The 50,490-nt window shown below is 40.7% G+C and overlaps 2 protein-coding genes across 3 annotated transcripts; one reads left to right on the top strand and one right to left on the bottom strand.

Moving 5' to 3' along the window:
* Positions 1 to 3,023: 3,023 nt before the first annotated feature.
* On the top strand, positions 3,024 to 7,229 carry islr2 (immunoglobulin superfamily containing leucine-rich repeat 2). The gene is made up of 2 exons (XM_035394872.1): positions 3,024 to 3,341; positions 4,134 to 7,229. Exon 2 carries the CDS (start codon positions 4,143 to 4,145, stop codon positions 6,285 to 6,287), a length of 2,145 nt encoding a protein of 714 aa, XP_035250763.1. The 5' UTR covers positions 3,024 to 3,341; positions 4,134 to 4,142; the 3' UTR covers positions 6,288 to 7,229.
* A 1,873-nt stretch (positions 7,230 to 9,102) lies between these two features.
* stra6 (signaling receptor and transporter of retinol STRA6) lies at positions 9,103 to 28,029 on the bottom strand. Of its 2 annotated transcripts, XM_035394873.1 has the most exons (18): positions 27,588 to 28,029; positions 26,318 to 26,384; positions 24,601 to 24,686; positions 24,157 to 24,296; positions 23,712 to 23,747; positions 23,159 to 23,325; positions 22,159 to 22,284; positions 20,598 to 20,662; positions 19,221 to 19,300; positions 18,820 to 18,881; positions 18,339 to 18,501; positions 17,359 to 17,434; positions 15,718 to 15,851; positions 14,253 to 14,370; positions 13,746 to 13,847; positions 13,213 to 13,376; positions 12,345 to 12,482; positions 9,103 to 10,134 (listed from the first exon to the last, which is right to left on the bottom strand). In XM_035394873.1, the coding sequence occupies exons 1-18, from the start codon at positions 27,671 to 27,673 to the stop codon at positions 9,860 to 9,862; spliced, it is 2,085 nt and encodes a 694-aa protein (XP_035250764.1). In that variant the 5' UTR covers positions 27,674 to 28,029; the 3' UTR covers positions 9,103 to 9,859. The 2 variants fall into 2 exon arrangements, with proteins under 2 accessions (XP_035250764.1, XP_035250765.1); XM_035394874.1 differs by lacking the exon at positions 23,712 to 23,747.
* Between the last annotated feature and the right edge of the window lie 22,461 nt (positions 28,030 to 50,490).

The raw sequence follows: 50,490 nt of genomic DNA, 5'->3' as shown, positions 1-50,490 counted from the left end.
TGCATTCAAGGGCCTGAAAGGGTCTGAGAGAGGAAGCCTCACAACAGGCTTTATATGCAGAACACTGCTTCTGGAAAAGAAACAGAGGGACAACTACTAAGTTTCAAAAGTGTGTGACACCAGGTTAATAAATCAACAAACAGGGATGAAAACTTACATCAGCTAATGGGCCAGTTGGGAAGGTGGTTGGGGTGGGGGGGGGGGGTACAGAATTGGATCCTGACATAATAAATATGTTTGAGTGGCTTGGGGGAAAGAGTTCAGAAATGATATTAGGCTGGAAGTAATTGGGTGGAAACAAAAACACACTTTTGGGCAGAGACATTTTGAGTGGGGAGAGACTTTTGGTATTGGATTACTGGAATCAAAATTTATGGGGACTAAAATTTTAACCAACTCCTGCCTGCCAACTGAGGAATGAGATTTCCTTCAGTGAGACAATAGAAAGGTGTGAAACAGTTTAAGCTTGTGCTTATTCTTGCTTTGGGATTGTAAGATCCATATTAACATGTTTAGCTAAAGTTTAATCCACTGGGCAAGTGGTGCATATAACCTGTAGAAGCTATAAGTCACATCTTACAGTACCTACATAGCTGTGAATGCGTGATTAGGCCTACTATACTGAAATAATAATTTACTCTAATCATGCACTTGGATTGAGAGACCTGTTTAAATTGAGGTTTTAAATGTTCATGAATTTTACAATAATAAATAATGAAAGGCGTTAAAGATTGAGCTCACTAACCTTGAAGTACAACCCTGGTATCAAGAGGCTTCATGTGTCTAACCACACCACCAACATATACTTCCCTATGTATAGAGCTGGCAACACATAAATTCGGCCTAAAGTAATTTTAGTTGTTAGGAGCGGTTTATTTAGAGAGCTTAATGAGGAGGGTCTTCTGTATAAAGCACTATTTGCAGAAAACGTAGCTATTGAACTCATTATTCAGTCTGCGACTTATTAATCCTTTGATAAAGCAAGCACAAAAAAAGCATAAATAAGAATCTGATGAAATAGAAATGCGTCTTGTCGCCAGTCATAGGCCCTAACCATACATGAATTTAGAATACTGCGCTATGTCAAATACAGTCTTTAGGCGCTCTCGTGTGCCAGTGGTCGAAAATACTGAACGACTATTTTCATTAGATATTACCAGCGAATGTTTAAGAAGATGTTTTCCCAATGTGGCGTTACAGTGAACTTGCATGTATAGCTTTGTTATTGTGAAAATATATTTCGACAGTTGTATTCAACGGCCAGACATCTTTTCGCCCATTTGCCAACTAATAATTTCTTTATGAATTCTACGGTTATGAATTTATTTCAAATCACACGACCGACCGTCCTTTGATTGAGTTCGTTTTTTGTTTTATTTTATAGGTTCAGTACGTCCGTGTTTTATCAGATATATATGATATCGGCTTTACAAATGCAACTTAATGAGGAAATCTATATGTAGCCTATATCTTATCTTAGGATGATACAGTTCAGAATGGACACATTGCCGAAAAATGTGCAATCTCCCCAAAATGATGTGTTCTCCAGTTTAATGTTCTATGATATCATGCGAAGGAGATCAAACATTATTTAGTCAACTGTATACTATTACACATATAGTATACAGTATATACTATATTACATTCGCAAGTTTGATAGTAATCTTCACATGTAGAAAGCAAACATCCTGTTGTTCAAACGCTTAAATGTTAGCCAAAACAAATTTTTTATATTATGAGACAAAGAGGTGAAAACGTTATAGGAAAATGTAATTTAACTGCTAATTATTTATATTAAACAGGATGCATTTACTAGGCAAAGTGTTACGCTATGGTTTGATATTTTAAAACCATTTTGTGCTATTTTGCTTTGTAATGTAACTACATTTTATAGGCTTCATCTAACAAACGAGTTGACGTGCTTTAATTAGATTATCTACCATGGAAGGAAAATTAGTAGAAAAAATTCCTTGGAATTTATTGAGAAATTGAAATGGTGAAATATCAAACAAAACTTCTGAATTCGTTTTTGACAATTTCGTCTATATTTGTTTATACGAAAACGTATATATTTATTTATACGAAATTTGTTTAGAACTGTTGGTATATGCGCTAGCCTACTGGTCACTAAAATTTCACTGGCATTACTGAACATAAAGAAATTAAATAAGCTACTGAGAACCTCTGAGTGTGACCAGCAGAGAAACATCAAATCAAGGGAATGTGGAAATGAAAGCAATTCCTTCATGTAGCATGTTAACTATTTGATTACGTAAATAAAAGATTGTGCTGTTAGTATGCATGGCCATTGGCGTGTAGGCGTAAGAATAAGACAAAGCAAGTTTTTTTCCCCTAACCAGTCGTTTAAAAGTATATGCATGCAGTTGGTCCAATCAATCCCTTTGTTTTGTCAGAAGTTGCAGAAATGTACGGGGTAGAAATGGTTAAAACTGCAATCTTATGAAAACATGAGACGATGCGCTATACATAGTCAAATCGAATAATTATTTATAATTAGCTAGTTACACATATAGCTTGTATACGCACAGATTTATTTTGGATCTATAGTTTTAAACAAAGAACCAGAATATTTCTAGTGTAATTTCTTATAGGCTACTTCTTCAGAATAAATTGAAAAGCGATATTTTAAAATAGGCATAGTAATACAAATGACAAAGAACAAGTTGCGGTCATCTTTCAGGTTGTATGGTTCGAAATTAAAATAAAGCATAAAAGCAATATCGTATCTGCGAAAAATGATAAGGTTTAATGTGTACCGTTGAAAGGCACTTTCAAGTTAATACACTTGCATTTAGTCGTACTGTTTCTCTTATATTTTTTAGATTCAGACGGACAGTCTGTTATTGTCCTTCTAAACTGTATGTAACTCAACAAAAAAAAAGAAGAGAAAACGAAAAAAACGAGGTCAGAGGATGATGAAGAAAACAAATGAATTAAACATTGTTATATCTAAATAATGAATACACCGAGTGGAGGGCAACGTCCATGTAGCTTTAATATTGTAGCAGAGGGAGAGGCTGCGCGTTCACAGGCCCTCCCCCTTCTCCACGGAGGCGGGAACGCGCAGAGAATCCTCACCAAACTCGACCGCGAAGAGAAAACATCCTTCGGATTTCTCAGCATCACACTGGGAGAAAAATGTCTCTTCCGCCGCCTCTCATCACCGTATTGCGTGTCTGCCAAAATCATGTAACCGGATTCACCGCTTTTGAGGACAGTACTTCAATCGACCAGTGACTTTTATTTAGAAAAATATTCCAACCACTCGCTTAATCGGAAAAGAAAGATACAAGAATTGGAAAAACAAAGCTACCAGACAGGTAAGACTTCGGGGAAGTAGACAGAACTTTGAGTAAGACGCTATATTATTAAGATGTTCTTGCATGAAAAAATACTGAATCGACATAAACATTTTTGTTTCGCTTTCCTTTTGTATGGCATATGAACCTTTTTAAATCTTAAAATGAACAGTAGCCAATTTAGTCTTAGCTTTGGCATTGCTTTTCCTGGAACAGCTAGACAAAATACTACATTTTTTCTATAATTGATACGGATATGAGATAACACAAAACAACACATTTTATGACACAAAATTAAGTTAGGTGAGAAAAATCGATGGGCCAGTTTGGGTATTGAAAGATAAGGAAATGACACGACAAGCAGTCTGCTTTCAGTACCAAGGACAGTGAACTTAAGGTGGTACACTGTAGGAGCGCGCGCTCCATGAACAGCAAATGCTGCTCTGATAGAAATTACTTTCTGCAATGTGAGATTAGAACTAGTAACAACCTGCACTAGTACTTCATTTGATTTCTTCAAAATATCCTATGTGTGTTAGATATGTATGAAACAAACCTTTGTGAGAACATTAAGTGAAAACATATTTATTTAAAATTATTGGTGTGCTACAAACTATTCATATACAACAAGCACTCCGAATTTTAACAGGTGTAATAATGCTGTAGTTTATCAAACGTGCAGCGTGACAGCATGTCACAAAATGTTATTGCTGAGCCGGTAAACATGTTTATGGCTTTGTAAATGTTTTAATTTAGCTGTAATATAGGGTATTGCAAATGAGATGTCCACTGTGACAAATTCATTTCTTGCAGGTGGAGAAAATGGCACTGATTTACCTGGGCTGTCTCGTCTTCTGGACTGCTGTAATTGGCTTTGTGCAGGGCTGCCCAGAGCAATGCAGCTGTTCGGATAAATACGCCCACCAGTTTGCTGACTGTGCTTACAAAGCACTGTTGGAGGTCCCCGTAGGGCTGCCCTCTAATGTGACTACTTTGAGTCTTTCTGCCAACAAAATCACCTCACTTAAGTCAAAAAGCTTTGTGAATGTCACCCAGGTAACATCACTATGGCTGGCCCACAATGCGATTGTGGACATAGAGAGTGAGACACTGGCCCCCCTGGTCCAACTTCGCAACCTGGACCTCAGCAACAATAAGATCGTCAACTTTCCCTGGGAGGACCTTTACAACCTCACCGCCCTGCAGCTGCTGAAAATGAACAACAATGAAATGATCAACCTGCCTAAGGATGCCTTCTCCACCCTGAAAGACCTGAGGTCACTGCGCATCAACAACAACAAGTTTACCACAATCGTGCTGGGGACTTTTGATGCCCTGAGTTCCATGTCACACCTCCAGATCTACAACAACCCCTTCACCTGCTCTTGCTCCCTGGAGTGGCTGAGGGATTGGATCGTGGCTTCTAAAATCTCTGTCCCTGAGCAGAAATCCATTGTCTGTGAGGCCCCAGAGGCGCTGAAAGGCATGTTAGTTGTGGCAATGCCTAAGATGGAATGCACAGCTCCTACTGTCAGCATAACCTACCAGCCCAACATCGAGAACACTGAGCTCTATGAGGGCTTCATGTTAATCTTAAACTGTGAAACCAAGGGGAACCCCAGGCCAGATGTCAAGTGGGAAATACGTGCAGGAAACCAGTACATGGAATTCAGTTTGCCTGGTGATGTTAGGGAGAAAAATGATTTGCCTGTGGACACCAAAAAGGCCGGAAATCGTTTCCTGGTGTTCCAAAATGGCACTCTCATCATCCCGCGTATGAGCAAAAAGGAAGACGGTAACTACAGCTGCTCAGCTGTAAATGAATTGGGCAAAGCGGAGGCCGCAGTAAAGGTAGTGGTAGCGGGCACTCGGAAACATGCTGTCAACTCCATGCTGGACACAACACCTGACAAGGCCCGTTCAATGGCTGGACACCAGCCTGGGCCCAAGAACACCAAAAACAGTGTGATCAGCTGGTCCAAACCTGAGGAGAAGAGCAAGAGCATTCCAACTGGATCGACTTACATCACTGTGGACACCAAGCAGCCTGGACCGGACAGCAAGGACCCAATATTTTCCAGCAAATGTGGCACAAATGATGGCACCCAATACATTTCCAACCATGCCTTCAACATGAGCCTGGATCAACTCAAGCAGTACACCTTTGATTTTGGGGTCATTGCACTAGAAGTGTCAGAGACAGAAGCGAAAGTTCAGCTGAACCCTATGAAACTGCCCAACGCCAAGGCCAATCTTCACCTTAGCCCCCCACAAGATGTTGAAACTATGGTCAAAGAGGTTTTCAGCCTTTACCAGCCATCAAGCAAGAACGTTCCCCTGGATATGTTGTATTTGTGTGTTAATACTGGCAATGGACACTCAGTTGTTCAGTGGTCCAAGATTGAGGATGGGGTCAATGCATATCGTTTCCAGGGTCTCCAGCCTGGTACCAATTACACCCTCTGTCTAACGTATGGAGGGAATGACTGTCAGGTGCAAGTTGTTTTCACTACCAGGAAGAAGATCCCCTCCCTTCTGATCATCGTTGTTGTGAGCATATTTTTGCTGGCTTTGGCCACCGTCCCCCTGCTGGGTGCTACTTGCTGCCACTTGATGTACAAATACCAAGGCAAGACCTACAAGCTGATCATGAAGGCGCAGAACCCAGATCAGATGGAAAAGCACATGGCCGCCGATTTCGATCCTAGAGCGTCCTTTGTGGAGTCAGAGAAGAACTACGACCCTAGTGAGATGGGCGAGGGAGAAGGCGAGGCTGAAGGTGAGGCAGGAGAAGAAGGAGAGGTAGAGGGCAGTGTGGTAACTGAATCCATTCCCGATTCGCAATCCAAAACGAATCAAGAAGAATTTGAAGTGGGTTCTGAGTACAGTGATCGATTGCCACTGGGGGCAGAGGCCGTGAACATCTCCGAAGAAATTAATGGCAACTACAAACAGCCAGGCCGCTGAAACGTTTATCACCTGGATTCACTGTGTAAGATAGTCACATTCAAATTGGTTAAGGACCAGGTAATTTACCTCTTATTATTTCACATGAAAGCAGAGCCCTGATACACGCGGTTCGCTTGTTTGTACAAGAACACATCCATTTACGTTCACTGCAATAGATTGGAGGACACATTTTTGGAAACTCTGATAGTCATTCAAACGAGGTTGACCACTCAACCTATGTCATGTTTATATTATTGACGATTCATCAATTTTCAAAAGAAACTCCAAACCGATAACGAGTGATTAATAAAAATTCCCTTTATTTCGAGTGTAGGCTAGCATACCCTCATTGTGGTTTTCACGCGCCCGTTTCAGCATGCTACGATGCTGGACAGTGGCAGATACTGATCCGTCCGTGAATTGACTGTTCCCATTTTTTATAAAATTTAAAGGGAGTCTTACTTTATCTGTAATCAAGTATGTGTAAGCGCTGGAAAATCCAGTTCACTGCCAAAAGACGGTGTTAAATGTACAGTGGAGCTTCGGCAATATATGACTCTAACCTCTGTAATCAGGTGCTTATCTTCTCGCTTTTCTCAAAGATTCTAAACTTGTACTTTCTCTTTTTAGAGATACTTGTCCGTGGCATGTCACACATACGTAGGCTATTTTCATGTGTGTTTTAATAGCGTATAGGACGTTACGTATTCTTAATGTCAGTGTGTGATGTAAGCCCGGTAAATTGAAACGATGTTTTCTTATTTTCCAAGAAAAAGAACGGTCACCTGTTGGCCAATAAAGTGATTCATCTGAACGTCTTTGAGTGTCCTGTAAATCGACGCATAGTGGATTTTAAGTGGCTGTTCAACGATGTTGTAAAGATCCCTCAACCTTGTACCTCTTTTGATATGATTTTATGTACGTGGCGTTAATAAAACATTAAAACCCATCTTTACAATCCATTTGTTTTTACTTTTTTATTAGTTTAAATGTCAATTGCATATATAACCCTACACGCTGCGTGCGCACTTTTCTTGTAAAACCGAACATTAGCACTTGAAATTCCAAGTTTCATTTTTTTTTAAAGGGGGCCTCTCATCTTTATATAGAGGAAGATTGCATGATATTTGAAAAGCAGTTATTGGTGGGGGTTGTCTGATATTTAAGTAATCAATCTCTATTATTTTTCATCAAGCGAACCAGTTCTCAAATTTAGGGCGAATATATTTGGTAAACCAATCAATAACCGTAAACCATAGATAGACTATATTTTATTGTGTTATTTAATTTAAAGTGTAAGTAAGTAACACAACGCAAGCCATCAGCTACTGTTCGGACCCTTCTCGCAGCCTGGATATGTTTGTTTTCAACCCTAGCCCGAGCACTCATTCCACTGTTTCGGATAACGGAATGATGATGCCGACTTTACTATCTGATGTTAAAAATCAATTGTGTGGCTTGCTTTGCTGTAAATATATTCAACAAAATAAGCAAATAATTAAACCTTTTTTTTGCTAAGCAAATAAATTCAAATAAAAAAGGCTCATTAGCCGATTCCACACGGCGAATCATACAGTCTGCTTTGCTCACTTATTGTGAGAACTGAAAAATATTACGACCCAATGGCACATAGAATTGCAGTCACGTAGGGCTATTGATTCTGAAACAGGTCCAATTTATATATTTAATGCAGTAGTATTTAATTATATGAAATAAACATGTTGAAACGGTTTTATTGTTACCTCTTAACCAGGTCACCCTTTAATCTCAACAAGGTTTTATAGGGAAAATAGCCGAAAGGATAAATAAATGATAACACATTAGGTATCATTTCTTATCTACTGTACGCTTTTTATGTTGACTGTGTGACTATTGCTACACCGCCTTTAACTTTCGTCGTTGGTAAAATTGTTTTCACGAATATTAGGATCTCCTGAAGAGCACAAAGACCTAGACGTGATCGATATGTATTTGTTTATGGGTGTATCTATATGCCCATAATATGCTATAACTGATTATTATTTCTGATAATTAGGCCAATTTAATAGCCCAATCAATTGTCGAAGTGATCGACCATCTCAGTCTAACAGGTGACGTTAAATATGTAGGATTAACCTATATTGAACAATAATGGGTAGATATCAATTGGTACATTTCAAATAATCTTAAATGGATATTGTATATGTGTATTTTTTCAAAAAGTAAATAAATAAAAGTAAATGAAAGTAACCAAATATTTTCACCACTGCCACTACTATGGCGCCTGTGGCTAAGGGATACAGGCTTTCTCCGCGCTTACACAGAGAGTTTCAATCGACTCGTGAAAAGTGCTTCCACCAACTATTTCTGATCGTAGATTGTCTGTATTTCAGGGATATATGACTTTATAGTAATTTTTTATTAAGTTAATGTTCCTATAGATGTAGCCTATACGGTTCTATGCAACTATTATCAGGAAACATAGGCCTATACATATTTCTGCTTACTGGAATATACAGGGACGTTATTAGGAACGTGCAAAATCACGTTCCTAATAATGTAGGCCCTCTACGTAATGAGCAACAATGTGCTCCATTATACAGAATATATAATCAAAACCATGTGGCTTTTATGCAAAATACAACGATTTTCGAGTCTACCGTCTACTCTACAAAGACATTTTGCGTACTGATCTTCAACAGAATTTCACAATACAGTGACGGTGCTACAGATGAGTTTTCTCGAGTACAGTTCTGATTCCAATAATTTCTACATCGACGAGCATACATTTGAAAAGATGTATTTAATTGATTTAATGCGGATGGGTAAATACATCATGATCCCAGACCTGCAATTCTATTCAGAGGAAGGCCTGTCTTTATTTTCACCCACATCTGTGTACACCAATGAAATACCATTCCTTTTGTTTTATTTTAATTTTATTTTTAAGCACAAATATATTAATTTCTGCTACCCCAAAGAAACGGGTGTGTACCTTTGAAACAATGCACCGAGATACAACAACACTCAGTGGAGCAATGACCGTTAAAACCATGTGAAAACATATTGCTCTGGACCGTGAATTGACAGTTCAAGGAAAATAAGAGAGTCGGTGTTCGAGAGTTACTATAGCACACATATGCAATATTTTGCGACTATTGGTTCTGTCAGTTACACCCAGCTGTATACACAGTCAAAACATTGACATTAACATTTACTAAGTCTCTCACAATTGCATATTCTGTACACTCATAAATAGGCACACATATTATTAAGGCAGTGGTAAAAGAGGGTTTCAGTACAGCACTTATGTTCCTGCCCACCTAATAATTCTGAATGAGAATAAAACGGAACCGACAGACAGACAGATGGAACGGCACACAGAACAGAGATCTGGACCAATACCAAAAAAACTCTCCGCAGCCCAGAACTGAATTACAGCCTTTCCGAGGAACTGGACATTGAAATGCGCTCATTAAATAACTAAAGAACGCAAAGTTCTTTTACACACAAATAAAACGGTCGGTATGGATGGACCATAAACCAAACTAAACTTTACAACAGGCAAGTTGCACATCGCTATAGGCAATCAATTCCCGCCAGTTCGTCCGTCAGTTTGTGGCGGGAGTTTCTGGTTCTTTAGCCGCTTCCTTGCTCGCCTCTTTGCACTCCTCCTTTTGGCTGGCATCCTTTTTGCTGCCCTCCTTGGCGGTTCGGTTGAGCGTCCCGTTCAGGAAACTCTCGGAGCTCTGCCGCTGAAAGTGCTTCCTGGAGCCCAGCAGGGAGGGGTTGTTGACCAGGGTGAAAAGAAGCAGCCATCGTGCGCGTGCCCGCCTGGCGTTGGACACTTTGTTCTGCGTTTTCTCCTGCGCTACTAGCTGAATGCCTGAAATCACACAGTGCGTTGTCAGGGTCGCGTGCTTTGCAGACGGGGAAATCCGAAACAGGAACTGCTATGTTGTGAGATGCACTCATCCTGCACGATGTGCCAAAAAATTTTAAGATTGGGATGCCAATTTTTTTAAATGCAGGCCCCCCTCAAATTAACCTGAGACTGAGGAGCTTTGTCGCTGTAAAACAATTTATACGTATATGCAACACTTGCCACATTGGCTTTTAACAATCTAGTTAAAACGGAACAAACAATGTACATTAATGAATACCTTAATTAAAAAAATCTACACACTGCCGTTTCTGAACTGCTGCTATGCCACTGCACCACACCTTCAGAATGTAGAGACTTTACTTATTTTATTTAAATATATTTTGCATAGTACTAATGAAAAGTATTACTATACTAATAACAACAGATCAGCAAACAAGTTAATTGGTACTGTATTTGGATCTAAAATAAATACATTAACACAAACCTGCCACTGTCTTCTAATTCATTTTCTGCTTTCATTTAGTAGGGAAGATTATTATCTGTTTACTGCAATATCAGGGTTCCATAAAATGCTGTTGGAAATCCAACAGGTTGATGTATGGTGTAATTACTGAAAGGAGTGTGCTTGATTACCATAGTCCACCCACCCATCTGATTTCATAGAATGAATCTGAGCTCTGAGATACAACTAGCAAATACTGTACAACTAGGCCCAAGTACACTATAGGAAATTCATATTTGAAGCTGGTGCAAGACAATCGGATGATTTCATGCAGTTTAAACCCTGTGATGCCAAGAAGAGTGATATAGAAGCGGCCTCCCCTTTTTTGCACCTGTATGTAGCAAGTCGCTGTCCTTTCAGCACCACAGGTGTTTCAGTGACCTGGGTAAGGAGCTGCAGGACCATGGACAGCATTAGCTGCACTCACAGGCAGGGCAGTAGGTGAGGCTCATTGGCAATCATCACAGCTGTTACCCATTGCCTAATCACTGGGCTTTATAAAAGGCCTTATTCTCATTCCTAGGAAACAGACAGATTTTGCTCCATTGTTGCTGTGGAAGTTCTGGCCGTTACTTTGTGGACTCTTTATGGTCTGCCCTTTTGTAGCCGATTCCTTTTGTTGCTGCTTTGTGCTCTTTTTTTATTTTTTATTTATTTTACAATTACAATTTCCTTTGAGTTTGGCTGTAGAACTTAGAAGGCGGTAAGCCAATCATTTCCTTGAGTTTGTTTTGACGGTTCACCACGTGACACGGTAAACACCCCAGCACTGTCACAACCCTCATACCATGTGACTGTAAAAATGACCTTGTGCAAGGATGCAACTTCCTGTCATCTTCAGTGAGGATTTCATGTGCAAAGGCCCCATATTGACTCTGATTTTGGGCCTGGTTGACTGCTCTCCAGATACTTTCTGTTGCAGCTGATTTTCTAAAAGCTGAGATAGGATTTTTAAAGCGAGCTGCCATTGGCTTTCATGTAGGTTGCACAGATGTAGGCCTACATGGTGTTACTTAATTAATTTTTAATTTAATTTATTCCTTGTTTTTCACAGGGCAGAGCAATCCTGTCTGTTCATGTGCTAGCAGTGAGTCACTCTCATAGACTGCTGATTGACTTTGTGGAAGAACCCAGGATAATATAAACACATACAAGAAATTATATAATTTGATTTTTGTTAGAAAATCTCAATAAGGATTGCAAAGGCACCCTGCTAAGTGCTAGACTGTGTTGTAATGTAATCGTCTTTTCACAAGCAAAGCAATAAAATCCATGCAAATTAAAGCTCTAGGACACCAGATGCCTTGCCATCTGAATCTATTTGCAACAGTCCACCGTTAAAATCCCACACTGCATTAACCAATAGCTATCAGTGGTCAGGAAGATACAGATAAAATGGAGAGGGTTTGCAGGAGAAAAAAATTGCACAGATAACTGCCGCAATAAACAGGCCTGGGTTAAACTACACACCACACGTGAGAGAAACAAATTAAAAGGTTTATAATTACATTTAAGGGGACAGGGGGCCATCATCCCCATGCTCTGTGTATTGTGGAAGTCATGGGGAGGGTGTGTGTGTTTGATTATTTGACAGGGACAGTGCAAAACCACCTGGCTGTCCTAAAATTAGCTATAAAGCTAAACTTAATATGTTGTCCCGGGTGTGTATGTGTGTAAGTGCTTGCGTGCGTGTGTGTATGTAACTGACCTTCCTCTGCATCACGCATTTTTTGACCAGCGCCGCCCTCCTGGCCAGCAGACTGTAACAGCATTCCACAGAATGCCTTCATCACAGGATGAGATTGGCTGACCTCAATCTTCAGGTAATGGGCATAACAGCGGTAGCCTATACAAGGGGGCAGGGAGGAAGGGATAGGAAGAGAAATGCAGAAGGTGATGGGAATGGGGAATAAGAAAAATGTGTGAGTTAAACATGGGGAAAAGCATTTTGCATTTAGATTATGAACAGAGCACTGGCAAAACTATACAGAGTAATGACACCTCCATAGCGTCACACTACCGTTGTGCTTTCCTTCATTATGCCTGGTTATCACTGCTGCATCTGTGTCAAGTCAGTGCAATTACTGTGCCAGAAATGGAGTCATAAAGATGTCCAATAAACCCTAAATGGAGTCCACGCTTGAGGCCAATTTTACATCCAGCATTGTCAAAGTGGATAAGAGGCTCATTTCTATGCAATACTTCTATGATGCATTTATTCAGTTAATGAGGCAAAATGTTTGGCAGCATAGAACCAGCTTCTGCTGCCAGTGAAGCTATTCATTAATGCTAGTGCATTAGTGCCAATTAGTTTTATACGGCCATTTCATAAAAGGACTATTACATCCTGTTCTGTTGCAGGTGACACAGCTTGTGTCTGAAATCAGTACACTCTCCAGAAACCAGTTTTACAATAATGGCAATCATTTTTAAAAGCATTTCAAGATAAATACATGGTACATGATCAAGGTACTTGTATGATTATGCCATGCACATTCACAGGGTAGTCAGACAGTCCATTGCATTGTGGGATAGGTGGCGATTGGTCTGGTAGACTGGGGGACCGTTGGACTCACCTGGGTCAAAGGCCTCTACTCCACGGTTCAGTAAGCTGATATCCAGGCGTCCCAGGTGGACGATGTTAAAGAGGGCTGTGATCAGCATCCTCCACACCCCCAGCAACACTCCCACCAGGACGTTGACAGGAAATAATAGGTAGGTCAGCAGGAACAGAGCACTTCTGTTGAAGGGAGGGAAAAACCACCATTCATTTTTCACTGTGAAATATACATCATCTGTACGTCATCCAAACAAGGCTTTTAATAGGTGCAGGTTCATCAAATCAAAATCCTTTCTTAAATCAGTCTGTTGCCTTATATCCTCAACAAATGTTTTAGTTAACTAACCCAAGATTACCAAATTCACTTTTGTATAACACAGGAAAATGCATTTGCATAAATGTATTGCCAAAATGTAAGGAAAAACAACATTTGGCTAGATTCTACAGACACTTTATGCTTACAATCAGGATATTGCATATGTTCAAAAGCGAATGATGATAATTTGCTAATAGCAGCAGAGCATAGTATCAAAATTAAATGGAGGGTACCTGTTGTCCAAGTCTCTAGTCCCTGCATCTTTTTTGATGAAGGCAAACCTGGCTGTGACTTGTTGAATGAGCACAGCCAAGAACAGTGTCAACCAGAAGGGCCTGTCACAGAAACACCAGGAAAGGCTTCAGATCATCGGCAATACTCACAGGCCCACATCCTAGATATGGTCACAGCACAAACCAGAAAGTTGGGATAACACACAGTGAAGGAAATATACCCCACATACCGGCAGTGAAGTGCTCTTTATTGTCCTGGCTTGTATTGTATTTTATTGGCTGCTGTATTAGCTTGTATCTTATTGGCTGCATTCACCGTTTGTGGGAAAATTTTTATAGCGTTGAATTTTCCCCACCACAGATCTGACTTTGGATGCACGTATTATGTCTCCTGACATAAAGTGGGACCCAAAATATATGCTGACTGACGATGAGGGCATAGATGATGGAACAATGACGGAAGAGGCAATGATGTTACCAAGAGGCACTCCCATTCCTGTCACTCACCACATGTGCTCGATGATGTGGAAGAGCATGAGGTTCTGCCCATACAGGATGGGGATGATGACAAGGAACACAGCAAAGAGGAGGCAGATGAAGAACACCAGTGTCTGGATGATCAGCCCTGTCAGCAAAAAAACTAAAAGTGATCCATTTCATCAAGGTTCATAGCCTTTCTACTCTTTTTTCCAGTGTTTAATGAAGGCTTTTGCTCCACTGTCCTTCAAGTACACCTATTGTCTTGACAATTGAGACTTGTCTTAAATCAGTGCATGGCCTGCTTTGTTGATCTCTCAGAAGTCCAATAAGTTGAAGAGGGAGGATCACATGATTGTTGAATTTAGAAATAGAACAGAATATCAGAGCACCAGACAGAGCTGCAGAAATGGCTGATGTAATAGGAATTTTGCTGAGAGGGAACAGATGGAAATTTCTTACTTTATTTTCGGTAACTACAAAGTCTTAAAACCTTGCAAAATATCTTTCACCACAATCAAATCCATTTGTTGGATTTTATCAAAAGAAAAAATGTTTATCAAAAATAATTTTGCCTGTTTATTAAAAAAAAACCTTATAAATGATATATTATTTGAAATGATTTGTTTTTGATCCAAACAAAATTAAAGTGTACAGTAAAGTAGACAGCACTGTTCTCAGCTCATTAAAACATTGTAAAATCTTTTTGAATTCAGATCTTTTGAAGTCTTGTGATCATTATATAAAGTATCAAATAAATATACAGCACGTAAATGAATAAATTAATAAATAAATATCATTTTTGATAAGACACAGGAGCACTGATTTGAAGCCTCAGAAACGACTGCATTAGCCAGAATGACCTTCTTCAAAGTTCTTGATTTAAAAAAATTCTTATTAAAAGTGAGAGGATTTTGTTTACAAAAGGAACAAATAATATTCTCTTTCCATATGTCAGCTTACAAAGCCAATCCTTTGATCAGATGAATGTTTTGATATTTTGCTTTTGGAACGGATTAAATGTGAACACCCCAAGAATGTTTTTCTTGTTGCTGTCATGTCAAAATATTAATGGCCATGTTCTCTGCTGTGATGTGTGAAAGGTGCTTAAGCTTCCTTTAGATTCTCAAAGATGAATAGCCACATCATTTAGAACTAAAATCTTTTGCATATACAGAAGTGACTCTAAATCTGTCTAGCTGGTCCATTACTGTATAAATTATACTTAATTTATCCCCATTAAACTTCCCTTCTGTTAGTTAACTTTGAAGCTAAAATCTTTGGTTTATACAGAAGGGACTGTGAACATGTCCAAGTGGATCACTATATGCTACGCATACTAATCTTCCAGAAAATACCCCTGCAAGGATAACCTGTACATATAAGTTTAATTGAGTTTCAACGTCCATTGAGGTGCATACATATACAGAACAGAAGGGACTAATGACAGATTATATCCAGATGGTTCACAACATATGTCTCTTTTTAGGGTTACCTAAACAGATGAGCGCAGCCTGGTAGCTTGTGAACCCCATCCAGCACACCAGAGCCGGTCGAGAGGGCCGGACAGTCCTTTGGCGATTGTAGACGTTGTAGATGTCTCCCCTGTACAGTCCTTTCAGGTTTGTCCTGCAAACAGCAGTTTGACATTACAGCAGCTTGAAAGCAGTCTACACAGGTCATCTCCTGTATGGTGGAGGGTGAGCGCAGCCGAGCTGTGAAAGGTGGCATTGTGTGAATGCATACACTGAGTGGGTGCAAAAGGATGCGTAGCACATACTGCAGTCTCATTAGGCCTAATCTGCCATTACCGAATATAATCACTTCATTTCAATTCTCTCAGATATCTAAGCGCCGCGGCCCCCAAAGGGTTGCGTGCGCAATTATGCTATTCAAAGGATTTAATTTCCCTGCGTGTGCTTGCTTGTGTGTGTGTGTGTGCGTGTGTATGTGTGTGTGTGTGTGAGTGTCCATGTGCGTCTGTGTATGCGTGTGTGTGCGTGTGTCTGTGTGTGTTTGCGTGCATGTGTGTGTGTGTAGGTGTGTATGGGTTGCATTTGTAATTATGGTATTCAAAGGATTTAATTTTCCTGCGCGTGCTTGTTTGTGTGTGTATGCATTTGCGTGTGTGTCTGTGTATATGTGTGTATGTGTGTGCTTGTATTTGTGTGTGTGTGTGTGTGTGTGTATGTGTGTGCTTGTATTTGTGGTGTGTGTGTCTGTGTATGTGTGTGTGTGTGTGTGTGTCTGTGTATGTGTGTGTATGCGTGTGTGTGTGTGTGTGTGTGTGTGTGCGTGTGTCAGGAAAAGTAGACTGAGGGAAATCAGAACACCAGCTCCACTGTGTATCCCCTCCTTCAAGGCCAGACGGCAGCCTGTGCTGCTGAGCCCTCCCACGCAACACTTGGGGTTCCTCAGCTCGCATGGTTAAGTCTGCGCCTTGGGCAGAACTAAAACGCACACAGCTTTGTTTTTAAGAGCTTTGTTTATGAAAAGGGTGATGTGATTATGTGCACAGTTTTTACTAATCGCTGTGCTTCATGCAGGCGCACATGCATGGGCAGAAACGTGAGAGTGAGAATTCTGCTTGGAGAGTAGGGACCCAAGCAATACATATACCCTTTCCAGCCAATCAAATGCGATACAAATTAGATTTCACACAGAATAATAGTCTGCCTCATATGGCTTATTATCATTATTTGGTTAAGCTAATGAAAAATTAATGAGGCAGAAATATTATATACCCCAGGAGAGACAGTAGAGCCTCGTGGAACATATTGGTTTTGTCCACACATTCCCGGGCGGGCACACATAAAATAAAAAGCATGAATGTAGCAATGTATTATGGTCATATGATGCAACTGCATTAACATATCTCAATAGCCAGAGTCTCAGCAAGCCCTTTAATGCTAATTCAGTGTTATCAATGGAATTGCAAGTCCAGAGGTAGGGACTTAATGTTTCTGATACATCAAATTAGTTAGAATTTGAGGCTAAAATTTAAGGACACAGTGTATGGCATTATATCCTGTACAGATCTTACACACTAAGAATCAGTATATCATTCCGTGGTGGTGATATGGTTACACTGCAGTGTTTTGTGGGCATATAGAACAGTGGAAGAGAGCCTTTTTACCTGTGTAAGACCATGGATCTCATCAGCATGATCAGGGTGACCAGAATGGACAGGGTAACTGCAGAGATGTAGCACACTATAAAACGCAGAGTCACAAGATACAGGCATCAGCACTGACAGAGGATGAGGTGGACCATGATGTCACATTTAGACATTTAGATTTAGTCACGCTGGGTGAAAAACCTGCTATCATCTTGCAATCTGCTATGTTCTGTGATGCTGAATTGATTGTCTTTAACACAGTTCTTTTGTTATGTGTTCTGTAATAAATAAAGTTATATTCTGTAATCTATTTTCCATTAAGTCACTGATTTTCTTTGCTGATACAGTTATCCAGGGCAAGTGGAAAAAATAAAATTAAAAATTATTTATACAGCTAAATATTTGCTGAAGAAGTTCATGAAGCTAACTTTCAGGTCATTTACTGCTGTAGCACATTACCCACTCTTAGTTCTACATGTGATTGTTTCATATACCATGTTCCTATGCCCCGCCCACCCACGTCTGGCGTTGGTTGATTTCTAAATGTGAAACTAAGGGTAAGACTACATGGAATACTAACTGTACCTGACCTCCCTCACAGTGTCATTTCTAAAACACCCTTCTCTCACTAATGAGATCAGAGAACAGTCAGCCTTATTACAAACTAACAGATATAAAAATATTGGATTCCTTTGAGACCATGTGTGGCGATCGTTCCTCAGTTTCCATTGGTTCAAATCACAATGCCACAGTGAGAGTACTCCACAGTGCATTACCAGCAATTAATCAGCTACATGGACGACAGATTAAATTTGACGTTGATTTTCAGCTAATTAAGGAATTCAGAAAATGCTCTGTACAGTATATTAATCCCTCTCTGTTTTATGTGGCTGATTGTATGACTGGGCCTATAAAAACCACAGGAGAGCAGTCTCTTGGGTATTGGGGTGGCAGCGGGATGGCAATGTTTGACAGTATTGGGGAGATTAGACACCCACCTTCCAAACACCACGTATAGTAGATCACGATTTTGACCACTTCTGCCCTATCCTCCGATAAAATGATGTTGAAGCCAGCCAGAAGAAAGGCGATGTCTTCGTTGATTCCTGCACGGACAATATGGAGCACGGGTACCACTCCAGCTATCAGTAACAGTGCCACCTGGAGGAGGAATGAAGACGTGTCTTGACTTTAGGGAGGCCAAATATTTGTCCATTTGGCTAGCAATAATTTGACTACACAGTTTACACTTTGCCCATCAGGTAATATTAACGCAATGGATTCAATCTAACACAGTGTGATGGAAAATGTAACTAATTCCATAAAGGCGGATTCTGCTGTTGCAGCAGCCCTGATAATCTACCATTTAAAATGAAATGGACTCCAGAAAGGACCGTTATTAGATACTAAAAACCAGCAAATTATTTTATTGCATGTGACATCAGAGGGAGCAGATGAAAGCGAACCATTTGGCGGTACCTGATAAACAGCGATGAAGGACACCACGGCAGATATCGCCAGCTTCAAGGGAAACCTGAACACTGCGAGGGGGACAATTCTCAATCACAATGGCAAAACATTTAAATAAAGCATATGTACAATATGCACAGTCCCATGTATCTACTTCAGCCCATTTTAAGACAAAATATTAATTTATAAATTACTTCCTGTAAAGCTATTGCATGTGTCATAACTCCATGACTGAAAATATATTTTCATGAATAGTGCGTGGAAATGTTTGCCATCTGCAAAAACCCCAAAACGTAAGGTAAAAGAGGCAAATGAATGAAATGAAATGATAGAATTCTTGCCCCTTGATCACAGGAACATTAGTCCCCGACCCAACAGAACCGTAGCATGAAAGATGGTGCCTGCATTACCTTCCTCTGGTGTATAGATGTATGACTTCAGGGCATCAGATATTCTCTCAGACAATTTGGGCTTGTCTGTTCTGGAAGTGCTGAAAAGAAACAGCATTAATTCAGCAGGTTTTCATTATATCAGAATGTTGCAGATTCTGTGGGTTTATGACACTAGATAAAAATTATGGAAGGATGGACATAAAAATTAATGAGGTGCAGACAAAGACCCATGGAGTCGAAATTATTTTGACTATTATTGTTTTGTCTTCTCATAATATTCCTCTGTGCAATAGGCTGGTATAATAAAGGTTTTTTAATGGTGTTTTCCTCTTCCTCCTCTTTCACATAAGACTGCATTGGACACCTGAGAATTAATGTCTATCATTCTTATTTTTCTCATTTTTTCAGGATTTGTATCAGTGAGCTTTCAATCCCTCTCTTTTCTGCATTATCAATTTTTCTCTGTTGCTCTCATCACAAAAGTTTTTATTGGACTTTAGAAATCCCCATAATTTTGGCTACAACTGATTTCTAAAGTGGGATTTCACTTACAATTTCCCAAGTGTCATTCACACTGTTATTTTTTCCCAAGATTTCAGTAGCTGATAACAAACGCGGAAATACCACTGCTTATTCAGTTGTACCCTATGATGACACAATATGATATCACACCCTTCCATGGTATGCACTGCTAGTTTGCATAGTGATAGATGGACATCTTGTCAGAGAATGTACAAAGAGTGATATTTGTATACAGGTGAGCAGTGGCTTTGACTAAATCTTTTCTGAAGGGCACTGGCAATATTTAAGTTCCCAAACGAAAAATTCACTGGCTGAATCTAAGACAAGATCTAAACAGTCCAGATTAAACCAATGGCAACGGTTATAAACAAAAACATGCAAAGAGGATCTTCCATACAGAGGGCCGGAAGGACTGACCGCCCCAAGGGAAACAGCACTTCATTGGTGGTTATCATAAAAATGCCTGCCAGCTCATTCACCATTGCCAGGTCCATGAACTGCATCTGGATGCTGTTCACAGCCACAGCTGTCTCTTATGCACCGACATGCAGGGACTTCAGAGCCCCACTGGCCAGGGAAGTGCTCACAGTCCAGGCCGACAATAGCGGGGCTCAGTGCTGCCAAGACTTCCCTCCTCTTACAACACATTACATGCCAATGAAAGGCATGCTATTCACTGGAGCACATAGAAATCAAAAACAAGACAGTGCATATTCTAGTGCTTCATGGTGCAAGAAGTCCCCCCTCATCAAACCTGAAGCACAGGCTGGAATATAACCTGCCTTAGAGCGATTCTATTTTGTGTAGCAGAAAATGCAAAAATGTAAAAATTAATGAAATTGCTTCTCTGGTGACTAGGTTGCAAATCCCCACCTTGGTTTGGCTGGCTTTTTCAGGATTTTCTTCACATAGTCTTTGTAGTAACTGCTGTCAAGGTCCTAGGATAAAAGCAAACATGGTATCAAGAATCACAGCTAAAAGAAGTCACAAGACATCTAGTATAACGATACTAGTCACTAGACTAGACATCTAGTATTTTGTATAACAATGGAGTTACACCTTACATCCAGAGTACAGGCACCAGTGCTATGGAAAGTAATACCTAGTTTAAATGAATACCCACAGAAGGATTTTTCTCCCTAAACTGTATGTTATTTTGAACCAACACCATTTAGATGGAGGCACTGCCAAAAAAAGTGCTGATCTTAATGAAGAACAGACGGGCTTATGTTAATAAAGACAAAGATAATGAGGCATAGGTGCAGAACACCCACTGCCAACTCCCAAAAACACTTCACACAAAATGGCTGGCAATAACATAGCTAAAAATGTCACAGTTTCTCATGAGTGCCCATCGCTGTCTTTGGTGTAGGAGTTTTAGCATGTTGGGCAGCGATGCATAGGGTCACACAGGTTCTGATAGCGTGGAAGGTTCGGAATAGCATTGACGTGCATTCTGACCCCCGTGTTGTGTTTCCGTGTCATCATTCTCACTTCCTCAGGTCACATGATTGGGGGGAGGGGCGAGGCTATGTGAGGAGTCTTGCTTGATCCTTTGAGCAATGCTGCGTCATAGCCAGGCTTTGAGATTACCATCAAATAAACAGCACATTGTGCACTCCCTCGGGAAAGGATACAATGTCCCCCGTAATCTGGTCAGGAACATTGCACAAACCAATTATATCAAAGCTGCTTACATTCATTTTAGTACCGGAATGCTTTTTTTCCAGAGTTTACACATTTCTCCAGGCTTGATTGTATTAACATAACACTATGGGCCTCTTCATAAGCAGGGCTCGCATGGAGTTACTTTGCATGCATTAATCTTACACGTGCAATTCATGATTCGTGGGAATAAGTTTTTCCATGTGTTTGTCTCTGAAATACACAAACATTTTAATAGTAATATGCAACAGGTCAATGTAAATGAGTGCTAAGTCTAACAAAACAATTTCAATGTTATGCAAGTGCATTGATGCTTGCACATTTCAACTTCAGAATCTTTCTCTTTTCAGCCAGTTATGTTGCTCAGTTACACTGAACTCCTATATGCATTGATATAGACAATGTAGGTGTCATGCAAGGGAACCAGCCCTCTATATGTCAACTCCAATATAGAAGTTACATCACCACTGAGGTTTCAGTATAAATGAAGAGAATGACAGATCTGCTTATTTCATTGCTATAGTTTTAATATTACTTCATGCTTAGAACATATTTAGAAAAATCAGATCCTAACCCTTCCCACAATTTGTTTCATGTTCAATAACAATCTTTTATGTGCTATTAATACTAAAACCTACTTCCATATATAGCATGGGTGTGTATGATTTTGTTTTGTTTTTTCCACCCAGCAGACACTGTGGAAGCTGCCACCATATAACCATGCGCTCAAAACGGACAGATCTCTGTGTGGCACCATCCCTGCACCCACCTCCGAGGCATTGGTCTTCACTGTGCCCTTGAGTCCCTTAAACAGGAGCAGGGGGTACTGGAAACTGAGGAAGGCCAGGCATGCGATCTGGGGTAGACTGGTAAGCAGGGAATAGTACTTGTATATCTGCAAGGAAAGCAGAGACAAAGCTTAAAAACTCACTCTGACACACTTAGCCTCCTCTCGCCCAGCTGTCTTATCCTGCATGACCTAACGATGGTGAAGATAAAAACCTCTCTGTCAATAAGACGGACCGAGGGCCTGTGCTGCTCCATTTTCTGCCATGACCTCTGATTCTCCGGTCAACTCATGCAGTGTAAACCTGCCGTAAATGATTTGCCATTTATTATTGCCGATGAAACAACAACGGAGAGGTTTATGCAGCAAGCCATTGATCCTTTGAGCTCTTGTCTGGAGGGATGAGTGGGCAGTGCCAAGCTTTCTGCGGTTTAGTGTAAGGAGATAAAAGTTTATACTCTTTTACGGTCAAGAAAATACAGTGATTAAGCGAGAGGGAGGAGTTGGAGCCTCTCAGGTTAAGACAGGTCTGCAGCAGAACACTTTGGTTTTAATGGTTTGCTACTTCAAACCAGTCTATAAAATACAGGGAGATCATATAAGCAGAGTGCACATCCAGAAAGTAAATTTTCCTTCTTTGGCAAGACTGTCAAACCATTATGAAGGAATTGAAGAGACTTGTGTAATAAGTCCAAAAGGGCTGACGTACTGTAAGCTCCTAGTTCAGCTTACACGCACGTGCATTAGGGTGCGTGCATACTGGTACAGCTTTGTTGCGGCAAAGGAAAAGCATTCATGCACCTCCAGTCCAGAAGAGGACCAGGAGCTTACGTCAGCCTGTTCAGTGGGTCTGTTCAAAATGCTTATTGAAACATTCATAGGGTCCACTAATTCATTCAGATAAGCTATCACTTATCACTAGCCTCAATTAAGTCTTTGCGCTGTAGATATGGTGTGACCTGTAGACAGGCCTTCCTCTTACCTGTGGAGTCTTTGGGCAGTCCACCTTCTGCCAGACTAGGACACTGAAGTGCGTCCAGGACAGCAAGCTGCCCAACACATAGCCCACCTGGCTGTGCAGGGTGCCGCATGCCAGCAGGGGGTAGTAGAGAGCGGGGTAGTAGAAGAGGGATAGGATCTTCCAGTACTCTGAGAGGGTAAAACCAGGCGAGATGAAAAAATCAAAGAGCAATTCAAATGAAATGTTCAATATGGGTTACATTTTTTATTTTATTTTTTGAATTGAGAAATTGAAATAGTAAGAGAGGAACCACATGATACAGATGACAATTCAGAAGAAAAAAAGACAGAACCACAAATGTTGGACAGTGACTGGAAAGAGCAATGAGGCAGGGCTGAACACAGCAGGGTTCTTCCATGCAGACGTCCCAGGTGACAGCATGCTCACACTGCAGGGTCACAGGGTGTGAAAACGCACCGCATGCTCATGCAAAAGATGAAAAGCCACCGCTACCCAGGGTTAGCAAACACAGCAGTCCTACTGGGCAACAAGCCCTCCTGTCCACAGGCCTTACCTTTCAGGGGGGCCCCAGCGAAACTGACAAGCGGCGCTAGGGAAGAGAAAAACAGGCCGACCAGCTCAGTCCCCATTAACCCCTGCTAACAGCCACATCACTCAGACCAGCTGCACCATAATCCCAGGCCTAATAACCTTTGTGATGCACATTTGTCAAAAAAGTTCACCCAACCTGCTGCTTCCATTAACAAATTCAGAGCTGCTGCCCTCAGCATTCCTGAGCCATGTTTAATTATGGAAAGACCAGACCTACCTGTAGCTTTGGAATGGAAGAGAACGATTTAAAAATTCAGTCAGAATAACCCAATTAAACTACACATAATAAATTAATTTGTGATAAATGTGGATAAAAAACAAGTGTGGGCAAGAGCTTTGGCTTCCCAAAAGCAGTGGCCTTGCTGCAGAAGGTCATAGTGACTACAGAGCGGAGGTGAGCTCTCTACCTTTGTACTCTGATGTGGAGTCCTGGATGAAGGGCAGAGGGTTCGGGGCCAGCACCAGCACACAGAGCTTGCAGAAGAGGACACCAAACACCGCTACTGCCAGGCCTTTGTGTTGGGTGTGGTCCAAGAAGTTCACTGGGCTATGAAGGCAGTGGTTCAGGCATTCAGGCAAGAAATATCATCTAATCCAGCATATACTTTGAAGCCCAAAGAGACCAATAATCTTCCTCAATCACTGCTGGAACATAATATTCCTAGAAATGTGTCGTGAGTAATACAATCATTTTGGTGTGCAGGCTGAAATGGTTCTATTAAGTCTCCTTCTGTCTGGCACCACAGAGTAGAGCCTTTAGCAGCGTTCATTGTAGGCTGCTGTCTCACTTAGCCTCTCAAGGTGTGGTGATTCAACTAATTTACTAGACACACAAAGGTGAAGTAACTTACCTGAGCAAGCCTGGTATACCTTTCAGGAAGCCCTGGCACAACCTCTTGCGTTTGGTGAAGGCCGCTAGGACCAGCATGACAACAAGCTGGAAGGCGGAAGATACTTGGATTAGCCCATCTGACCCTCGTTGTCATAGACCACCACTGGTGTTTCCCAGTATAAATAGCCAGAATAATATGATTTTGGATTTTATTTATTTGTTTAGCCCAGGGGAGCCGCTGAAAAATATCCTGTGTGCTTCCTCATCACTTTGAGAGACACCCTCCACAGACAAAAGACTCCCCACACATTGCATAATGACTTCCCTTCCTCTGATCTGGTCAAGTCCTCATTAGTCAGAGTCACTAACCAGGGTGAGGCAGGTCAGTGAACCCTGGCTGCTCATGACAAAGTTCAGAGAAAACAGGACTGCAGCTGAATGCTCCTCGTGAATGATGCTCATTGGCTGACATAAGTCTGTGACATCCAATTAGAACACAGCCAGTTTGTTAGCACAGTCAATTATACCATGACTGATTCCATCCAACTTCAAAGGTGATGGAAGCTGGCAGGAGGGGGCATAATTACTAACATCAGCTAGTCACACAAAATTCCTTTAAGTGATGAATCTCTTCCTTTTGCATGCTGGAATGCACTCAGAAATTTGAAACCAATTTTTATCTCCTATTTTTATTTTTCTCCCAATTTAGTTTAGCCAATAATATTCAAAAGCCTGTCCCAAAGTTTGAGAGAAGACACATTACATCACATTACATTTATTTAGCAGACGCTTTCATCAAAAGCGACATACAAAAGTGCATTTCATGGTCATGGACAACTTATCTCCTCCAAAGTTCATGCTTCTAGCTGTCACTTATTTTTACCCTGCACTGCATGCTAAACTTTACAGTCATTGTGTTACTGCAATTCACGCATGGCTGGTGAAAACAGACTGCAATCATTTGACAGATCAGAAGAAACTGGCTTTGAGATGGGATTCAGTGGGTCCTGTCAAATGACAGCCCCCGCCAAGCACTCATCGAGGACTGAATCGGAGGCATATCCCAGTTTACATTTTCTCCATTCAAGTTGCCTTGAAGGTGCAAGATCAAATATCTTGGAAGCAAAAGACGTTACATAAATCTTAAGAGCTACTGCACGCCATGGTGAACACGTGCAAGCAAGCACAGATTAGTAAAATACAAGGTTAACTTTTGTTGTGCTGGGTTATGTATTACTAAAGATTACTTAAGCCCTTTCCTAAGCCATCGCTTGAGTTTTGCTAATCTGCCATCCTGCTCAGTTATCGCATGATCTGCATGAAGCAAGCCCTACAGTGTGCCCAAGTACAAGCCTGACCCAACAACACAGCTGGTGATAGGTGTGCTCTGACCAGAGATCATGTATATGTAAAGGCAGAACAATCATAAAAACAGCCGGAATTTCACCCAGTCAGTCAACAAGCATTGGCTGTTTCTAGTTATATAAGTGATCAATTGGTAAGAAGCAGCACTCCTCACAGGTAGGTAAGCAGTTGTCACTAAACTTATGCCGGACGCACTGAATGAAGCAGATCTGACTCATGGCCGAAAGACCAAACCAAACCTCTCACAGCAGATGCTGTGCGTGTGTGTCTCACAGCAACAGATCGAATAGTACATGTATGTGTCCAAGTTAGAATGAGAAGGGTGGTGGGGTGGTTACTGATGGGACCGTATGCGTTTTAGAAAGACTCACAGATAGAGCAGCGATGCATATGTGGTACAGCCGGTCATCAGCGGTGGGGTCACAAGGTGGGATGACTCTGCAAAAACGTAGGGGGAGAGGGACAAGGCTGACATCAAACATTCAGCAATTCCTCTGTGCCACCCACCACCCCCCAATCCCAAACTCCTCACCCCTTACCCCACACTACACCTGAACTACTGCGTAAGATACTGTCTCTCTGCTAGCAAAGACAACTATTCTTCAGCTGAAATGCAAAGCAAGGGGAGGAACATTTACACAGATTGATTTTAATGTAATTCTGGAAAGTCAGAGGAGGGCTAAAGGGGTGCTTGTAGTTCACTTCATGAAATGAAACAACATGATAGCAGGACAAAAGCACAATAAAATGAGACTTCTGCACTCTATGGCAAAGAGAAAGGAGGAACGGCCAGGCACTGTAATGAATACCGGAGGAATGTTGAAGGACAATAGAACTGCCTGAGTGAATGAGAAGCACATTTCAGAGGAACAAGGAGCTTGTTTGCTGATGGGATTCCCCTTAAAAAGCCCTCTGCCACTGTCCCTTTAACAAAAGCCATATGACACCCTGTGAAATCACCATCAGGGCTCACAGCCGGACTACATTACAGGATCAACACAAGAAGAATCAGGACTTGTGCTGTTTACTTAAAATCAAAGACTGAAAGTGATGACATAAGGCATCGTTTTTGTGGCATAAAAGCACCAAAGCATAATTCTGGCCAGGTGCAAATTTCAGACGTAGGCTCAATGACGTAATTTAGCTCATATTTTTTTTAATCATAACACTTTACATGAAACAGATTCAGTCAAGCATCATTCAATTAGAGGACAATATTCCAGTTAGCAGCACCTGTGTGTATGCTTGGTTTCTTCTTAGCACTGTTACACTCCACTACCCAGACCAGTCAAGCATGGCGATGACCTGTCCCCTTGCAGCTGGCCAATTACATCATATGCGCTACACAACAATTGTCCCTTTTGACCAGGTCACCAGTTCTGTCAGACAAATTTAATAATTAAACCATAAGAAACACACGAAACCCAGCAACAAGAAAAAAAAGCTTAGTGCCAGATTTTAGCATTTTACCATGATTTTGTCACATGAGGTAATTAATCCATGCAACTTTCCACAGCCAAGGTTGCCATTTCTGTTTTTAAAATTGAATTGAACACTCATACAAAATTCCATTTAAATTTGTGAATTCCATTAAGAAAGCAAATGAAGAAAGATGGCTGGCCACATGTAAAGAGCACTCACTCCAGTGGAGGTTTAGTAGGCTCCAGGTTGTCGTACCAAGCCGAATAGTCATAGTAGTCCTTGGAGACCTGGTTGCTGGAGCTCATTTTGGCGTTTCACTGTAAGTGAGATCCAAGGCTTGTGAAGAAGAGGCAGACGGGAGAACCCTAAGAGGCCCCAGGTGTCCCTCGCTGGTCTGATTCTCTCCCTTCGAGCTTCGGTGGGAAAACTTCCCTGCCAAGTTTGCGCTGCTGCAGCTGCTGTGATGTGCTCTCTCTCTCTCTCTCTCTCTCTGCAGGTGCCCCCCTCCTTTCCTCCCGCTGCCCTGGAATGGCGCGACCGTAACGGCTCCTGGCTGTGGCGAACTCCCCGACCTCCACCCCCCTTAAAACACAGATTACCACCCTGTTGGGAAACTGGGGAAGAGTGAGAGAGAGAGAGAGAGAGAGAGATATGGAAAGAAAGAAAAAAAGCGAGCAAAAGGAGCAACAAAAACTTCCTCCTAAAGGGGCAGGCGATGCTGATCTCCTTCACCACTCTCAGCTTAGGGGGCTTATATCAACTTTCAGGCAGGGCTTCTGGGCCGTCCTGTGGGCGGCAGGGGCAGGTGAATGGAAGGGAGGGTTATAAAGGACAGACAGGAGCTGAATAAATGTGTGGGATTGTTCCAGAGGCATGATGGGAAAAGAAAAGGTATCGTTGGGTCCAGTCTATCAGTGGTGATAACAGGAAAAATCACAACCCCCAGTCATGCCTCCTGGGGCTCATCTGCTTTGCAGCTGGTTAATGGCGAGTGAAACAACATGCTCTCGCACCTCCCACAGTCCAGCATCTAGCATACTCTGTGACCCAGCTTGCAGTGGAAAATCTGTCTCCATCATGTAACACATGACCTCCACTTTGATAAGAGAGGAGGAAGTGTTCCATTATCCCTGCCCTTTGCCTTCCATTGATAGACCAATTAAGATTAAAGCTGCGTGTCTATCTTGATCAACAGGTAAATGTCACTCAACCTGCCCTGTGGATTTGGCTGCATTCTCATACACCTGTTTAGAGTTCTACTGTTTCTGAGAAACTTTTTCACAGGCACGGCCACCAGTTCAAATACAAAGCAGAGCTGGTTGTTCAAGCCCAGATGTAACAATGCAGAACTGGCATAAATGCTGACAATAAATAAAGATCTTTTTAAAGGCTTACATGAGATGGCGAAAGTATAAGGAAGATCTGAGGCATCCTGTTGCAGATTCCTCAACTGAAAAACAGTGAGGGGCACACCAACAGCCTACAGCAGAATCCTGCATCTCCATCCACTCTCTCAGGCTGTGAAATCACAACAAAATATTGTTTCTTTTGTGTGTGTGTGTGTGTGTGCGTGCGTGTGTGTGTTTGTGTGTGTAAATATATCTATGCTAACTACCTGAATGGTAACTAAGCTGGGGCAATACAATCAACTTAAAAGACAAAATGACTAAAAGATTAAAATGCACTGATGAAATGTTCAAATATATGTTTGTTCAGTACATGTAAATTCCTGGCTGTGGAACTTCACCGATGTGGTTCAAATATATGGCTTTGCCTGAGGAAAAAAGCAAATGACTTTCAGCAAGAAATTGCGCTGCCTCACATTAAAATATCCCTGTAATGTATTCCTCAGATATGGGGGGCTGTAGAGCGGCTCTTTCTGTTAAAGCATTATTGTAGTGTTTGGATTGAATCCTGACCCTGGCAGCGTGACCAGCGGGGTGACGCATGATTGGCAGTAGCATGGTTCAGTCACCTGGGATCCACATCTCATCATTCTCTAGTGACTCCCGCTGGTCGATCATGAGCCCGCATTCTGCTTGCTAAAGAACTGTCTTCCTCGGACTCTGTGGAAGCTTGTATTGTGGGCCGTGGTGGGATAAGTAACATGTGGCGACATCACATGCTTTGTAGGAGAGCATGTGATTATCTACACTCCTCCGCATAGGCTGGGAGGCTGCAGCATTAGCGTGTCCGTAGACCTTAGGCATTTCAAATTGAGAGGCAGAGCATGTATATTCTATGCAGTGTTAATCATGCCTCAGCATCATAAATGAATGGTGTGAACGGGGAGTGACTAGTGCTGATGAAGTATGCTGCCTAAGTGGAACTGAGTCAACAGCTCTCTGGAGAGTGGAGAAATGCTGTAAGCTGGAAGATATAAGTAGAGGTCTTGCTTCCTTCTCTCAACTCTCCACATTTTGCCATTTTGTGCGAAGATGGGTAGTGAGCTCAAATTATGATCTTACCCTTAACTAAAACAAAACTCAGTATTTGTGGCTTGACTTGTATTCAGTATATAGACTTTGTAAAGATATTATATTACTATAGTTACATTTTGACAAAAACATCAGTAAAAAAAAAACTAAAAGCCTTGACTTTCTTCTTAACATGTCTGCAAAAATGCTCTACAGTGAACAGAGATCATTTTTCTTAAATTTCATGTAACACTTTATCCTGACTCAGAGAAAAACACCAGCCCTTCATCTGGGGTGGCTTAGAAATGAATGACCCTTGAAGAATTGAACTACAAAGGCTGATCTCCCATGACAAACCTCTTTTTAGCGATCTGTTTTTCTTGCTCTCTGGCGCAGTCTTAACTCCTTTTCTGTTGTCAATAAAGAGAAGCATTCTCCTGCTCACTATACAAAAACCTATGACTTTGATGGAGATGACCTGATAACGCCAACACCAGCGCTGTGAACACAGGAAAATTTATGTTCACCATAATGACCTTATATCCACCATCATCCTTCAGGGTCCCTTAGGGGGCATTAACATCAACCATCTGAAAAATAGGCCCAGCGGAGCTGAACTGTGCATCCCATTGACAAAGCAAAGCGTTCAAGGCGGAAAGAAAAACAGACATACATCCTACAGACAGCTGCCAGTTCCACACGCCCATTTAAAAAACTATATGCCGCCAATGTATTTTCTTTGTATTGTATTAACTTTGTCGGCTTGTATTAGCTATAAAGTTTCTGTCTGAGGTAGAGACATATACACATCTGCGTCATTATGTGTTTAGCAAGAAAAAGTCAACATTCAGCATTCTCCTTCAATGAAAATCTGAAATCCTGAACTGAAATCCTTCAGTGCAGTCACACTTTTGTGATTATTCATACATCTTATCTGTAATTAAGAATTGGAGACCAGGAGATTTCCCCTTGAAATCACTTACCTGTTCCCACACAAAGAAAACTGTACTCACAATGTGACGTGGTAACCATTGCCTTTGAATAAAGGCATGAAACAGAGTCAGTGCCTCTGAAGTTTATCGTTTGATCTTCCCGCATATGGCCCTTTCAGACATACATCACCGCCTCATTTTACCACCGTAGGCCTACTACATGGGAGTGTGAGGTATTCTAGCCTTGTCCAGTGCACAGTTGCTTGACATTTTTCTGAAGAATTGCAAAATCATAGGAGCCAAGTGTATGCTGTAAAAAAATCTAATGGAATTATGTAGTCTAAACTTAAAATGGAGTTACTCAAAAAGAGCAAAAGAAAAAATTCAAGCTGGTTCATGGTAATTGGTGTTTTCAAACCAACTGTATTTTTATCCCTACAGTGTACGTAGCAAAATGTCCAGTGTGAATTCAACACTAATGGAGTTTATATGAATCCACTTTTATTAGAGGCCATAGTGGACTCATGAGTATGAGTTCATTTAACTCTGAATACAGTGTATAAGTCCATTACTATTGATATATGAAAAACATATACTGGAAAATTATGGCGATATAATGATTAATGAAAGAACACTGTGGACCACGGCCCCAGTCATTTCAACCGGACCTCATTTCGGCCTACTATGGCAGACACAAGTACATTATTGCCCTGGTACATGTGCGGCATTCCTAGTTGCCTACTGTGTTTCCTAAGATACCAAAATGAGAAAATTTATGATTGCAACAGAAGGCATTGTTATTTTTTTTTTTTTAATTTCACCTTCATATTTTCCAGAATAAATGTATTTATGTTTTATCCATATAACATAGGAATGTGAAAAATATGTAAAAAATCAAATGTCATTATTAATTCACTTGATACTTACCTTTGACTCCAGCCTTTCATGTCTTCTTCAAAACACGTTTTCATGTGTTTGCACAAGCAACTGAACTGATACTGTCTGACGGGTTTCAAAGAATAGACAGGCCTACAGCTGGGAGACTTTTGCCGGTGTTGCACTAGTTTAAGGTAGGACTTTGAACCATATCCATCCACGATGTCTGCAGTATCTGTTGGTTTCTGTACTCCGTGCAAGTGAAAATGCATGGTGAAAGGTACATCTAGAGAATTCACTGTACATTGTGCTGACATACTACATGCAAGAATCACTCAGATTATTTATTTATTTATTTATTTATTTATTATAAGCTTGTAAGCTTTTGAAACATTCCAAGAGATAAAATTGTTTGATGAGACCAGTCACATAATTACTAAGAACGATGATACACTATAAATATAATACTTCACTGTATACAAGAATTGGAGGATGTGGTGATTCCAAACACCACATAGATACCCTATTGTTATTATGGTCCTGAGCAAGTTACAGAATAAATATAACACACAGCTCATCTGCTCACACAAGCTGCAGTGACATGAAAGCGACAAAATAAAATTAAAATAAAAACAAATTATAAATCTGCACCCACAATTAACACTAACAACAGTGATATTTTCACAGGATCATGTTTTACACTCAGAGCATGAACCCAGAGCGTGAACTCAGCAGGACACAACTGGCCTTGTTCCAGTGAGGGGAGGGAGGGTTAGAACTGGTCTTCGGATTACCAGAAATCCTGAACTGCTCCTCCTATTTGAGGAACATGACTGGCATATCAAAATTGGCAAGAAAGTGGAGAAAAATAGTCAGAATATTGTCACAGCTGTAATCCAGTCCTATCTTTGTAGAAGAAAAAAAAAAGAAACCACTATGTTATGATATGATGCATGATATAGATATGGATATGAATTATATGGATAGCTTTGGTTCTTGCATAGTTTACATAATCATACCTGTGATCTGCCACATCCCTGAAAATAATGTATGAGAGACTGCTGGATGTGCATTGTCGCTACAGTATATTTTTACCCACACTGCCCAAAAGTGCAATGTGTTTTTTTTTCAGAATCCAATGTATGAGTTATACCATTGCGGTGGGTGTTTATTTCAGCTGAATAGCCATTCAGTTTCGCCTGAAGTTGCCATGGTAACTTGCATTTTTTCCCCCTCACAAACGCCCTGTGGATCAAGCTGAGCTGTACCAGCACAGTGTCCGTATGGCACAGTGGCATGCTGGGTTAATATCTATGGATCTGAGAGAGCTCGTGAGCTGGGTTAGCACGTTTCATGTGGCGAGATTATACCCGCTGAATTTACGCTTTTTTGCCTTTTTCTTTTTCTGCCTTTATTGCAAAAAAACTCATTTCAATGTTTTATTAGCATTATAGAAACACAGCTACCTCATTTGTCTTTTAGAGGTCATATGGTTGTATGTGTGCAAAATGTGCCTGTAGTCCAATCATTAAAGTTTTGTTGTAGAGAAAGATATATTTTCTCCACCACTATTGACATATGAGAATATGTGACCTTATATTTCCAGGGTAGATATTGGAATGGTGCAGAGTGGAATGAGAGAGTGGCAGAAAGAACAAAACTAAGCTTTTTATCTCTGTTTACTCTCAGAAATAATATCTTGTGTACATTTAAGTTGGCCAACATGCAATGCCTGGATTGATTGTGCTCCACATCTTACGTGGCATCTTAAAAGCAGAGGATGTTAAGCTTATGATGTGTATTGCAAAGCAGCAGATTTGTTTGGGGGGGGTCTGACCCCCAAACTTTAAATTGGGACAGCCAGAATCCTATAGGATCATAGCATTTGTTCCTGAATTCTACCACTTCAATTATAATCAATTAGCATGGCAACACTCAATTACAAAATCTGTGCGTGTGTGTGTGTGTGTGTGTGTGTGTGTGGAGTTGGTAGAGACAGCAGCTCATCAGGGTTCACAACTGCGATGCTGCTAAAGTGAACCTCCCTATTCTTCAGTTTCACTGACCGACAATACTTTTTATCATTCAAATATCTGTGTTTTACTCCGGCACACCTAGCCCTTCCAGACGCACAGCTCTGATTTAACCTGCGCTATCGTAATGCACAGTTTAAGGCAGCAGTATATATTCATGAAACGTTACTGAACGGAGGGGCTAAAAAAACGATTGCACACTTATCTGGCAATTTGCTGGAGTCAATCACAAACCATGAGACCAGATACAGGGTCAATGGTGTCATTCAGACACTGACTTCACCTGCAAGTTGTTCAAGGCCACCATAAAGATTTTATGTGCATTAATTCCACTTCATTGCTCCTAAATAGTAAAGAGGAAAGGAATGCTTTGTGCCTGCCCAATGCAACATGTACACTTGAATATACCAGTATATATATATTGAACAAATCTGGTATTACTTTTATCATTATAGCATCTATCGATCTATCTATCTATCTATCTATCTATCTATCTATCTATCTATCTATGTATCTATCTATCTATCTATCTATCTATCTATCTATCTATCTATCTATCTATCTATCTATCTCTCTCTCTCTCTCTCTCTCTCTCTCTCTCGCTCTTGCTTGCTCTCTATCTGTCAAGGCTAATTGGTTTCACACAAAAGCTTTGGCATGTGGTCACAGATGTTCACAATAACAAAGAACTCACGACAACCCTCTTTCTATTAATTGCTGGTTTTATGTGATTGTACCTCCAGGTTTAGTAATCCATGTGAGTTGAAAATGAATGAGCATTTACATTGGCCTTCATCAGTGACCATATACTGCATGGACAAGATTGGAATAAATCTGATTCACAGTCCAGGTTGACTGCTTGCTTAACGACCAGCCGATGTAACACTGCAGCCTTGACACGAAGGCTTGACGAGATTCTCAAAATGGCCACTGAACAAAGAAAAATCAATTTCTATCATCAATGGGCAGTTTCTGTTGTGATTTAGCATTGCTGGGCACGCAGGATGCACAAGCCCTATTGAACCCTCACATCTCTTTTCATCGGGGTTTGCATGTATGAATGCAGCGAGGGCAATCTGTTCAGAGTAAGAAGCTTCTGACAGGTACAAATCTTCCTGATGGTTATTAATGTAGCAACAGTCACTGGCACCCGGGACAGTCCACAGCGCCGTGCTCCGTCTGGCAGATTTACACTGAAAGTGCTTGACAGGCTGTGCGAATAACCACCGGGAGATGATAGCGGCGCTGCAATCGATTTTCTCCAATCCAGAAATAATAGAGACATCAGAAACGATTCGCAGCCGTGCCTACAAGGGCCGTGTGCCAAATAATTTGAATGCTTTGAAATGATTGGCTGCGATACCGTAGTGAAAATCACAAAGGCGGTATTAACTGAAAATTTTGTGGCTTTCATCCATGTCTGAGATTTCTATTCCCAAAGATACCAACTGTGGCTTTGAATAGAAAATTAATTAAGTGATCTTTGACAGAACAATGAGAGCCTATTAGAACCATTATTACTTGGAAGCAACCATGTAATAAGATGTAAGCATGCACTCAGCAAAAAATTAAAATGAATATGGCATTACATGAGGAATAATATGGAATTTCATGTCATCAGGATAAATAAAGTGTGAAAAAGATATTTAGAGAAGACCAATCACTGTGCTCGGGAATGACTATGCAATACTAATCATGCCCTGTGAGATGCACTCTTTCAGGACTGCTGTGTGAATATTTGTATTTTATCATTATTGCCAACATAATTTTTTTTTTTTTTTGCGGTTAATCAATGTACTGCTCCCTTGCAGACTCATTGAATCGCACCAAAAACATCTGTGGCACTTTTGTCCCAAACTAATGACATTATATAGATTTCCTGATTTCCAGTCTTTAAAGGCCGAGCCTGTTTGGGAAGACGTGGTGCTAAATCAGGGTTGGCATGTACATTGGCTGTGTGCTAGTGAGGATAAGATCTGATGCACTGGAGCTTGACTAAATAAGAAATCAAAGCATTTTTTGTGAGGAGTGCAGATGCTTAGTTTTTAATCTTTATTTTGTGTGGTTTCATTACCAAGCCACAACACGTCATTAGCTTTTACCAGCAATACAGGACAAGGACATGTGTGTGTCAGAAACATCATCCACGCCAATTGCCTGTTGGCACAGACCCACAGGAGTCACAGGCACCCCATCGACAGGAAGAAAATTCCCCTTTGGGGTTTACACTCGTGTCTTTCAATGGTGTGAATATATAGGACATGGGTTCCAGAATGTTCTTAAAGGGAAACCTTTCCCCCTTTACAAATGTTTAATTTCTATTTTCATATTTCTTAAATTAAACATTTCAAACTTTCAGATAAAATAACCTTAGAATAAAACATTCTAAAATACATTTTTAATTCACACAGCTTATCTATCTTCCAATAGTTTAGTCTTTTACCTCAATATGAGGTGATGAGGTGCCAAATAGTCCTGTATGACACCTAAGTGATATCACATATGCTAAGTGATATATGATTTACATCATTCTGGACTTCGGTAAAATCAATGTCCATTGGATGCTTAGCTGAAATATTGAACTTGTTGTGAAATATTGAACTTGTTTTTATGGTTCATTGTTCTTATAAATTATTTTAATTATAACTTATGACCCCTTATTTGAATCTGTACTAAAATGCCAAAAAATGTCTTTAAAGAGCAATCCTGTGTGATCATACTTTGTGCCGCAGTGCAGATATTTCTGCAACGTTACTCAAGAGAAAGGGCGAAATGCTTATTTTTCATACAAAGGCAGAAAAGCTACAGTGGCAGCGTAGCTGTCTTCCCACCTTCCACCCATCCCCTCTCTTCACTAAAGCAAGGTAAATGATGATACTGTATTAAACCAGTGCATTCCTGTGGGATTCATGGGGCATCACTGCCACCTCTCACTTGTGTTTCATTGAAAATTTCCCCCACCCTCCTCCTCCAGAAATGAGACTGACCTTCAGATTACCCCACAAAAAAACCCTTTCAGCTCTCTCACAAACTGTGTGGCACCGGTAGGTGCTGTAAGCTCTTCTTGAAGCCAGGCAACATGAAAAAATAAATAATGAAAACCCACAGTAATAAGTTAGTGTTGTAATTAATACGGAGAATTTACAGCCGTTTGTGGGTGGGCTTCTCCCTGAGGCATGCCTCGGCTGACTAATTGTGTGCTGTAGGCCAGCAGGGGAATATTTTACAGGCCAGTGATGAATGGGAGCTTGCCAAAGCTCTTGGTGTCACGACAGGTTGTAGGCGTGTATGTGTGTATGTGTGTGTGTGCATGTGCATGTGTGTGTGTGTGTGTGTGTGTGCATGTGTGTTTGTGTGTGCGTGTGTGTGTGCATGTCTGTGAGTGTGTGCATGTGTGTGTGCGTGTGTGTGTGTGTGTATACTGTACATGTGCATGAATTGTGAATTCAAATCCTGCGTGTGTATGTTAGCTCATGCATCTGAATGAGTGCCTTGATGAATCATTTGGCCAGCAGGTTGCCCAGTTACCAAAACCACATTGCAATGTAAGATCAGAAATGCCAGACACAGTAGGTTCACTGGAGGAGGTCAGAGAGTCACAGGGACACCACTCTCTCTAACCCCCACAATACATCAGCTTTAAAGCCATGATGGAAGAAGAAGGCTTACTGGCATGAAGTGGCCTGAGAGGTTTAATCTGGGACAGGTCCTGAGTCGGGTCTCTAAGCACATATTGTTATTCTTCCTTGTTCACGTTGAGCCGACTGACAAAAATTTCCATATTCCAAGCTCAAATTTGCCTTTGCAAGCATATATTTTATATATGCTAATCAGCTTCATTTGATAACCCGGACAGTGCTTTTCACAATGCTTTTCTGGGGCTTGGTTAGCATGTGCTTTGAGAATTCAGTTCTCCCTGTGCATGCCATTAACAGAGGTCAAATTCACCCTGAACTGCCGGCACTCCATAGCTCCTCTCACAGGTAGATAAGGGGGATGAGTGGGCGTCTGTGGAGGCACTGGAGGTTGTTCTGTATTTTTTCTGTTCTGTGTTGTTGTTTTAACTTGCAGAAAGGCATTAATTAAACATGCACTGTGATTTGAGATTTCTCAAACACGGAATTCCGCCTTTGCCATTTAGCACACTGTACTAAAGCAGCTCCATATTCATTTAGTAATAGAAATCGTGTAAATGTGATTTCACCATTTGTTATAACATATGACTTTTTAACTGTCTTGTATAAACTAAAAAATGTAGCTGGCACGTGACACGCAGAAGCACAGAACTCAAACCCGAGACAATAGAATAAACATTGATTTCTCTTTCAGAAAAACTCCCATTAATATCTTGATTTTTTTGCAGCAAGTTTTATTATTTTATTGATTAAATTTATACCCAACACACTTCATATAGTTGTTATTGAAATAAAGGATTAGGGAGCACATCCCTAAATGACTGTTTTTTAAAAGATTCATAAGAATATCCAGAGGATTTTTTCTTTTTCATTTGCTAATGTATTCATAGAAAATGTGTTGCTAGATAATGTTTTATGTTTCTCAGTTTAATCTTTAGAGACAAAAACTTATAAGCTTACATACTCAGGCTATGATTAAAAAATGTAAACAACCAAACTAGCTCTTAATTCCCATTTGTTGGCCTTTTTGAATACATTCTTCATGTTGACAAAATGAGAGGTTGTTGGAGCTTTGGGATACGCATTTGTATAATTTACACAGAATCACCTGGCCTTACTCAGGGCAGAAATCAGTTATGAAAGGATACAATGTGGATTTCAATGGTGGTCCAAAGTGATTACACTTTTTATGAGTAGCATAATTATGTGACACACACTGAAACACCCCCATGCAAATTTTCCGTACTTTGCTTTTACTGTGACATCCATAATGGTCTGGCAAAGCAATTCTTGAATGAAAGTCCATCTCTCGTAATGATAACAATACATCTTATTTATATAGCGCTTTTCATTATACAGAGATGATCTCAAAGTGCTTTACAGAAGGCAACAGTGTACCCTGGTTAACAGCATGAGAGTTTTGGTAGGGGCAGGGGCGCTAGTTTATTTTTCAGTTTTGTCAGCATATTAAAAATGACATTTTCATTAACTTTTTTATTTTTCTTTTCCATTATTTTTTTATTCATGAGTCAGTTTCTAATAACACAACTAGTGATTGGTGCAAAACAAATACTATCGCCAATGATTGGTCATAAAAGGTTTTGCACATACAAAAGCTCTTAGTAAATCAGGCCCTTAGTCTTGATGTATGGACAGTCAGCCATCCAGCAAGGCATTTCACCAAGCCCACATGGTGTATCCCATCCAAGGCAGAGGCTTCCCACTGTATATATTTATATATGCACTGCATTAGTTGCAGTCAGTATGGCTTTAGTGTAGACTTTTTTCATTAGTGTAGTGCTTTTGCATTTAGCGGCGAATCAAAGAGGATGTGATTTGAGCAATGTTTGCTCCTGTGAGTGTTACCTCAGGGAGCTTGCTAAAGTCTTCCGTGGTGGTGCGCCTCCTGCTTGGGGGAGCCAAGTTTGAGGCAAGATGCTCTCATGGGTGCTTCTCCCTCCGCTCATCTGTTTGATGATTTGAATGGTGAATGATACGTTGTGTTTCTGAAGGCGCATGTTCACAGAGCTTGTTCCTCTCCTGCTCAGGGCCGCACCGGTTTCATGTCTCAGGAGGAAAAGATGCTGCAGAATTCAATCGTTTCCTTAGAAACACTGGTAGCTGCAGGGAACTGCCTTTTACCAGGCACACTAAAAAGAACGGAACAACAATGGCTTTCTGTAGTGTCTTGACTGATTAACACATTTTCTAATCTGTGGATTCCAAATATGGCACTTGGGCATTACTAGAGAGGTCGTGAATGCATACTTTCTGGTGTTGTAATGTCTCCTGAACAACTGATGATGCCTGCTGCTAAGAGTTAAACAGGTGTGCCTCTGTGGTGCTTACTACAGGTGGAAACCGCTGTACACGTAGACATCAGCTTTTATTTAAGGGCATTTTTATACATTTTCATTTCAACCTTTTAGAAATGACAGCACTTTTTATAAACAGTCCTCCAATTTCAGATCATCATAATGTTTGAGACAAATGGTGTACCTTAGTACAAGGTATAAAAGAGCCTTTAATATCTAGTTTTGATTCTAGCCTTTGGATTGCCTTGGGAGTCTGTTATTGATGTTTGTCAACATGAGGACCAGGGATTGCCAATGAAAGTAAAGGAAGGAATTATGAGACTGAGAAATAAGAAAAAAACGTATCGCACACAGCTAGCCAAAATCAGCCGTTTGGAACATTATTAAGAAGAAAAAGAGGACTGGTGTGCTCAGAAATCACCAGAAATAATCAGAAACACCTCTGAAGCCATTTGTCCCAAACATTATGATGCCCTGAAATGGGGGGATTATTTATAAAATGTATAAACGTATAAAATACCCTTAAATAAAAGCTGAGAACATGCACTTATGTATATATATATATATATATATATATGTGTGTGTGTGTGTGTGTGTGTGTGTAAAAGCCAACTATTGGATGGCAGAATAAAAAGATGTGTCAAATAAAAAAGGCCATTTTTGTCCTCACTTAGCACGTTTTCCTCTAGGTTATGGATTCACTCCCAAACCTCATAAAAGAACAGTGATTGATTTTGATGAATACTGAGGACTGGGCTGCTTATTGTCTGGAACAGGTGTAATCAGATTTCGGGAATCCCAGTCTTATTGCTGGGGTTATTGCTTCTTGTTTCATGGAGGGTTATTGCTTTGCAGGAAAGAGGGAGCTTCTCCCTTATCTATAGAGGATTTTGACCCGAAAGCTGTAAACCTGTTCTGTGTGTTCCTCGTCATTAAGGTTGAATGATGTCACACAAACAAATAACATCCAAGCCCAGGAGATAAGCACATCTGTTCAAGGTAATTGCATTATCACCTCAGGAAAGACAAAAAAAAGTAGGTTAAATATATCTTAACTTTGTTTACATAAATGCACCTTTGCACTAGATTTCACTAGATATACTGTATGTAATGTAATTTTTATCACATAATATTTCACGTAACTGGTAATTGAGTTTGCAGCTATAGAGTTCACAACTGTGTAAGGGGCATTTTACATATTTTATTGATGGAGTTATTTGGGTGTATGAGGCAGCTGATTAAGTACTTTGTACACACTGAGGTGTGGAAATTTGAATTTACTGCTCAAAATTTGTGTGTACTTATGCGTGTAAATACAGTCAAACTGTGAAAACTACAGATTCTCTCAATTGTTCAACACTGATCTGGAAACTGATATGGTGTGCTTGGTGTATGTTTTGTTTTTTTTTGGGGGGGGGGGGGGGGGGGGAACTCTAGGGCCTGGATTGATGGATGTACTGTGGCGCGTAAAGGCATGGGAACTGTTGGCTAGATGATTGTACAAGTTAAATAGATACAAATTACAGCATGGGCTGCCTTTCATCTATGGGTCCCGCAGGCTGGAGAGGGGGGACCCCTCCTCTTCCTCCCCAGCACTCAGAGCCTCCCAGGCCCCCTCCCATTCTACCTCCCTGTGGAGATCACTCACAGGAATCCCATGACGAGGGGTTCTCTCCAGTTCCAAGCCAAAAAAAATTAATAAATACACTAACAAAAAGCATGCTACTTCTCCAAGGTATGACAGTTCCAGGCCAAGCCATTTGTATTAGCTGTTTGCCAATACACCATTGTTGCAGGAGTTTAGTGGCTGTTGATGACATCCTCTCTCATTTAAAATTTTAGGAAATGTATTTTTACATGTATTATTTGTCTGTGTACAACAATGCCTGTGCATGCACACTAAGATTGTAACATTAGAAATTGGGCAGCAACCTGCAACATTTTAACTCATATTGCAGTATAGTTCAGTTCACCCATATGTTCAAGGCACAAAACAACAGAAGTCATTAATTTAGCTAAATGTATCATGTATGAAACATTTTAGCTCTCATTCTTTATATTAACAGTATCATCCTCGTCATCAGCATCACACCTCTTTGTATCAGCTGAATTAATGGAAAGAGCATAGAGTTATTTTAGCAAGTGCTGTCCTTTAATGTCTTTGGAAATCCTTCAGAGGGTTAGGGGTGTATTTTGAGCTGCAGTGGGAAGGGCCAGGGGGAAATGGCACAGTATATGAACAAGGAGAGCAGGAGAGTTTGGGCCTGCAGGGCGAAGGCGAGAGCTGCCAGATTCTGCGCAGTGTAATTGCTGCCCCATCTCCAAGCTGGTGTCATGCTGGCGTCCGCCTGGCAGCAGCGGATCTGCGTCTGTTCGTCACAACCCCCCCCCCCCCCCCCCCCCCCCCCCCCCCCCCCCCACCCCCCGGCACAGATATTATTACCTTACACAACAGTGCCCAGTGCCTGTGGACTTGGGCTACAGTAGTAGGACATGCAGGTTGTGTGAAAATTAAGTAGCCCAGCTGTATTAAATGTATTGAATATATTCCCGCTGCAATATGTTTGTGGAAACCTGTGGTTCCCACTTAATATTAAATGGCTATAAAATACGTTAAGGGGAGAAATTGATAATGTCTGAGCTACAAAGTCAAAAAGCGAGTGTCAAAAATGTAAATGTATCCTAGCCGGCTCATTTTTTTTTGCTTCTTCAGCTCACACTTGCATATGATTCCTAACAGTGATATACTGCATATGTGTGCTTTAGAATCATAGAGCTGCCACTTTCCAAACTGCCTCATGATATGGGTACCTTGTAAGGTTAACAGCCCCAGGTTTGCTGGACCAGGCTAATAGCATGAAAGCCAAAAGATCAATTTGTTATTGAGCAAAAAATGTTACGCTTATTGGACACTAAATATTTTCTCTTTACTTTGCCATTGTCTGGGACATAACATAATGTGCCCATTGCACAGGATTAGTGAAGATGGAGGCTGTAGTCTGTGCCTCTGAAAGCAGCAGTAAATATTTAATTCTGGCCTGAGCCCTTCTACATCCCAAAAGGCCGTAGGACTTGAAACAAAAAGAGGCAGGGGGTTTGCTTTAATTGCTTCCATGTACATGCATAATACATGTAAAATGCAAACTATGCTTTGTGAGTTGCATTTGGAAGAGACAATCGCTAAGCACAGCAAACAAATAGCTTGAAATCGTAACATGCAGCTATTCCAAATACCAGACATTGTGATCTATGCTAGCATATAGCTGAGCATGGATGTTTGGGTTGCCTTTTCAAATGAATATGCATTTACTATGCTGTGATATGCTTTTATCACCTTCACTCAGCGGAAAGATGTATTGCTAAAGGGTGCAGTTTAAATACAATGGCTTTAAATTTCACAGACGCATGGATATTGTATAGTGTGCGAAAATGAAGGTTGAATAAGACTGAAGTAAACGATATGGTTTGCTTTCAGGTCTGATGTGTTTTTCCTATAAGCAAGATCTTATATTTTCTTTGGAAAGCAGATGGTAGAAGTGAAGCGAAGTGAAGAATTCTCATTATGGGTTTCCGATGTGAAAGAAATGAATACACAATCATTGTAATCACTTTTGCCGCTGAAAGTAATCTGTCCCTCCGTTGACACACTAGTTCGGTAGTGTTGTTTGTAACAGAGGTAACAGGGGCACCTGACACTGATTTCTGAAGGTACTGTACCCGAGATACATATTTACACGGAGTGAATCACTAATGAACACATGATGACATTTTCTTTGCGATAAACATCGCCAGGTTTTACAGGCATCTACATTTTTCTGCAAGCCTATGTAATTTTACAAGTGATACAATGTTGCGGCTGAAACAGCCAGAGTCTGTCTTCGAACACTACTATATTGCGTCATATCCGCAGGTCGGCTCCATTGACTGCGGCCTTTAATCAGCTCAGCAAAAAACTGCAGCTCTACGCGATGAAATAAATGAGGCTACGCAAATGATAAAATACAAACTACACAAATAGCATGTATGTCAACTAATCAGGCTGAAAAAATATTTTGTTAAATAAGTTTGTCAATATTTACATTCGTCGCAGTTATACCGACACAATGATTTTTGTTCTACTGGAAATCTCCGTTAGTGCTGCATTTAGTCAGATCCGTTCAATGTAAACTATTTAGGCTTCTTAGCATAAATATTTGCTTTGTTTAGATGTCTATCTTCTCATCTTAGGGGGGACATGTAGTATGCCTACTCTTAGTAGGCTGTAGGCTAATAGCCTAGTAAATCCACGGTTGAATCCCAGACACAGACAACATCGCAAACGCGTTTATTTCTCGTGAAAGTCTGAGAAGGGGTGACGTAGTTAGATGGCAGCCGAGAGATTTCTCTGTGAAACAAGGGATATAATTCTCTTGCCTATCCTGAAGTTTGGAGGTGATGCCCTTTGGCCAACACACCAGCCGTAAGCTAAAATCAGTGATGATGATGAAGTGTTTTCGTTACACGGTTAGTGGTCGTATTTTAAACGAACACACAAGGTCTCCCGTGGAAGTCGCTGGTTCACACTTAAATATGCACTGGTATTCAGATGTATTCAACTAGGATATCTAATTATTAAGTTTTCATGGTATTTCCAGCTTCAGTAAAACTGGTCCAAGTGACAGAACATCACCATTCCCTGGAGCTGACCAATGTGAAGGAATTCGTCTTCACTCTGGAAGAAGGATTCGGCGAGTCGTCGTCAGTCCAACTGCTATGGTAAGGCCCAGTGGGGGCAAACTGTCTTAACTTCGAGCGGATTCACAATAACCTACGATTAAGCGAGCTAGGCCTATGTGATTTACTGATGCCCATATTGCACAAAACCGACTGCTTTTACGCTGTTAAAGCATTAATATTTTATTTAGATGGCAGCCTATTATTTTTAAAATTGATTTTAACCTATGAATACTCTCAGAAGTGCCACTTGTATCATTTGATAATGTTGAATGTTATCTCACAAGGTAGTGTTCCCTTGTCAGCCAGTTTTTCCCGTTGGTTTGGTCTGGTCTGATGGATTGTAGTTTTTGAGTTTTATCATTTTCAGTTTTTGTCAGTAGACTAACCCAACTACCCCCTCTGTCAGTGAATGGGGTGTAATTATGGCGTATGTTCTGTGGTGTATTCAGGGGGTGTTGGGTAAATATTGTGGGATTGAGGGGCCATGACTGTAAATTGCTGTACCATTGCTTGACACAACCCACTATCCTCCTACCGCTGCTTTAGACCCTACTGGATGCGTAAACATGCATATTTAACTAGACGGGGGAGCACGCCTTCAGCTCCTAAACTTGTGTGAAGTCCGGGAATAAGCCTGTACTGCGCGTGTTGATGGAAAAACATTGGAGCTCCTATTAAAATGAATGGGGAATATCAGACTTTCGAAGGCAAAATAAAACGTCCTCGGTGGTATTTTGAAACTCGATCGACGACCGTTACGTTTAATCTGAAAAGCAGATTGAAAAATTTTAATGAGTATTTAGCCAAGACTTCTGGACCAAAGCAACCATTGTTTCAGAAATTGCTGCACATAATGAAATTTATGATCACAAAAAAATGGACCGGTGTGGTTTTCTTTCGTTGTTAAATGACCTTGGATTTCTACATTGAATTCAATGGGCAGTAAGCGTTTTTCCCCTCACGTATACGCAGAAGAGGCTGTTTCCCGTTACTTCCTAGGCTTCACCGCCTGGCCCCCCTACGCTCTCCAGTTCCTATGTAGTCCCCATGACTGGATGCAACCATTGTTAAGCACTAGGTAGTTGTGGGATGCATGTGAAAGAAAGTACCCCGGACCTGTATGGCTGGAATATACTTGTAGGTTTGTATGTTCTATAAGAAAATGATTGAATCTTTTTGCATGGATACTGTATTATATTGAGATCATTCGATATTTTCCCTCTCTCATTTTATTGTAATAAATTTATATTTTCAGTTGTCTTATGTCCTGGGATTGCCACTGTTGCTATTATTACAAGCATGCTTTCCCATTGCTTTCCAGAAGATCAGTGTTAAAATCTTGAATAATTAATCCCCATCTGTCACCATCTGTCAGCCTGCCAATTTTTCTTTTAATAAGCTAAAACGATTGGTTTTAAAAATCCAGATTGAAAATAAAAGTCATGGTGGAATTTGACCGACCTTACATTACTCTGATTGCTATGGTCAGTAACATTCCAGTGCTTTGGATGGACAAAGAAGGTTCTTATGGGTTTTCATGGTACGGTGGGATGCTTTTTGGAGAGTGCTCAGTGTGGAGTGTAATCCTCCATCATGGCACCAGAATCCTGATGAGACTGGGGTGGTTGTGTAATCCCTCATAAATTGGATATCTGCTTCACACACCGCCATGAACTGCAGATTTTCACCTCTATTTAACATCTGGCATTGTGTACTAAAATTGACTTTATGACATAGTGTTCTTTGCTATATTAGTTTTATAGCATGATATTTATCTCTGTGATTAAAGCATATTTGATAGATGGCTGTGATATGAACAACCATACTGACGGTAATTCATCATTCCAAAAAGGAATGGATAATTTATGTAAAATGGGCTTGTGGGATACAAACACTTTTCAGCCTAGATTTGAATTATTGCTTGACCTGACAAGTGCATAGCATCTTTGGAAATAGTTGCACTTCAAATGGAATCATTTTTTTGTGTCTGTGCACACACACACATGCACACACACACAGTATAATATTATATATTATAAGTACACGCTAATGATAAAGTCAATGAAATTCTGACTGTCAAATGTATTGGCAAGCATATTTAGTCATGGTGATTAAAGCAGTTCACCAGTGTAATGGGAACATGTTGCACAAAGTGAATTCCAGTCTGACTAGATTCCAGTCCTTCTTCTCTGGATTATCTGATATCAATCACGGCAGGAAAATGACAAATGGATATTGTAAAGAATGCATTTCTCTACATTGAATATTGTAATATTGAACATACTTCAAGTGAATATTAAATGCAGATTTAAGCAGAGATGTGCAGGTTACTCTGAACACACATTGTGGGTGTTGTGTTGTGAGTGACACAGGGATAGACAAGTGTGCTGCTTGCTGATGTCACCTTGAGAACAATGTCATATTTTTGCATATTGCAGCACTTCTCCAATTCAAATATGAGAGTGTATTATATGGAAAGCCCAGCCAGCCCCCCCCCCACCAACTACATCACAAACACAGAGATATAAATAAATGTTGATTTTCTGATTCTGTGCTGAGGCAGACTTTTTGAGATGGGCAGAGGGGAAGTGCAACAGAAGGGGATTCTGGGAGATTTGTTGAAATGATTTGAAGGGCTGTGATCAGGCAGTGTCTGAGGTGAGGCAGCAGTTCACCACCTGGTCAGTATGTCTTGTTTGGAGGTGTGCTTTCCTCACCCCACAGTCAATATTGGCCTCCATCTGCGGCTTGCCTCTACCGTTGATCAACCTTTTTGAAACGCATTTTATTATAAGCAGAGATTATCTTCCACAGGAGTACATCACATAGCTTGCGGAAAACAGACTCCATAAAGAGGATGATGGTTTGGGGAGTGGTGTTGGGGGGCTGGGGACATATAATTAGTCAACAAACCCCCAGCAAACCCTCATCATGACAAATGTTTTCCTTTCCTTTCTCTGTGCTCCTGTTTTTGATGATGAAGGGCAGCACTTGTAGCCCGCATCTAAAGAGGCTTGGATGTGATGGAAGCTGGATTCCTCTGCCTCCTTGTGTGACTAATTATCCACCAGCACTCCTGTTGTTTTCTCTGGCTGTACATAATGCCCTGTAACATTATTCTTATGATTCTTATGCGGGGGTGTTTGTCTTGGAAAATGTTGGCTGAAGTTGTGGAGTAGTTACCGCAAAGTTGTTGAAAATCATGGAAAACTTGGAAAAAAAAGAGGAAGAAAACACAGAGTGAAAAATGTTAATTTATTACATTAATAGATCTCATGGACAGCAGTAGGAAATGGTTGAAGTAACATTCTGCAGCGTTTCTGTGTGTAGTGAGTTATTATTGGGGAATGTTGAATGATTTTTTGCAATGGCTCTGGCCTTGACCTCAGACAGCTTGCATCTGTTTGCTTTAAAATCTCCTTGTATCTTCAGTAAAAAATGAACCTCTGGCATGAATCAACATTTGAGCATAACTGACATGTGCGTAGACCCACAAATGCACCAACGCAAAGTAATACATACATTTACTGTTCATTTAAATTCAGTGTACTGATTTTTTTTCCTGAATCCATGGATACAAGTTTATGAAACCTTGGTGGTATTTTATTTTGAAAATGAGAATATTGCAAATCTGTCTATACCAAAGGTGAATCCTTGACCAAATTCTTCTCCAAACTTTATGTTAATCAAATATAATTTATTTTAGTAATGGATATTTTGTTGACTTGCATTAATAGTAGGCCTATTTACAATAAATCCAAATATTTATAAAGGGATTATTTCACCATTTTAATCCTTTCATCTTTAAATTTGGCATATTCTCATCTCATGTCTATTTCCCTGTTGCAGCTAATCTCTAGTCTAAATCTGAGAACTTTTGAATTCAGCTTCCAGTAAATAAATGCGGACACTGTCCTTAACGTAATCTGCTCAAAGGGGCTTTTGATGGATTTTGGTATCTTGGAGGAGTGAAATTTTCAAAACACACGTTGTTCTACAGCGGGCTTTGAGTGCTGACTGATAAAGGATGATAAAAACCCTCTGTGAGAGTAGCACTCAAGATACATGAGCTCTGTGGGCTGCCAGCAGACCGACTTGCTTTGGTGAATTTTATTCAGAAGTGGAAGTTCAGCTCCTGTCAAGGCTCTGAGTTGTCTGCTGTCTTGGCATTTTAAGGGATTCTCTCTGCAGAGAGACTAAAAACAGTTTTCAATGAAAAACATTTGATTGAACTTATCTTTTAAAAAACACTAGCACTTGCTTTTGGTTTTGTGAATTCACATCAGTTTTGTTTCACAGTGTCACACAAAGGTCCTGAGTGACTGCCAAAGAGTGGTTATCTCTTTTTTTTTCCAAATGTGCTTTGAAGTGATGTAGAAGCACCCAAGATGCAGCTGCTTGTTGTTTGGTTGGTGTGTACTGGTTGAGTGTGGATCTGATGTCACTTGCTGGTTCAGCTGGAATGACCAGTTTGAGTTCTCTGAAATGGGGGGGCGGTGGAGGGTTTGACGTATAAAAAGCGCTGTAATTTCTACATGGTGAAACCAAAATGTATATAAATACCCTTAAATCAAAGCTGCAAATCTGCACTTTAACCACATGTGAGTTGTGAGTACAGAGCTGAATCAAAAAAATATGTGACTTTTTCCCAAACATTATGGAGCTCACTGTATATGGTAAGCACAAATTGGTAAGTATCAATTTATGTATATTACAAATGCAATAGTACTCCAGCAGGGCTAGCCTAGCACTGCACTCATTCTTAGCATGCTGTCTCCAGCTGTCTCTCATCGTGTAATTGGCACACTGGGTCTTTATGTGTGGTACTGCTGCCAGTGCACACATGTGTTTAATAACACCCTATCATCACTCTGGGAAATTGCTGTGGAAGCAGCAGCAGTTTCAAAAGCAAATGCTGTCAGTAGCCATAATTGAGTTATAAATGAGGTCCGCTTGTGGTAAGCGGAATGGGAGTGTATTCTACACAACTATCTGCAGCCTTTTTCCCCCTTGATGCATTTATATTACGCATATAGTAGTACGCGAAAGCGGTTTGCTCCCTCTTTGATCGGTTGTGCTCACTGTCGTTGAATACATGTGGTGTTCTACCTCAATAAACACACCTGGCGGTGATGCGTAATCAGTGAGCATTTCCTCGCTGATACGATATGCATATTATTTTTTGCCGCTTACAGGTTTTAACATTGATGTCGGAGATGCAATGAAAGGGTTAATGTTTTCCTTTCTGCGTATAGGAAGTGAGAAGGGTGTGATTGACAGACGGAGGCTATTAGCGCTGGTGTTGTAGCTGTGGGACTGCAGGCCTGGGGGACCCCACCCCGTTACCCTTTCTCCACTCTTTCTTCTGGCCCCCCCATCTCTATCCACTCTCCTGCCCGTCCTCTTATATTTACCCTCTGTTCTCCTCTCTTCTTGCACCCCCCCCCCCCCAACCTTGTCCTGCTTTTCCTCCCTACCCCCTCGATGGTTTCTCTTTGTCTGGTTATGAAATTTCTTCAGCCGGCCTGAATTATTGAACGAGGCTGCAGTCTCGTGAGGGCGTGAGCGCGCATTTGACTGAAGTCTCTTCATCCATATTGAGCCACAATTCTGTCGATCTGGTCTGGTGTGTGTGTGTCGGGGGGGGGGGCTTGTTCCAGTGATCTACATAGCAGCTCCTGTTCTTGGTTAATGTGGCAATTTGACAACATTGTGCCCCTTCCCTTTTTTGTTATACCTTTAGATGACCACTGAAAGAGAGGAATATATTTTTTTTTAAAACAGTGCTACCAGATTAACCCAAATCTTCATTATTTAATTATTTGAAGAGCTCCAAAATTTTCCTTTAAGTGATTGTATTATTTTCATAGTATTTAGGATTTCTAGCCCTTTCATTGTAATCATTGTAATTGTCAATCCACTGTAATTATGTCCTTGCTTTTGAACGTGTAATTAGTATTGAAATGCAGTCAGCCTGTGGTGAATAATTTGCTGGTTTGCAGCCCGTTATGTCTTCACAGATTGTCATGTGTTTTATTCTGAATGGGTCAGTGAGTCCTTCATTGATTTGCTTAGCTTGTTTATCTAGAGCTTTGCTGGAACTATGAGCATGTCTGCAGTCCACAGGAAAGGAGAACTCAGACTTATCAGCTGTGGCCTATGGTGCTGCAGCATGTTTGCAGGTCTGGTATGAGTGCT

Source organism: Anguilla anguilla, chromosome 16 (assembly GCF_013347855.1).
Source record: "Anguilla anguilla isolate fAngAng1 chromosome 16, fAngAng1.pri, whole genome shotgun sequence".
NCBI classification, from domain to species: Eukaryota; Metazoa; Chordata; class Actinopteri; order Anguilliformes; family Anguillidae; genus Anguilla; species Anguilla anguilla.
Note: the sequence above shows the minus strand (reverse complement) of the source record. Positions and strands in the feature narration are given on the sequence as shown.

Excerpts from the sequence above, each read along its gene's own strand:
- islr2 (XM_035394872.1), top strand. The coding sequence starts at position 4,143 with ATGGCACTGATTTACCTGGGCTGTCTCGTCTTCTGGACTGCTGTAATT.
- stra6 (XM_035394873.1), bottom strand. The coding sequence starts at position 27,673 with ATGAGCTCCAGCAACCAGGTCTCCAAGGACTACTATGACTATTCGGCT. Across the intron at positions 22,285-23,158 it reads ACTGCCCAAAGACTCCACAG|ATATACAAGTACTATTCCCT; the intron begins GTAAGAGGAAGG and ends CTTTCCTTGCAG. Across the intron at positions 13,377-13,745 it reads ACTAGAGACTTGGACAACAG|AAGTGCTCTGTTCCTGCTGA; the intron begins GTACCCTCCATT and ends TCCCTTCAACAG.